The sequence below is a fragment of the Mustelus asterias genome, chromosome 23 (genome assembly GCF_964213995.1).
Source record: "Mustelus asterias chromosome 23, sMusAst1.hap1.1, whole genome shotgun sequence".
NCBI lineage: Eukaryota > Metazoa > Chordata > Chondrichthyes > Carcharhiniformes > Triakidae > Mustelus > Mustelus asterias.
Window position 1 is genome coordinate 597,581 of NC_135823.1, and position 72,089 is coordinate 669,669.

A 72,089-nucleotide genomic window follows, 5' to 3' on the forward strand; every position below is an offset into this window, starting at 1 on the left:
GGCAAAGCACAATGCAATCTATTGAAACGGGGTTTGAAAAGCCGTGTGATTCCAGTTTCCCCAGGGGTTCAGACCGAATGTGTTTCGGGTGGCTCTCTAGCTCATTAAGCAAACCATTTTTGGAGTGAATGCGTCTGCTTTCGCAGTCGGGTTAAAGACTGCCAAGGCACCTTTGCAACTTGCGGGGAATTTCAGCTGCATGAATATGAAATCTTCAGTGTTGTAAGCATCCCAAGCCTTAACAGGTTGTATCCTGGTACTGGACACAGATATATTTAGTCTTGAAAAAACATTATCTGCAATCCATATTCCCGTCTGTTAACACGGTTAAGTGGATTTTATCCAGACGAATCATCGAACTGTGGCCATTTACATCGCAGAAAGAGGCCATTCTGCCCGTCACACAGGTGCCAACTGGATGAATCTGCTCTCTGGTTGCACATCCTCGCTATCTCCCAAAGTCCCTGAAAATTACTCCTCTTTTAACACACCACCCTATTAATCCGTTTTATTCCCAGGAAATATTAATATCTGCACTGTTGGCAGAATAAGCCAGTGGCTTTTACTGAAAAGGCTTTGTAGGCGAAGTCTTTCATTCAAAATCGCGAACAGAATGTGGGCGGCACGGTCGCACAATGTTTGGCACTGCTGCCTCACAGCGCCAGGGACCCTAATTCGATTCCGGCTTTGGTCACTGTATGTGTGGCGTTTGCACGTTATTCCCCCGAACTGCGTGAGTTTTCTTCCTCCCACAGTTGACAGGCGTGCTGCATTGACCCAAACAGCCGCCAGAGTGTGGCGACTAGGGAAATTCACAGCAATTTATTTGCAGTGTTAATGTCAGCCTTACTTGTTGCTAATAACTAAATAAAATAAATAAAGAATTCTTTACTAACATTAGAAGTTCAGTCAAACGAAGGAGCAAATTTGAAACGCTGTTTCGCTGAGATGACGCATTTAATATCAGTAATATTAGGACTTATGTCTGGAAACCGCTGTGGTGATGATTACACGATAATGGAGCCGGTTGTTAAACTCTGGCCAATCAAGATTCTCGTGTGATTCCCATTATTAATGCATGGATTTTTTCCTAAAATTGAACATAGGCGTGTTCGGCTCAAACAAAAACATTCCACATGGAAATTGTGTGGATCATTTGGAGGCACGTGAATTTTCTTTCTGCAACAGGCAGAATGAAAATTCTGTTCTGCTTAACACCTTTCATGCACCCCATACGGCTTAGCCCTCACCATCCATCAGGACAATCATTGTTCCAACGATTATTTCTCGATTTTACCTCAGAACACCTCCAAATTACGGAGAATTTAGCATGGCTGAAGCACCTAAATAGCCCGTCCCTCGGACTGTGCGAGGAAACCGGTGCAGCCGAAGGAAACCCATGCAGACACGGGGGAGAACGTGCAGACTGCACACAAACAGTCACCCAAGCCAGGAATCGAACTCAATTCCCTGGCTGTGAGGCAGCAGTGCTAACCACAGTGTCATTATTTTGTCTGTGGCAGTAAAAACACGCCCACTCTACATTTGAAAGACTCTGTGTTCAAGCCACTCGAATTATTAGTTCTATTGTCCAAATTCAAACCTCTATTGTGTCAGAAAAATCATGTATAAAAACATGACCTCTGATGTAGGGTCATTCAGATTCGAAACGTTGCCTCTGTTCTCTCTGAGGCAGAGGATGGTTGGAAACGGTTGCTTTTCAAACTGCAGGCCTGTGACCAGTGGTGTGACTCAGGGATCAGTGCTGCGTCCACTGTTATTTGTCATTTATATTAATGATTTGGATGAGAATTTAGAAGGCATGGATAGTAAGTTTGCAAATGACACCAAGGTTGGTGGCCAGTGGACAGTGAAGAATGTTAACTAGGGTTGCAACGGGATCTTGATCAATTGGGCCAGTGGGCTGAGGAATGGCAGATGGAGTTTAATTTAGACAAATGGGAGATGATGCATTTTGGTAGATCAAACCAGGGCAGGAGCTGCTCAGTTAATAGCAGGGTGTTGGGGAGAGTTAGAGAGTAAAAAGGTCTACAGGTCATTAGCTCCTTGAAAGTGGAGTCACGGGTGGACAGAGTGGTGAAGAAGGCATTTGGCATGCTTGGTTTCATTGGTCAGAACATTGAATACAGGAGTTGGGACATCTTGTTGAAGTTGTACAAGACATTGGTAAGGCCACACTTGGAATAAATTTCTGGTCTCCCTGTTATAGAAAGGATATTATTAAATCAGAGGGGGGGGCAGAGAAAATCACTAGGATGCGACTGGGACTTGATGGTTTAATTTATAAGGAGAGGCTGGATAGACTGGCATGTTTTTCTCTGTAGCGTAGGAGGCTTAGGAGTGATCATATGAAGGTCTATAAAATAATGAGGGGCACAGATCAGCTAGATCGTCAACATTTTTCCCAAAGCTAGGGGTGCCTAAACATTGAGGGCATAGGTTTAAGGTGAGAGTGGAGAGATACAAAATGGTGCAGAGGGGATTTGTATCACACAGAGGATGGTGAGTATCTGGAATAAGTTGCAAGAAGTAGTAGTAGAGGCGGGTAGAATTTTGTTTTAAAAATGCATTTAGACAGTGACATGGGTAAGATGGGTCCAGAGGGATACAGGCCAAATGTGGGCAACTGGGACTAGCTTACTGGTTAAAAAGGGGTGGCATGGACAAATTGGGCCGAAGGGCTTTTTTCCATGCTGTAAACCTCTATGACTCTCCACAAAAGCTGTGAGATCTGATGAAATTTTGCAACATTTTCGGTTTTTGTTCCACCCCCACTCCCGTCTTTCCAGGACTGGGTGGCCTGATTAATAGGGAGCGGGTGGCCAGGTTACTGTTTTATTGCTCAGAAACGTAGGAAAATGTGGAAGCGATCTGATTGAGGTTTATAAAATTATAAGGTGAATAGATAAGATGAAAGGACATGGTCTTTTTCCCAGGGCAGGGAAATTGATGAGCAGAGGGCATAGGTTTAAGGTAAGGGGGGGCGGGGGGGGGGGCGGTGTGAACGTGGCGGGGGTGGGGGGGCGGTGAGGGGGGGGGGGCTGATATTTAAAAATAGACCAGAATGGAAACTTGTTCACAAAGAGTGTGGTGCGTATATGGAATGAACTGCCAGAGAAAGTGTTTGAGGCAGGTTCAATAGCAACATTTAAAAATCATTTGGATAAGTACATGGATGAGGAAGCATGTGAGGGATCTTGGACAAATGTGGGCAGTCGGGACTGTCTGTGATGGCAAAATGGTTAGCTTGGACGTTTGACAAAGTCCCTCATGGTAGGCTGGTGAAAAAGGTTGGATCTCATGGGATAAAGGGGGTGGTGGCTAGATGGGTGGAGAACTGGCTTGGTCACAGAAGACAGAGGGTGGTAGTGGAAGGGTCTTTTGCCAGCTGGAGGCCTGTGACTAGTGGTGTTCCGCAGGGCTCTCTGTTGGGATCTCTGCTGTTTGTGATTTATATAAACGATCTGGAAGAAGGTGTAACTGGGGTGATCAGTAAGTTTGCGGACGACACAAAATTGGCAGGACTTGCAGATAGTGAGGAGCGTTGTCAGAAGCTACAGAAGGATATAGATAGGCTGGAAATTTGGGCAAAGAAATGGCAGATGGAGTTCAATCCTGGTGAATGCGAAGTGATGCATTTTGGTAGAAATAATGTGGGGAGGAGCTATACGATAAATGGCATAACCATAAAGTGTGTAGATACGCAGAGGGACCTGGGTGTGCAAGTCCACAGATCCTTGAAGGTGACGTCACAGTTGGAGAAGGTCGTGAAGAAGGCATATGGCATGCTTGCCTTTATAGGACGGGGCATAGAGTATAAAAGTTGGGGTCTGATGTTGCAGATGTATATAACGTTGGTTCGGCCGCATTTGGAATACTGCATCCAGTTCTGGTCGCCACACTACCAGAAGGACGTGGAGGCTTTGGAGAGAGCACAGAGGAAGTTTACCAGGATGTTGCCTGGTATGGAGGGGCTTAGTTATGAGGAGAGATAGGGTGAACTGGGGCTGTTCTCCCTGGAAAGACAGAGGATGAGGGGAGACTTGATAGAGGTGTGTAAAATTATGAAAGGCATAGATAGGGTGAACGGTGGGAAGCATTTCCCCAGGTCGGTGGTGACGTTCACGAGGGGTCATAAGTTCAAGGTGAAAGGGGGGAGGTTTAACACAGATATCAGAAGGACGTATTTTACACAGAGGGTGGTGGGGGTCTGGAATGCGCTGCCAGGTAAGGTGGTGGAGGCGGACACACTGGGAACGTTTAAGAGTTATCTAGATAGCCATATGAACGGAGTGGGAATGGAGGGATACAAAAGAATGGTCTAGTTTGGACCAGGGAGCGGCACGGGCTTGGAGGGCCGAAGGGCCTGTTCCTGTGCTGTATTGTTCTTTGTTCTTTGTCACATGCTTTCGCATACAGTGAAAAATGTTGCTTCTTGCGCGCTATACAGGCAAAGCATACCATTCATAGAGTACATAGATTTGATTTATTATTGTCACATGTATTGGGAAACAGTGAAAATTATTGTTTCTTGCGCTCTATACAGAAAAGGCATACCGTTCATAGAGAAGGAAAGGAGAGAGTGGAGAATGTAGTGTTACAGTCATAGCTAGGGCATAGAGAAAGGTCAACTTAGTGCGAGGTAGGTCCATTCAAAAGTCTGATGGCAGCAGGGAAGAAGCTGTTCTTGAGTCGGTTGGTAGGTGACCTGATACTTTTGTATCTTTTTCCCGACCGAAGAAGGTGGAAGAGAGTAAGTCCGGAATCCGTCGGGTCCTTAGTTACGCTGGTTGCTTTTCTGAGAGAGCGGGAATTGCAGACAGAGTCAATGGATGGGAGGCTGGTTTGAGTGATGGGACTGGACCAGTTCTTGTGGTCTTGGAGAAAGCAGGAGACATACCAAGCCTATTCACTTTGGCAGGTTGTTCTTGCTCGCGAGAGAGTGCAGCGAATGTTTATCAGGCTCATTCCGAGAATGGCGGGACTGAAGTATGAGGAGAGATTGACGAGGTTAGGATTGTTTTTGCTGGTGTTCAGACGAAAGAGGGGGGATTTCACAAAGACTTATTAAAACTCTAACAGGGCAAGATGCAGGGAGGATGTTCCCGATGGTGGGGGGCGTCCAGAACCAGGAGTCACAGTCTGAGATTTCGGGGTAGACCATGTAGGACGGAGATGAGGAGACATTTCTTCACCCAAAGAGTGGTTACCCTTTGGAATTCATTACCACAGGAAGTAGTTTGTGCCAAAACATTGAATGTATTTAAGAGGCGGCCAGATATAGCGCCAAGGGGCGAAAGTTAGGGGGAGAAAGGAGGTTTAGGCTATTGGGCTGGACAATCAGTCATGATCGTAATGAGTGGTGCAGCAGGCTCGAAGGGCCAAATGACCTCCTTCTGCTGCTACCTTCTATGTTTCTATGTAAAAAAAGAACCAGCACAATCAAGGACCCCACCCACCCTTGACATTCTCTTTTCCAACTTCTTCCTTCGGGAAAAAATATACATAAGTCTGAGGTCACGTACCAACCGACCAAAAAGCAGTTTCGTCCCTGCTGCCATCAGACATGAGAATTGACCTGCCTCATATTAAGTTGATCTTTCTCTGCACCCGAGCTATGACTGTAACACTATCATTTGCACCCTCTTCTTTCATTCTCCATACACGGTATGCTTTGTCTGTACACTGGGCAAGAAACAATACTTTTCAATGCACACAGATACATGTGGCAATAACAAGTCAAATCAAATCAAATCAAATCAAAACATTTTTTCATACAGCGCAGGGTTGAATTCTGGTCACTCAAAAGTTATACAGAGCATTGGGCAATTGTAACTCTCAAAATGAGACGGATGAATTTATGTTCGGGAGTGGATTAAGGATTATTCAATGTCGGTGTGTGTGTGTGTGAGTTGAGCAACCTGTCAGCCATGAACCGACTGAATAGAGTAGAGGGGTTAAATGGCCTCACCTATCCTAATAATAATGGTGTGGATTACACGAACAGATCACTTTTCATCCACAGACGCTGTGGGACACGACTGGCCTTTAACGAGGATCCAACAATCTAACTCGACAGGAAGGAGAGATAAATCACTGTGTGTTTCCTGGATGTCGAGTGTTGTCGAAATATTCTTCTTGTTGCACGGGAAATTCCGAAAGTGCAGCCGGTGCAAATTCAGGCGGATTGGCGGCTCAATATTATGATGGCGCGCAAAGCGGAAAATAATTTTTTAAATTCATGTCCGCCATTCAATGACGGAATATCGCCTGCAGTACAATTTCACCTCTTCGTGCTTCTAATTTCTCATATCGGTTTTTAAAATTCTATTCTGCATTTTCTACCGTAATTGTGCAAGGAATAATTGAAAACGTATCTTTTCCGGAGTTACCTAAATATTGAAACAGGTTTTGAATACCAAATGTAAACTGTGTGATTCCGGTTTTTATAAGAGTTGAGACTAAATATGTTTCCAGTGGCTCTTCAGCTAATTTACAGAGACATTTATCGGGTGAGTGTGTGTATGTTGGAAATAGGATTAAGGACCGACAAGGCATGTTAGCAACTGGTTTGGGATTTCGGCTGCATGAATATGTAATCTGCAAGGTTAAATGTGCCCCGAGCCTTAACTGGATGTACCCTGGTATTGGACGCTGGAATATTTAATCCTGAAAGAACATTATCTGCAATCCATATTCCCGTCTGATAATGCAGGTAAATGGATTTTATAGACTCGAAGCTTAGCGCTGTGGCAATTACCAGCGCAGAAGGAGACCATTCTGCCCGTCAAGCCAGTGACATTTGTTTGAACCGGCAATTTAGCCTAAACTCTCGGCTTTTTTCCCAATGCCCTTGAGAATTATTCCTCTTTCACCACACCACCCTTTTAATGGTGATTTTTTCCTTAATTCTTAGTGAATGTTCGCACCTGGGTGCCGAGGCGATCGCCGAGTTGTGTAATCGCTAGATTTATAATCCAGAAAGTTAGCTAATGGGGACCAGGGTTCGTATCCCACCACGGCAGATGGTGAAATTTGGATTAAATAAAAGAAAAACCTGTAATTCAGAATCTACTGATGACCATTGGTGATTGTCCAAAAATAATACCTGGTTCACTAATATCCATCTGCCTCCTTACCCGGTCTGGCCGACATGTGACTTCAGACCGACAGCAATGTGGTTGATTATCAACTGTCCTCCAATGGCACCGAGGGATGGGCGATAAATGCTGGCCAGCTAACGATACTCATGTCCCACGAATGAATAAATAAAATCCATGCAGCTGGAAGCATAACCCATTGGCTTTAACTGCAAGAGGTTTGCTGGCGAACTTTGCAAACGTCAATTCTTCAGTAACGTTAGAAGATGAGGCAAATGAGTGAGTAAATTTCAGATGATTTTTCACTGACACGGTACAACAGAGAACACAGAACAGTACAGCACAGAACAGGCCCTTCGGCTCACGATGTTGTGCCGAGCTTTATCTGAAACCAAGATCAAGCTATCCCACTCCCTATCATCCTGCTGAGTGAGTAAATTTCAGATGATTTTTCACGGAGGTGGTGCGACTTTTTTCCTTAATATTTTTTTAACATCATAACTATTATGAATCTGGAATGGTGTGTGATAATTTTTGAATGCATGGCTAGTTGTTAGTTTCTGAAGTAATATAGAATCTTGGACAATTCCTGATGCAAATGCGTCGATGCATGTTCAAATTAACAACGCTTTACACTGGTCCAATAAACAATTCTGCACCGAATTTGCAAAGAGTTTGTGGAGCCATTTGCTACATTACACAGAATCATAGAATCATAGAGTGCAGAAGAGGCTCTTCGGCCCAGAGAGTCTGCACCGTGACCTGAACTCCCAATAATCAGGTCTACCAGCAGGTGCCCCATAGTCTTGGATGTTATGACGTCCCAATTGCTTATGCGGATACTTCTTAAAGGATTTGAGGCAACACACATCTACTACCCTCTCAGCCAGCGCATTCCAGACCGTCAGCATCTTCTGGGTAAAGTATTTTTAATAACATCCCCCCTCAACCTTCTGCCGCTTCCCTTGAACCTATGTCCCCTCGTGACTCAGCTTCAACGAAGGGGAACGGCTGCTCCTTATAGAAGAGTACAGCACAGAACAGGCCCTTCGGCCCACGATGTTGTGCAGAGCTTTATCTGAAACCAAGATCAAGCTATCCCACTCCCTATCATCCTGGTGTGCTCCATGTGACTATCCAATAACCGCTTAAATGTTCCTAAAGTGTCTGACTCCACTATCACTGCAGGCAGTCCATTCCACACCCCAACCACTCTCTGCGTAAATAACCTACCTCTGATATCCTTCCTGTATCTCCCACCATGAACCCTATAGTTATGCCCCCTTGTAATAGTTCCATCCACCCGAGGAAATAGTCTTTGAACGTTCACTCTAGCTATCCCCTTCATCATTTTATAAACCTCGATTAAGTCTCCCCTCAGCCTCCTCCGCTCCAGAGAGAACAGCCCGAGCTCCCTCAATCTTTCCTCATAAGACCTACCCTCCAAACCAGGCAGCATCCTGGTAGATCTCCTCTGCACTCTTTCCAGCGCTTCCACATCCTTCTTATAGTGCGGTGACCAGAACTGCACACAATATTCCAAATGTGGTCTCACCAAGGTCCTGTACAGTTGCAGCATAACCCCACGGCTCTTAAACTCCAACCCCCTGTTAATAAAAGCTAACACACTATAGGCCTTCTTCACAGCTCTATCCACTTGAGTGGCAACCTTTAGAGATCTATGGATATGGACCCCAAGATCTCTGTTCCTCCACAGTCTTCAGAACCCTACCTTTGACCCTGTAATCCACATTTAAATTAGTCCTACCAAAATGAATCACCTCACATTTATCAGGGTTAAACTCCATTTGCCATTTCTCAGCCCAGCTTGGCATCCTATCTATGTCTCTTTGCATCCTACAACAGCCCCCTCCACCTCATCCACTACTCCACCAATCTTGGTGTCATCAGCAAATTTACTGATCCACCCTTCAGCCCCCTCCTCTAAGTCATTAATAAAAATCACAAAGAGCAGAGGACCAAGCACTGACCCCTGTGGCACTCCGCGAGCAACCTGCCTCCAGTCCGAAAATTTTCCATCCACCCCCACCCTCTGTCTTCGATCAGATAGCTAGTTACCTATCCAATCGGCCAACTTTCCCTCTATTCCACACCTCCTCACTGTCATCATAAGCCGACCATGGGGGACTTTATCAAACGCCTTACTAAAATCCATGGATATGACATCAACTGCCCTACCTCATCAACACACTTAGTTACCTCCTCAAAAAATTCTATCAAATTTGTGAGGCACGACTTGCCCTTCACGAATCCGTGCTGACTATCGCGGATTAATCCGCATCTTTCTAAATGGTCGTAAACCACATCTCTAAGGACCTTTTCCATCAATTTACCAACCGCCGAAGTAAGACTAACCGGTCAATAATTACGAGGGTCATTTCTATTCCCTTTCTTAAACAGAGGAACAACATTCGCTATTTTCCAGTCCTCTGGCACCATCCCCGTGGACAGCGAGGACCCAAAGATCAAAGCCAAAGGCTCTGCAATCTCATCCCTTGCCTCCCTAAGAATCCTGGGATACATTTCATCAGGCCCAGGGGACTTATCGACCTTCAGTTGATTCAAAACTGCCAGGACACCCTCCCTCCGAACATCTATTTTCTACAGCCTATTAGCCTGTAACACCTTCTCTTCCTCAAAAACATGGCCCCTCTCCTTGGTGAACACTGAAGAATAGTATTCATTCATCACCTCGCCTATCTCTATTGACTCCATACACAAGTTCCCACTACTGTCCTTGACGGGCCCTAACCTCACCCTGGTCATTCTTTTATTCCTCACATAAGAGTAAAAAGCCTTGGGGTTTTCCTTGATCCGAACCGCCAAGGACTTCTCTTGTCCCCTCCGAGCTCTCCTAAGCCCCTTTTTCAGCTCATTCCTTGCTAACTTGTAACCCTCAATCGAGCTATCTGAACCTTGTTTCCTCATCCATACATAAGCATCCCTCTTCCTTTTCACACGACATTCCACCTCTTTCGTGAACCATGGTTCCCTCACTCGGCCATTTCCTCCCTGCCTGACAGGGACATACCTATCAAGGACACCCAGTATTTGTTCCTTGAAAAAGTTCCACTTTTCATTAGTTCCTTTCTCTGACAGTTTCTGTTTCCAACTTATGCCCCCTAATTCTTGCCTAATCGCATCATAATTACCTCTCCCCCAATTGTAAACCTTGCCTTGCCGTACGGCCCTATCCCTCTCCATTGCAATAACAAAAGACACCGAATTGTGGTCACTATCTCCAAAGTGCTCTCCCACAACCAAAACTAACACTTGGCCCGGTTCATTTCCCAGTACCAAATCCAATGTGGCCTCACCTCTTGTCGGCCTATCCACATATTGTGTCAGGAAACCTTCCTGCACACACTGCACAAAAACTGCCCCATCCGAAATATTTGACCTACAAAGGTTCCAATCAATATTTGGAAAGTTAAAGTCCCCCATGAAAACTACCCTGTGACCACCACACATATCCATAATCTGCTTAGCAATTTCTTTCTCCACATCTCTATTACTATTTGGGGGCCTATAGTAAACTCCTAACAACGTGACCGCTCTTTTCCTATTTCTAACCTCAGCCCATATTACCTCAGTGTGCAGATCCCCCTCGAAGTGCCTTTCCGCAGCGGTTAAACTATCCTTGATTAACAATGCCACTCCTCCACCTCTTTTACCAGCTTCCCTACACTTACTGAAACATCTATACCCCGGAACGTCCAACAAGAATTCCTTTCGTTGTTCTACTCACATCTCCGTAATGGCCACAACATCGTAGTCCCAACTACCAATTCACGCGCCAAGTTCATCTACCTTGTTCCGGATGGTCCTTGCATTGAAGTAGACACACTTCAACCTACCTTCCTGTCTACCGGTACCCACCCTTGACCCTGATACCTTCCCCAATACCTCACCACCCTCACTAACTTCTGGACTACAACTCATTTTCCCACTCCCCGACAAGTTAGTTTTAACCCCCCCTGAAGAGCCGTAAAAAAATTCCCTCCTAGGATATTGGTGCCCCTCTGGTTCAGGTGCACCCCGTCCTGTTTGCACAGGTCCCACCTTCCCCAGAATGTGTTCCAATTATCCACGTATCTGAAACCCTCCCTCCTACACCATCCCTGCAACCACATGTTTAACTGCACTCTCTCCCTGTTCCTCAACTCGCTATCACGTGGCACCGGCAACGTACCAGAGATGACCACATGTTTTGTCTTGGCTCTCAGCTTCCAGCCCAGCTCCAGAAATTCCTGCTTTAAATCCCCGTCCCTTCTCTTACCTATGTCATTGGTACCAATGTGTACCACGACTTGTGATTGTTTCCCCTCCCTCTTCAGAATCCGGAAAACACGGTCTGAGACGTCACGGACCTTGGCATCCGGTAGGCAACATACCATCCGTGAATCTCTTTCGCTGCCACAGAACCTCCTATCTATCCCTCTAACTAACGAGTCCCCAATAACTATTGCCCTCCCGCTCTGCCCCTTACCCTCCCGAGCCACAGAGACGGACACAGTGCTGGAGATCCTCTCACTGCGGCTCAACACTGGTATGTCATCCCCCTCAACCGTATCCAAAGCGGAATACTTGTTGCTAAGGGGAACGACCAACGGGGATCCCTGCACGGACTGCTTCCTCCCAGCCCCTCTCACCGTCACCCATCTGTTTTCATTCCTCGGAGTAACTGTATTCCTAAAGCTTCTGTCTATGGCCACCTCTGCGTCCCTAATGATCCTAAGTTCATCCAACTCCAGCTCCATTTCCCTAACACGGTTTTGGAGGAGTTGCAGATGGGTGCACTTCCCACAGATGTAATCAGCAGGGACACTGTCGTCGTCCCTCACCTCAAACATAGTGCAAGAGGAACATAGCACTGCCTGCACACCCATCCCCTCGAGATACCTTGCCAGTACCAGGTAGAAACAGCAAAACTGAATTAAACTCACCCCTGCTCGCCCTGTCCCCCGAAGCCCTGTGATCCAAAGCCTTATAGCTCACACTCTGCTTCCCACTCACTCCACTGCCCGCTCCCGACGCTGCCCGCTGTATACTGCAGCCTACCTTTTATACTTCGCGCACTTGAAAAACCCTTCCCAGACTCCTTAGCAGCCCACTTCCAGTTTTCACTTTAAACTTAAAATACTACTACAAAAGTAAAGGCCAAAAATAAAACCACACACGAGCTGACTAATTAAATAAATAAACAATTCAATCAATCTCTCACCAGCACTGCTGCCTCTAATTACTCCCTCTCAGCTTGCCGGTAGATTCTTCATTACAGGTATTTTTTTAAATTAAATTCAAATTCCACCATCTGTGGCGGTGGGATTCGAACTTGGGTCCCCAGAACATTAGCTGAATTTCTGGATTAATAGCCAAGTGAAAATACCACTCAGCCATCACTTCCCCATGTGGAGTTTAGTGCGAAGGGTAAATACCAGCCTGGAGGAGATTATCCGTGTTCCAATAATTAAGAGGATAATTATACCACGCAGAGATAGACAGGGAAACAGGCACTGGATGAAACAATAACAAAAACCTTCACTCCTCTTTCTAGTTATCTTCAATCTGACACCCTCTAGTTGGAAACAGAATTAATGAAGATGTTCGGAATGAATTCAATGCAACACTCGGTATTAGCGTGCGATCCCCTGTGCTCAGGTGAATGGCACAACCAGTAGTGCTGTTGATTTTAGCAACTTATCCACACTGCCCAACAAAGGCGGCAGGGGGGCCCACTGTTTAGCACAGCTGACACATAGCGCCAGGGACCCAGGTTCAATTCCCGGCTTGGATGTGTGGAGTCTGCACGTTCTCCCATGTCTGCATGGGTTTCCTCAGGATTCTCCAGTTTCCTTCCACAGTCCAAAAGATGTGCAGTTTAGATGAATTGGCCGTGCTAAGTTCACCCTCAGTGTACCTGAAAAGATGCCAGAATGTGGCGACATGGGGATTTGCACAGTAACTTCTTTGCAGTGTGAATGAAAGCATACTTGTGACCAATACAGAAATAAATAAATTTTGCCTTTCCGCCACAGTTTGAATGAGTCTGAAGCACGCAGTTAAGCATAAGCCGTGAGGCGTTTCTCTTTCCGTACTGAGATGCGAGTTGGCTCCTGAACTGGAAATAGGAAGGGCTGAGACAAAATAAACACAACACTGAATTTTCCAGTTCTTAACCACTGCACGTAGCCTCTGCGAAACGTGCATTTCCACCATGTTTTCCAGTCCCCGGGTGCCGTGTACTCAGTTACCCGAGAGAAAAGCTGGTATGTGTAGAAGAGCAAAAAGACACGGGATCCCAGCCCATCCGTTCCTTTCGGCCCTAGGCACCTCCTTGAAGGTTTGGGTCATCCTCACTTAGAGTGGTACGTTCGCATGGTTAGCACCATTGAAATAGCAGACAGTTGCTCCAGTTTATACTTTGTACAACTGAACTTTTTGAGTTGATTTCAGTTATTATTGTCACATGTCTTGGATACAGTGGAAAGTATTGCTCCTTGCGCGCTATACAGAAAGGCATATTGTTCATAGAGTACATCAGGGAGAAGGAAAGGAGAGGGTGCAGAATGTGGTGTTACAGTCATAGCTAGGTGTGCAGAAAGATCAACTTAATGCGAGGTAGTTCCATTCAAAAGTCAGATGGCAGCCCGGAACAAACTGTTTTTCATTCGATTGGTACATGACCTCAGACATTTGTATATTTCTCCTGACGGAAAAAAACTTGGAAGAGGGAATATCCGGGGTGCTTGGGGTCCTTAATTAGACTGGTTGCTTTTCCCGAGGCAGCGGGAAGGGTAGACAGAGTCGATGGATGTGAGGCTGGCTTGCGAGATGGGAACGGGCGACATTCACAACGCTTTCTAGTTTATTGCGGTCTTGGGCAGGGGAGGAGCCATCCCAAGCTATGATACATCTGGAAAGGATGCTTTCTACAGTGCGTCTGTAAAGTTGGTGAGTTCCGTAGCCGACATGCCAAATTTCCTTAGTCTCTTGGGAAAGCTGATGGGCTTTGTTAACAATAGCGTCGGCATGGGGGAACTAGGACAGATTGTTGGTGATCTGAACACCGGGAAAGTTGAAGCTCTCGACCATTTCCACATCATCCCCATTTGTATAGGCAGGGGCTTGCCCTCCACTATGCTTCCTGAAGTCGATGACTACCTCTTTCGTTTTGTCCTCCATTATGCTTCCTGAAGTCGATGACTACCTCTTTCGTTTTGTTGACATTGAGGGAGAGATTATTATCGCCTCACCTGTTCACCAGATTCTCTACCTTTCTTCTGTTACGAACCTCATCTTGAAGGAATGAAGTATTTGCAGTTGATCATAATCAATCACGTGTCAATATTCTCCATTCAATTGTCTAATCACCGTGTCAAATCACCTCGGATTTAAAATATGCCATGCTTGCTGTGAGCAGGACAGCCGGAGAGTGGATGCACTTGTGCGCATATTTCTACCTCAAACACCATCACTAAGAACGTTATCTGGATATGAACATACGAAGTCAGAAAAGGAGTAGGGCATCACGCTTCGAGCCTGCTCACCCAGTGAATCATGTCTGTCTGATCTTATTGTAAATTCAACGCCAGATTCCCGCCAATTGTCAAGAATCTATCAACCTATCCTTGAAAATATTTTTAAAAACATTCGAAGAATTTGTTTTGGCCGGTTTCCTCTCTCCGTGTGTCTCTCCGTCTGTCTCTTTTTCTCTGTCTCTCTCTCTCTGCCTCTTTCTCTCTCTCTCTCTGCCTCTCTCTCTCTCTCCCTCTTTCTCTCTCTCTCTGTATCTCTGTCTATCTTTTTCCCTCCCTCCTACTCTCTCTCTCTGTCCCTCTCACTGGCTTTCTCTGTCTCTCTCATTGTCTCTCACTCTCTCTCTCGCTCTGTCCCTCTCTTTCTCTCTCTCTCTCTCTCGCTGTCTCACTTTATCTCCCTTTCTCTCTCTCTCTGTTTATCTCTCTGCCTCCCTATCTCTTTTTCTGTTTCACTCTCTCCTGCTCTCTCTCTCTCTGTCTCTTCCTCTCTTTCCCTGTCTCTCTCACTGGCTTTCTCTGTCTCTCTCTCTCTCTCTCTCTCTCTCCCCCCCCCCCCCCGTCTCTCTCTCTATCTGTCTCTCTCAACTCTGTCTCTCTCTGCCTCGTGTCGCTATCTCTGACTCCCTCTCTCTGTATCTCTCTCCCTTTCTCACTCCCCCCCTCTCTCTCTCTCTCTTACATTATCTGTCTCACTGTCTCTTTCTCTAAATAAACGTTTACTTGTTATGCTCTGAAAACAATGGATTAGAGAAATATAAATATCTACATGGAAAAAGACTATAAAACCATGAGGTTTATGAACAGAATTGGGACATTCAGCCCCTCGGGCCTGCTCCACCATTCAATCATGGTTGATAGGTTTCTCAACCTCATTCCCCCGCCATTTCCTCTTAACCTCTGATCCCCTTACCAATCAAAAAACTATCTACCACTGTCTTCAATGGCCTGGCTGCCTCATCCTCCTGTGGCAATGAATTCCACAGATTCACCACCCTCTGGCTGAAGAAATTCCTCCTGATCTCATTGTAAAGGGTCGTCCCTTTACCCTGAGGCTGTACGCTCAGATCATAGTCTCTCCTATTAATGGAAACATCTGCCCCATATCTACTCTATCCAGGCCTTTCAGAATTCGGTAAGTTTCAATGTGATCCCCCTCATCCTTCTCAACGCCATCGCGTACAGACCCAGAGTTCTCAAACCAACTCCCTTAAAGATCGCATTCTACCACCCTGGAAGTTGCATGTGTGATGTGAGTGTACCTTTAATATTTTTTCTTTAAATTCATGATGACAACCTGACTTGATTTCATTGTTGGGAGGAGTTTTTTCTCCTCCCATTTCTAATCTGGGCACGTCAGGTGATAGGGATTTAATTTTCAGTTTGAGTTTGGAGCTGCTGTTTGGAGTTGAGTTTTAGAAGGGACAGCAAGCTAACAAGAAGTGTTTTCCCTCTTACCCTATTGTTTTGAAAATTATGTTGCTCTCCAGAAAGGTGAAAATCTGTTGTTCTTGGGGGCTGGACCAGAGTTTTAGGAAGCTGCCTTGTCTTCAAACTGTTTGGAGTGAATCCAGAGAACTGCAGACTTCAACCAAGGGATTCAAATTACCATTAGTCACGTGAGCTGTAGTCTGTGCTGTTAAACCTGTGAAAAGGGTGTTTTGTCTATGGGTGGTTTTGGTTTTGATTGGGAAATCTTACCTATATTCATTAAGGGTTATACATTATAGTGGTTGTTTTGTTTCTTGCTTGTAATTGATAAAAGTTCTTGCTACTTTTCTTACTATATATGTTAACTACATTCTTAATGAAACGTTTTTTGATAAACGCTCTCTAATGGGTCTTTTGAATCACGCCTGAAGGTAAACATCTCATGGTTACCCTAGCCAAATTCAAAATGCAAAACTTATGATTCAGGTGGGTTTCATAAAACACGTTGGCGTTTCTAACCTAAACCATAACACATGACATAATCGTAATGCGGCTGGCATTGCGACAGATGTTAGCAGTATGTCGACAAAGGACACACATGTGGGCAGGGAATCCCTTAATCAGGGACTGGGTTGGAACAATAGCTCTGAGGTCACTTCTTCCTCCAAAACACGCAATTCTCACACTGTGGATCACACCTTCGCTTCAAGTTAAAAAGTTAAAAATCAAAACACACCGTGTAAAAAGTACTTTTTCCTATTTTTTATTGATAACACATCTCAAAGATCATGAAAAAGATGACAACATGGCCACCACAGGAAGTGACGAAACATTCAGTGTGTTCTATGTAGATCATGTAGTATTCTGAGTTGCTTCAACGCAACGGAAAGGAAACTCGAGAAATTTCAAATTGGTTAGAGCAGTAAGGGTAATGATATTCAGGTTTTCTGCGTGGGTTATGTTGCAATAAGAGAAATAATAAAGGCTTTTCAAAATACTCATCACATGAAGTGCTATCCAAGTAGGCTGCAGAGGACAGGTGCACTCTGAGTTGCTTCAATACAATTGTGATACGTGGAAAATTAATTGCATGTATTCAACGTTCATTCCATACATCCAAATATGTTACAGCTTGGTATGGCTCCTGCTCTCACCAAGACCACAATAAACCAGAAAGAGTTGTGAATGTAGCCCAATCCATGATGCAAACCAACTTCCCCAGGCCATTGACTCCGTCGACACTTCCCGCTGCCTCAGGAAATGCAGCCAGCATAATCAAGGACTGAACGCACCCCAGAAATACTCTTTTCCACCTTCTTCCATTGGGAAAAAAGCATATAAGGGGCTGAGATCATGTACCAACCGAATCAAGAACAGCTTCTTCCCTGCTGCCATCAGACTTTTGAATGGACCTACTGAATATTAAGTTGATCTTTCTCTACACCGCAGCTATGACTGCAACGCTATATTTTGCTCTCTCTCCTTTCCTTCTCCCCTATGTGCTCTACGAACAGTATGTTTCGTCTGTATAGTGCGCAAGAAACAAGACTTTAAATTGTATGCCAATACATGTGACAGTAATAAATCAAATCGAATCCATTACTCTATGAACGGTAAGCTTTGTCTGTAGAGCGCGCAAGAAACAATACTTTTCACTGTATTCCAATACGTTTGACAATAGTAAATCAAATCAATTCAATGCTGGCTGTCTGAGATTAATTAGATGACGCCAATATCACGTGACTGTTCCATTTTCGTACTGTTACCAATAAAGCAAGTTACATTAATGTCAGATAAAGGCAAAATGTTAATACCAGAACTGAATCATAGAATTACAAAGACCAAACGGAGTACATTCGGCCCATTCCCGACAGTCTTGGCTCTTTCAAAGTGACATAGAATTTGTCCCTCGCTCACTGTTTTTTTGCCCCAATATTACAACAATACCTCCCCATCAAGTATTTATCTAATTCCCCTTGTGAACATGAGAACATAAGAACTAGAAGCAGGGGTCGGCCATCTGCCCCCTGGAGCCTGCTCCGCCATTCAATGAGCTCATGGCCGATCTTTTCATGGACTCAGCTCCACTTACCCGCCCACTCACCATAACCCTTAATTCCTTTACTGTTCAAAAATTTATATATCCTTGCCTTAAAAACATTCAATGAGGTAGCCTCAACTGCTTCACTGGGCAGGGAATTGCTCCGATTCACAGCCCTTTGTGTGAAGACGTTCCTCCTCAACTCAGTCCTAAATCTGCTTCCTCTTATTTTGAGGCCATGCCCCCTAGTTCTAGTTCCACCCGCCAGTGGAAACAACTTCCCTGCTTCTATCTTATCTGTTCCCTTCATAGTCTGATATATTTCTATAAGATCTCCCCTCATTCTTCTGAATTCCAATGAACACAGCCCCTGTCTACTCAGTCTCTCCTCGTACGCCAACCCTCTCAACTCCGGAATCTACCTAGTGAATCTCCTCTGCACCCTCTCCAGTGCCAGTATATCCTTTCAAGTAAGGCGACCAAAACTGTACACAGTACTCCAGGTGTGTGGCCTCACCAGCACCTTATACAGCTGCAACATAACTTCACTGCTTTTAAACTCCATCCTTCTAGCAATGAAGGACACAATTCCATTTGCCTTCTTAATTACCTGCTGCACCTGCAAACCAACTCCTTGAGATTCCTGCACAAAGACACCCAGGCCCCTCTGCATAGCAGCATGCTGCAATTTTTTACCATTTAAATCATAGTCCATTTTGCTGTTATTCCTGCCAAAATGGATGACTTCACATTTACCAACATTGTACTCCATCTGCCAGATCCTCACCCACTCATTTAGACTATCTATATCATTTTGCACACTTTCAGCGTCCTCTGCACACTTTTCTCTGCCACCCGTCTTAGTGTCATCTGCGAACGTTGACACATTGCACTTGGTCCCCAACTCCAAATCATCTATGAAAATCGTAAACAATTGTGGTCCCAACACTGATCCCTGAGGCACACCACTAGTCACTGATCGCCAACCAGAAAAACACCCATTTACCCCCACTCTTTGCTCTCTGTTAGTTAACCAATCCTCTATCCATGCTAATACATTACCCGTAACACTGTGCACCTTTATCTTATGTAGCAGTCTTTGATGCGACACCTTGTCAAATGTCTTCTGGTAATCCAGATCCACCACATCCACAGGTTCCCCATTGTCCAAGGTATCAATTTAATCTGCATCCCCATTTCAAATACCATTCGAAGTCACAACCCACTGTGTCGTCAAAAAAAAACTTTCCCCTCCACAGTTCGTCATTTTTTAACCAATTATCTTGAATCTCTGTCCTTCTGGTCTCCGACCCTTGTGCCGTTGGAAAGGTATTCTCCGCACTTTCTCCGTGGACACTGTAGTGGGGAATTCTGTTTTGGTAGCTGGATTACTTTAAACTTCCTAAAAAGTAAGAGAGGTTGGATAAACTCGGTTTGGTCACATTGGATGAGGAAGGTTGAGGAGGCGACCTGAAAGAGGTTTACAAGATTATGAGTGGCATGGACAGAGTGGATAATTCGATGCTCTTTCCGCGGGTAGAACAGTCAAGTACTCGGGGACTTAGGTTTAAGGTGCGTGGGGAAAAGTTTAGAGCAGATGTGCGATGGAAGTATTTTATACAGAGCGCGGTGAATGTCTGGAATGTGCTGCCTGGGGAGGTGGTGGGAGCAGGTACAATAGCGGCATTTAAGGGGCAACTAGGCAAATACATGATTAGGATGGGAATGGAAGGATACAGACTCCTTAAGTGCATATGGTTTTTGTCTAGGCGGGCATCTTGTTCGGCGCAGGCCTGGAGGGACGAAGGGCCTGCTCCTGTGCTGTACATATCTTTGTTCTTTTTTCTTTGAACTCTTAATTGGTAAATATCGCAAAAGTGAATGAAACTGAGTTTTAAAAGCGGACAAAACTTATTTTCTAAACTAGTTTTGTTATAAACACACAAAAAGTTCAAAGAAGTGAAACCATACAATAGACAAATATGATATTTCGGCCGAAGAGGGATCCGGTAATGCGGCCGCACCTTGAGTTGCCTCCGCTAATGTCCACTTTCGTGCCAGAAATTTGAGGAATTATACAGTTTAGTTATCTAGGATACTTCCCAACAATTAACTTAATATGATCTCGTCTCGTGTTTAACGTGCCAGTCTATTGATGACAACTCCATAATTCGGATTATAACTTGCCATTTAACATACTGATCTTTCATTTGTTGTTTCAACTAATGGAAGTTCACTCCTTGAAGAAAATGGCTTCCTGGTTGCTTCGCAATACATAACAATAATTTCAAATTTCTCAGCGTTTTGTGGGGAAGTCAAAACTAGTTAATCTGCTGGATGAGGACCCGATCATCTGGTAGAATTTCCAGGTCTGTCTCCCAGTACCCGATACAAAATTAGATTATTTGTCCGTTTAAACAGTGCATGACTTCATAGTTATCTCAAAATTCAAGTTATATTTGTAGCAGAGTTTCATGTTTTAGATAACTTACTGACACAATCAGTCCTTGCGTTGTACAATTTAATACTGGCAGGCTTATTAGCTTAACATTCATTTTGAAAACATCATTAATACATTATTTAAATGCCCATTTCATCCTAAAATCTTATATTAAAATATAAGCAGCTAGATATCCTTATGCTGGGTATTGTACGATTAAATATTCCCTTCCTCAGACATCTCTTCCATGATGTTTCACATCCCTACCGTATCTCCACTCAACTTCTCTGCTCTCAGTAGAACAATATCATTTCAATACCGACTCCCCCAGACTGTTCACTTTGACTGACATCACTCTCCTCTGATCTGCTCGAGAATTTCCCCAAACCCTTGACATCGTTCCAGAATTTTGGTGCTGGGAACTGAAGGGAATCCGGAAAACATATCCAAGTACTGTTTCATCAGTGCTTACCCCAAATTTGAAGGTTTTAGACTCGATGTCTCAATCAATAAACTCAGCGATTCACGTGGCTTTTGGCAGAGATTAAGTGTAAGTGTTTGGGTGTGTGTAAGTGTATGAGTCTGTGTTTGTACCTGTGAGTGTGTTAGTGTATGGGAATGTGTGTGAGGAGAGAGTGTGAGTAACTGTGTGCGTACATGCGTGTGTGACAGTGTATGAGCTTGTGTGTCTAAGTTTATGAGCGTGTGTGTAAGTGTATGAATATGTGTGCGTGTGAGTGTGTGCGAGTGTTTGTGTGTGTTTGTCTGAGTGTGTATAAGAGTGTGCATACGTGTGTGTAAATGTATGAGTGTGAGTGTGTTTGTGTGTGTGTCAGTGTGTATGTGTGTGTTTGTACGTTTATGTGTATCAGTGTGTATGTGTATGTGTGTGTTAGAGCATATGTGTGTCAGTGTATTTGTGTGTATGAATGCGAATAAAGAACAAAGAGCAGTACAGCACAGGAACAGGCCCTTCGGCCCATCAGGTCTGTGCCGACACAAATTCCACTCCAATCAAATATTTTCTTGTCAGTGTGTTCCTCTGTATGTGTGTGTGTGTCTGTGGGTGTGTGTATGTTTGTGTGTGAGCGTATGTGTATGTGTATACTCACACACTCACACACGTAGGTGTATGTGTATACTCACACACTCACACACAGATACTCACACACACGGACACATACACTCATACATTTACACACACACACTGTGTGTGTGTGTGTAAATGTATGAGTGTATGTGTCCGTGTGTGTGAGTATCTGTGTGTGAGTGTGTGAGTGAGAGAGCATGTGTAAGTGTATGAGTGCGTGTGTGTGTGTGTGTATGTGTGTGTGTGTGTGTGTGTGTGCGCGCACCATTAGGAGATGCTGCTATTCAACACAATAAGAAGCGAGCTTGACCCTTTTAGCTCTCAAGATGTTTTATTTCAGTAATGTCCCGTGTAGAACAAATTATTCTCCCACCGCTAGGGGAGCCAGAAAACCGGTTTCCATTTGTTTAAAGCAATGAACTGAGTGAGAAATTGGGAACCGTTCCCCTTCAACATGGGACGTCAGGGTGTGACAGGTATATAGAACTGTCTACTTGGAATGGTTGTTCTCGTCTGACAGCCAAATAGTCCAGTTTGCTGGTTGGATATTTTGATTTGAACAATTATCTTATTTAATTCTACTTTAATTATTTTCTTATTAACACATATCCCCAGTGAAACCAGATTCGTGTTTGATACAGTATAAATAAACTGATACGAATCTAATTTTCATATCTATATATTTCCCCAAACTAAAATATTTTACAGGTTTAGGGCGGGGTTGCAGCACCGATGGGTGGATGTTGCTGTTTTGAAAACGCCGCCAAAAAGAGAGACGCGAACCACAGATGGATTCTAGCGGAGATTGAAATCTTACATTCAATGTAAAGCATTCGATACGCTCAACAAACATCTAAATAATCTTAAGCAAAGTTGCTTCCGTTAATATCACGTCCAATGAAATTCTGACAGTACTCAGGAGAGAGTATGGATCTGTAAATGTGCATATGTCAGTTTCTGACGTCATCCATTAGCGGTAAGAGTGGTAAAGGTTTGTCTGTGTGTGTGAGAGAGAGAATTCTGGCTGTCTTTGTGCGTGTGTGTGTGTGTGTGTGTGTGTGTGTGTGTGTGTGTGTGTGTGTGTGTGTGTGTGTGTGTGTGTGTGTGTGTGTGTGTGTGACAGATGATGTGGAGATGCCGGCACTGGACTGGGGTAAACACGGTAAGAAGTCTCACAGTACAAGGCTAAAGTCCAACAGGTTCATTTGTTAGCACAAATTTGGTATTGTGCTACCAAATAAACCTGTTGGAATTTAACCTGGTGTTGTGAGACCCCTTCCTGTGTGAGAGAGAGAGACAGAGCAATTCTGGCTGTCTGTGTTTCTCAGTAAGACGTTTAACAACACCAGGTTAAAGTCCAACAGGTTTATTTGGTAGCAAAAGCCACACACCCATGTTTCTGCATGGGTGTGTGATTCTGACATTATCCAGCAAAGAGTAGATTGGTAAAAGTGTGTATGATTGTGTGTATGTGTGTATGTGAGAGAGAGAGATGATGTGGAGATGCCGGCGTTGGACTGGGGTAAACACAGTAAGAATTCTCACAACACAAGGTTAACGTCCAACAGGTTCATTAGGTAGCACAAATTTGGTATTGTGCGACCAAATAAACCTGTTGGACTTTAACCTGGTGTTGTGAGACATCCTACTGTGAGAGAGAGAGAGACAGAGAACTTCTGGCTGTCTGCGTGGGTATGTGATTCTGACATTATCCAGTAAAGGGTGGATTGGTAAAAGTGTGTGTGTGTGGGTATTTGATTCTGACATGATCCAGCAGAGGAAAGATTGGTAAAGCTGTCTGTATGTGCATGTGTGTGTTTGTGTGTGTGAGAAAGAGGGAAAGATTGTATCTGTGTGTGTGATACAGAGAGAGAGAGAGAGAGAGAGATTCTGGATGTCAATGTGTGCGTGTCGGTGTGTGATTCTGGCATAATCCGGAAGAGTGTAGACTGGTAAAGGTGTGTGTGTTTGTATCTGTGCACGAGTGTGCGTGAGAGACAGCGAGAAAGATTCTGGTTGTGTGTGTGTCTGTGTATGCCTGTGTGAGAGAAAAGATAAATTCTGGCTGTGTGTGCGTCTATGTGTTGATTTGATTTATTATTGTCACATGTATTGGGATACAGTGAAAAGTATTGTTTCTTGTGCACTATACAGACAAAGCACACCGTACATAGAGAAGGAAAGGAAAGGGTGCAGATTGTACTGTTACAGTCATAGCTCGGGTGCAGAGAAAGATCAACTTAATGCAAGGTAGGTCCATTCAAAGTCTGATGGAAGCAGGGAAGAAGCTGTTCTTGAGTCGGTTGGTCCATGAACGCAGACTTTTGTACATTTTTCCCGACGGAAGAAGGTGGAAGAGAGAATGTCCGTGGTGTGTGGTTTCCTTCATTTTGCTGGCTGCTTTGCCGAGGCTGTGGGATGTGTAGACAGAGTCAATGGACGGGAGGCTGGTTTGCGTGATGGACTGGGCTACATTCACGAACCTTCGTAGTTTCCTGCGATCTTGGGCAGAACAGGAGCCATACCAAGCTGTGATACAACCAGAAAGAATGGTGTCTATCTGGAAAATTTGATGAGAGTCGGAGCTGACATACCAAATTTCCTTACTCTTCTGAGAAAGAAGAGGCGTTGGTGGGCTTTCTTAACTGTAGTGTCAGCATTTGGGGACCAGGAAAGCTTGTTGGTGATCTGGACACATAAAAGTTAGAAGCTATCGACGATTTAAACTTCGTCCCCGCTGAAGTCGATGATAATCTCTTTCGTTTTGTTGACATTGAGGGAGAGATTATTGTCGTCGCACCATTTCACCAGAGTCTCTATCTGATTCCTGTGTTCTGTTTCGCCATTGTTTGAGATCCGACTCTCTACCATGGTGTCATCAGCAAACTTGAAAGTGGAGCTTGAGGGGAAATTTGCCACATAGTCATAGGTGTATAAGGAGTATAGCAGGGAGCTGAGAACACAGTCTTGTGGGGCACCGGTGTTGAGTATGATCGGAGGAAGTGTTGTTGCCTCTTCTTACTGATTGTGGTCTGTGCGTGAGGAACTTCTGAATCCAGTCGCAGAGGGAGGAGCCGAGGCCCAGGCCAGAGTGTTTGAAGATGACTTTTGTTGGAATGATGGTGTTGATGGCTGAGCTGTAGTCAATAAGTAGGACTCTGACATAGGTGTCCTTGTTATCTAAGTGTTCCAGGGTTGAGTGCAGGCGCAGGGAAATGGAGTCTGCTGTGAACCTGTTGCAGCAGTCGCTGAACTGTAGTGGATCCAGATAGTCCGGGAGACTGGAATTGATTCGTGTCACGACTAGCCTTTCGAAGCACTTCATAATGATGAATGTCAGAGCCACCGGACGATAGTAATTAAGGCACACTGTTTGGGTTTTCTTTGTTATTGGGATGATGGTTGTCTTCTTGAAGCAGATAAAGACCTCAGATTGTTGTAAAGAGGTTGAAGATGTCTCCGAATTTCCCCACCAGCTGATCCGCGCAGGATCTGAGTGGTCGTCTGCATGCTCCATCCGGCCCAGCCGCTTTTGATGGGTTGTCTTTCGAGAAGGCTGCTCTGACATCTACAATGGTGACATCTGCAATGATATTTGATAGGGCTTTGTAGCCATGTACCACACGGGTGAATCTGAGGAAACTGAGAAAATTAACAAATCTGCAGTCAAGAAAATTGGCTGTGGTTGCTGTTTCAGTTGGAAATGGCCAACAGGATGAATTCTCAAACCATGATGGGAAAATAAGCCAGCCCTGCGAATTCCTTGAGCCGAGGAGAGTCGTAAAGCCAGATCTAATAGATTGACTGAAAACAAATGACTGCAGATGCTGAAATCTGAAATAAAAACAGAACATGCTGGAAAATCTCAGCAGGTCTGGAAACATCAGTGGAGAGAGAAAAGAGCTAACCTGTCAAGTCTGGATGGCCCTTCGTCAGAGCCGGGGCTGATGGTTGTATTTGGGGTGCAGAAGCTCCATTAACAGGTCCACGATGCTTCTTGTTAATCGGCACCAAACGTAAACACCTATTTGGCTTCCTCAAGTGGATAAGGCAATCCCATTCTCCTTCCGCACTCACCACCAGCCGCACCTCCCCGCCCCCCAAAAGTCTCTGTCCGGATGTAGTGCTGCGCAATGTTATTGTCAGCCTGCGAATATCTTCAGCAACAGCGCACTGAAACCTAGATAGCTAATGTCGATGCATTGAGTCAGCTCTCATTCGCACAAGCACGGTTCATTTACCAGTATTGGAAGAGATTATGAAGACTCAATATTTTGGAGACGCTCCCAGTGTCAGGAGTTCACATTAAAGCCCAGTGACAAATGACTCTATCTTATCTCAAATTAGTCACATGATGCTACACGGTGGATTCCAAGGACCACCCTCTGAAGAAATGAAACCGTAATTCATTAAGGAAACTTACTTCGTGTTGAGGACGGAGTCACTCATTGGGGGATCCGATTTTTTTCGCGCCCCCAGGACAGCCTCCACATTAACGCAACTCTGGAGAGTATTCGAAGTAACATGCTGGCTTGAAGTTACGTCCGGTTTACCTTCCTGATTTTGTTATCACAGTTGGTGAACCAATGTGATCGGTGCCAGGAAAATCAAAAAAACCCTCCCTGAGCCTTCCTGCACATCTGGGAGCACCCTGTCAGGCCTTGGGCGCCTGTGGACATTTATGTGTTCCTTGTTTTTAAAGGGGTTGGAGGTACACCGAATGGGCTACACGACTTCTCAGGCTATGATCTAGAAATTAGGTCAAAATGCCAGTGTATATGGAATACCAGGTATCGTGGTTTCCCATAACGGCTCGGAATTTATTAGTGCTGATTTCTAGAAATGTATGCTCTCCAAAGATTACCAAAAGCCCTTACAGCACCTGATCACTTTTCGACCAAAGGGCTGGCGGAACGTGCGGTTCAAGCCTTCAGTAATGGTATGACAAAGCAACTGGTGGCATGCCTTGGAGACTCAACTGGCACGTTTTTCGGTGGATTACGGGAGCACGGCGGACGCAACAACAAATGTTGCTCCAGCGGATCTGTTCGTGGGAAGACAGATTCACACAAGATTGAGCCTGCAATTCCCAAACTTTGAGAGAAGGCGGAGTCCAACAGAAACACAGGAAAAAATAAACACTTATTCTGCAAGGATAGCGCGAAATTTTGCCACGGGTGATCGGGTTCATGTCAGGAACTTGTGGGATGTTTCCAGGTGGGTCCCTGGGAATCGTTATTCAGACATTAGAACCAGTATCTTACAAGGTCAAAGGTCAATCGCTAAAGAAGAACTCCGACCATCTGAGAACCAGGAAGTCCCTGCCGCAGCATGCTTTAGCAACGGCTGTGGAGATAGCTCCTGCCAATGCTAGCGCCCAACTCAATGCTGAATCTCTGTTGGTCCCTTCGGATAGTGACGGGGCAGACTCGGAGATGGAGGCTGAAGAAGTGGGCTGCCTGGCTGACCTGGAACTGGAGAGGAGCTCCCATCATCCTTTCAGATCATCCTTTCAGTTCACTCTGCCCTTCCCACCCTGAATTCGCATCTTCCTCCAGATTGTTTCCCATCATCTTCCTTGCTCTCCCGGAGCTCATCATGTCCTTGAGTCCGAGAAAACCGCTCCCGTGACGCTGTTGCACTAACCTGCTGAGCACACACCTTTCGCTCCTTGATACCCTGTTAGCTCTATAGTAAATAGTTCCCTCTCTTGGCAACTGTCCGTCACTGCACATACGCTGTTCTCGCCTCACTCCAGAATTTGACCCTTAACAGCTCAGTCCTTCTTGTCTAACATCCCATCTCCAAAATCCCTTTCCTCATCAAGGTCCTCCAATATGCTGTACGATTTCAATTTCATGCTCAACTTTACCAAAATTCAATTTCTGCCTCCCACCAATCAGTTGCCCTCACAGGCCACAGGCCTTTTCAGAGCCACAATTGTTATTTGTGATAGTGGCTGCGATAACATCTCCATCCACATCTTTCTCCACACGCAGCCAGCAGCAGAGGTGACAATGCCTCCCTTCTCCAACACTTAGTCATGGAGTCATCGAGGATTACAGCATGGAAAGAGGCCCTTCGGCCAACATGTGCATGTCACCCTTTTTTTTAAACCCTAAGCTAGTCCCAATTGTCCGCATTTGGCCCATATCCCTCTATACCCATCGTACCCATGTAACTATCTAAATGCTTTTTAAAAGACCAAATTGTACCCATCTCTACTACTACATCTGGCAGCTTGTTCCAGGCACTCACCACTCTCTGTGAAAAGATTGTCCCTCTGGACACTTTTATATCTCCTGCCACTCACCTTAAACTCATGCCCTCTAGTTTTAGACCCCCCTACCTTTGGGAAAAGATATTGACTATGTAGCTGCTCTGTGCCTCACATTATTTTATCGACCTCAATAAGATTCCCCTCAGCGTCCTACGCTCCAGAGAAAAAAGCCCCAGTCTATCCAGCCTCTCCTTATAACTCAATCCATCAGGTCCCTGTTGCATCCTAGTAAATCTTTTCTGCGCTTTTTCGAGTTTAATAATATCATTTCTATACCAGGGTGACCAGAATAGCACACATTATTCGAAGTGTGGCCTTGCCAATATCTTGTCCAACTTCAACAAGACATTCTAACTCCTGTATTCAATGTTCTGACCGATGAAAGAAAGCATGCCGATTGCCTGCATCACGACTTTGTCCACCTGTGACTCCACTTTCAAGGAGCTATGAGCATGTGCCCCTAGATTTATTTGTTCTGTAACTCTCCCCACCGTCCAACATTAGCTGAGTAAGTCCTGCCCTGGTTCAATCTACCAAAATGCGTCACTTCGCATTTGTCTAAATTAAGCTCCATCTGCCATTCGTCAGCCCACTGGCCTACTTGATCAAGATCCCGTTGCAATTGGAGATAACTTTCTTCACTGTCCACTATGGCACCAATCTTGGTGTCATCTGCAAACTTGCTAACCATTCCTCCTATATTCTCATCCAAATCATTAACATTACTGACAAAAAACAGTGGATCCAGCACTGATCCCTGAGGGACACCGCTGGTCACAGGTCTCCAGTTTCAAAAACAAGTCTCTACAACCACCCGCTGGCTGCTGTCAAGAAGCCAATTTTGTATCCATATAGATACCTCACCCTGGATGCCGTGAGATTTAACTTTATGCAACAACCTACCATGTGGTACCTTGTCCAACTTGGTGGAACTGACCTTGGCAGGGTTCCATTCTGAACTATTCAGTCAGAACCCATCTCGACAGCAACCATCCCCGTGTCTGCACTGTTAACTCGTGAGTCCAGATCAATCGGAGATTGTTCCCAAATCTAATTGCCACCTGCAGGCTAAATATCGATGAACTATGACCTGTTCCACACTGCTCCAGTACTGAGGCCTTCCGTTCCAGCATGCAACAAGACATGGACAACGTAAAGAATTGGTCAGGTGGGCAAAGCAGCCCCGCTTGACTGCTACACATACAATAACCATTCACTCCCTCTTCCACCAATGCACAGTGGCAGCCGTGTGTACCATCTACAAGATGCACTGCAGCAATTTTCCCCACTGACAACAATTTTCACACCTCTGCTCCCCTTGTCCTTCGATTAACAAGAAGGACAAAGACAGCAGGCGTGAGGGAACACCCGGACTAGGCGATTTATCTCCAAGTCTCACACCATTCTTATTTGGAAATATATCACCCTTCTTTCACTGTCGCTGGGAAACAATTTCTGTACATCTCCCTAACAGCACAGTTGCTTTACATACACGCAGGGATAGCAGCGGCTCAAAAATGCAGCACACCACTACCATTTCAAGAGGCAATAGAACGTGACTCCCCCGCCATCCGTTCCTGAGGTGAAAGCAGAGAGAAAATAGAGTTTAAATTGAATAGGTGTTTGAGTTAAAATAATCCAATTGGCCGTTTCCTGGTGAATATAAAATCATGAGGTATTTATTGGTGATTGAGTTTCTAATTCTAACTGCCCTGTTTTGTACAGCAGTCTAAAATGTAACCTCTGTAAAAGTCAGGCCACGCACAACAGCTTCAAGACCTTCCCGAGCAAGAGCAGTTACTGGACGATAAGATTCAGAGCCTCAGTGGGAGAAGGAGGAATTATACACCCGGGACATGACTCAGGTAAAACGGGCCTTCCTTTCATTTGGGACTTAAAGGGGTTGGAAAACGGCCATATATTTCTCAGCAAGCATCAGTCTTAAAAACACGTTCTCATAAAGTCATAGAGGTAAATAGCACAGGAAAGGCCCTTCCGCCCAGGCTGTCTGCACTGGACAAAGACAAATCACCTAACTATTCTATTACCATATGCAGCACTTAGCCCATCGTCTTGTACGCCTTGATATCGCAAGTGGACAGCGAAGGACTTCTTAAACGTTCTGAGCGTCTCTTCCTCCATCAACCATTCAGGCAGTGAGCTCCAGACTCTCAACCAACCTTCATTTCAGGAGACAGTCATAGTTGTAGATTAAAGGGATCAGTGCTGTCATGAGAAATGACACAGGAACAGGAGATCAAAATGTGGAATTAGTCTTCGTATAATTAAGAAATAGCAAAGGGAAGAAGTTCTTGGTAGGCGTCATCTATTGATCTCCAAGCAGTCGCTCCGCAGTGGGGCACAGTATAAACTGGGAAATACTGCATGCTTGTAAAAAAGGTGTGGCAATAATCATGGGTGATTTTAATATGCACATCGATCAGAAAAATCAAATTGGCAACGGTAGCGTGGAGGCAGAGTTTATTGAATGTATTCGAAATTGTTTCTTTGAACAGTGGTCCAGAGGCGCAATTTTTTCACACAGAGGGTGGTGAGTGTCTGGAACAAGCTGCCAGAGATAGTAGTAGAGGCGGGTATAATTTTGTCTGTTTAAAAAGCATTTAGACAGTTACAAGGGTAAGATGGTTATCGAGGGATATGGGCCAAATGTGGGCAATTGGGAGTAGCTTAGGGGTGTAAAGTAAAGGGCGGCATGGACACGTTGGGCCGAAGGGCCTGTTTCCATGCTATAAACTTCTATGAGTCTATACCAGTATGTCCTGGAACCAACCACGGAGCAGGCTACTCTGGATTTGCTGTTGTGCAATGTGGAGGGATCAATTGATGACCTCATAGTTAAGGATCCTCTGGAGAGTAGTGACTATAGCATGATAGAATTTAAAATTCAGTTTGGGGTGAAAAAGTGGAGTCCCACATTCGCGTTCTGGAATTAAACAAATGAAACACCACAGTCACGAGGACAGATTTGGCCTGAGTAGAGTGGTCAGGAAGACTAAAACGTGGGGCAGCGGATTAGCAGTGGCAGTTGTTTAAGAAGTTGTTTAAGAAGATACTCAATTCCTCACAAATAAAATATATCCCAGTGAAGAAGAAAGATGGTAAGGGAGATTTAAAAAAAAATCATGGCTAAGCAAGGGGGTCAAGGACAATATAAAGACAAAAACGCAGTTACATCATACTTCAAAGGCCAATGACAGGCTGCAAGGTTGGGAAACATTCAAACATGAACAAAGGGATACTAAAAAAAGTAATAAAAAGACCTAAAGTAAATTATGAAAGAAAACTCGTGCAAAATGTTTTTAAAAGGATAGCAAAAGCTTCTATAAGTATATAAAAGGGATGAGAGTCGCTAAGGTACAAACATGTTGGTCCCTTGGAAAATCAAACCGGTATTTATCGTGGTAAAACCTGAAATGGCACAAATGCTAAATCAATACATTGCCTCAGTTTTCAAGGTGGAGGACATTAGTACTTTTACCATATCAACGGGCAAGTCAGAGGTAATAGAAAGAGTAGAACTTCGAACAATCAACATCGATAGGGAAAATATACTCAGAAAACTGAAGGGATTGAAGGCAGAGAAGTCTTGATGCACTACATCCTAGAGTATTAAAGGAAGTGGCGGTGGAGATCGTGGATCCATTGGTTATAATATTCCAAATGCCCTGGACATGGGAAAGATTCCAGTGGCCTGGAAACAGGCTTTTGTAATACCCTTATTCAGAAGGGGAGGGAGGCAAAATGTGGGAAATTTTAGTTTAACACCTGTTGTTGGGAAAGTGTTGGAATCAGTTGTCAAGGAAGCAATATGAGGACATTTGGGAATTTAAAACATTATCCATTAGAGTCAGCATGGTTTTATGAAGGGCAAATCATGTTTGACTAATTTGCTAGAGTACTTCGAAGATGTAGCAAGCAAGTGGATAATGGGGAACTCCTGGAAGCCATTTGATAAAGTGCCACACAAAAGTTTAATTAACAACATTAGATCACATAGGATTAGTGGTAATTTATTAGCTTGGATAGGCGACTGGCTGATGGACAGAAATCGGGTAAATGTTTTTTTGTCACTGGATCGCAAAAGGTAACTAGTGGCGTGCCACAGCGTTTGGTCCCTGAGCCCCTAGCTATTTACTATCTCTGCTGACGACTTGGGTACAGGGTTAGATCGCCTTGTAGCCAAATATGCAGATGACACAAAAGTAGGCGGGACCGGAAGTTGCAATGAGGAAATAAGAAACCTATAAATGGATATAGATAGGTAAGGTGAGTGGGCAAAAGTTGGCAGATGGAGTCCATTGTGGATAAGTGTGAGGTCATGCATTTTGGTCGGAAACAAATGGGAAGGCGACGTATTATCTAAATGGGTAGACATGTCAGGGTGCTCTGGTGCAGAGGGATCTGAGTGTCCTCGTTCCTGAGTCACAGAAAACTAGCATGCAGGGACAGCAGATAATAATGAAAGCAAATGGAAAGTTGGCGCTTCTAACTAAAACAATAAGAAAGAAAGGTAAGTAAGTACTGTTGCAACTATACAAGGCGCTGTTGAGACCGCACCTGGAATATTGTGCATAGATTTCGTCCCCTTATTTGAGGGAAGATGTAGTGGCCTTGGAGGCAGTTCACAGGATTTTCACTCGATTGATTCCAGGGTTGATGGATTTGTCGTATCAAGAGAGATTGAACAGTTTAGGCCGATCGTTTCTGGAATTTGGAAGAAGGAGGGGAGATCAAATTGAGTTACATAAGAACATAAGAAATAGGAGCAGGAGTAGGCCATCTAGCCCCTCGAGCCTGCCCCGCCATTCAATAAGATCATGGCTGATCTGAAGTGAATCAGTTCCATTTACCCACCTGCTCCCCATAACCCTTAATTCCCCTACCGATTAGAAATCCATCTATCCGTGACTTAAACATATTTAACGAGGTAGCCTCCACCACTTCAGTAGGCAGAGAATTCCAGAGATTCACCACCTTCTGAGAGAAGAAGTTCCTCCTCAACTCTGTCCTAAACTGACCCCCCTTTATTTTGAGGCTGTGCCCTCTAGTTCTGGTTTCCTTTCTAAGTGGAAAGAATCTCTCCACTTCTACCCTATCCAGCCCCTTCATTATCTTATATGCCTCTATAAGATCACCCCTCAGCCTTCTAAACTCCAACGAGTACAAACATAATCTGCTCAATCTCTCCTCATAATCTACACCACTCATCTCCGGTATCAACCTTGTGAACCTTCTCTGCACTCCCTCCAAGGCCAATATATCATTTAGCAAGTAAGGGGACCAAAACTGCACACAGTATTCCAGCTGCGGCCTTACCAATGCCTTGTACAGATGCAGCAAGACTTCTCTGCTTTTATATTCTATCCCCCTCGCGATAAATGTCAACATCCCATTTGCCTTCTTGATCACCTGTTGTACTTGCAGACTGAGTTTTTGCGACTCATGCACAATGTCTCTTTGCACAGTAGCATGTTGTATTTTTCTTCCATTTAAATAATAATCCAATTTGCTCTTATTTCTTCCAAAGTGAATAACCTCGCACTTGCCAACGTTATACTCCATCTGCCAGATCCTCGCCCACTCACTCAGCCTATTCAAATCTCTCTGCAGACCTTCCGCTTCCTCCACGCAATTTACTTTCCCATTATACAAGATGATAAACGTATGGATAAAACTGACATGGAGCAGATGCATCCTCTTTTGGGGCATTCTAAGGTGTTCAAATAATTTCCCTAAATCCTATTTCCTGTTCTTTGCCCTGAATGGCACGTGGGACTCAATGTACATTGGACAGAGAAACGAACTACCATCGGTTGTGAACGGACCTCAATCCCTCCGGCAAACCAGCCTCCCATCCATTGACTCTGCCTACACTTCCCGCTGTTTCGGAAAAGCAGCCAGCATAATCAATGACCCATCCAACCTCTTCATGCTCTCTTTTACCATCTTGCATCGGAAAAAAAGCACAAAAATCTGCGAACATGTACCACATGTACCAACCAAGGACATATTCGTCCCTGCTGCCATCGGAGTTTAGAAGGGTCCTATCACACATTCAGCTGATCTTTTTCCTCACCCTATCGGTAACTGCAAAATTATATTCTGCACCCTCTCCTTTCCTTCTCTCCTACATACACTATGAATGGGATGTTTTGTCCATATAGCGTGCAAGAAACAATCATTTCAATGTATCCGAATATATGTGACAATGATAAATGAAATCATTCCATCATTTTTTAAAATTTGCTTCCTTCGACAAGAAAGTGTGCACACTGAGATCAGGTGCCAGAAATTGCACAACACTTTTGGCGTTTTTAAAGAATTAATTTAAAACATTAAAAATGATACAACAATTACACACAGAATATTACATTTACACCATTAGCATTAATTTGCAGAACAATTTTCAATAAAGATTCTTACCTGGTTAGACACATAGAGAAACACGCCTTTAGGATACAGTTCGTATAGATACTTAATTTATCAAATAAAACCAGTGATATTACCACAAGCCACCCATTCTTTTTGTAAGGAAGTAACGTCCCAAGGATTCTCACTCTCACTCGTCAAGGAAAATTCCAAACACTTTGAAATGGGATTTACGACCATTTACAAAGATGTGGATTAATCCGGGATAGTCAGCACGGATTCGGGAAGGGCAAGTCGTGCCTCACAAATTTGATTGAATTTTTTGAGGAGGTAACTCAGGGTGTTGATGAACGTAGGGCAGTTGATGTCATACACATGGATTTTAGTAAGGCGTTTGATAAGGTCCCCCATGGTCGGCTTATGATGAAAGTGAGGAGGTGTGGGATAGAGGGAAAGTTGGCCGATTGGATAGATAACTGGCTGTCTGATCGAAGACAGAGGGTGGTGGTCGATGGAAATTTTTCGGATTGGAGGCAGGTTGCGAGCGGAGTGCCGCAGGGATCAGTGCTTGGTCCTCTGCTCTTTGTGATTTTTATTAATGAATTAGAGGAGGGGGCTGAAGGGTGGATCAGTAAATTTGCTGATGACACCAAGATTGGTGGAGTAGTGGATGAGGTGGAGGGCTGTTGTAGGATGCAAAGAGACATAGATAGGATGCAAAGCTGGGCTGAAAAATGGCAAATGGAGTTTAACCCTGATAAATGTGAGGTGATTCATTTTGGTAGGAGTAATTTAAATGTGGATTACAGGGTCAATGGTAGGGTTCTGAAGACTGTGGAGGAACAGAGAGATCTTGGGGTCCATATCCACAGATCTCTAAAGGTTGCCACTCAAGTGGATAGAGCTGTGAAGAAGGCCGATAGTGTGTTAGCTTTTATTAACAGGGGATTGAAGTTTAAGGGTCGTGGGGTTATGCTGCAACTGTACAGGACCTTGGTGAGACCACATTTGGAATATTGTGTGCAGTTCTGGTCACCTCACTATAAGAAGGATGTGGAAGCGCTGGAAAGAGTGCAGAGGAGATTTACCAGGATGCTGCCTGGTTTGGAGGGTAGGTCTTATGAGGAAAGGTTGAGGGAGCTAGGGCTGTTCTCTCTGGAGCGGAGGAGGCTGAGGGGAGACTTAATAGAGTTTTATAAAATGATGAAGGGGATAGATAGAGTGAACGTTCAAAGACTATTTCCTCGGGTGGATGGAGTTATTACAAGGGGGCATAACTATAGGGTTCATGGTGGCAGATACAGGAAGGATATCAGAGGTAGGTTCTTTACGCAGAGAGTGGTTGGGGTGTGGAATGGACTGCCTGCAGTGATAGTGGAGTCAGACACTTTAGGAACATTTAAGCGGTTATTGGATAGGCACATGGAGCACACCAGGATGATAGGTAGTGGGATAGCTTGATCTTGGTTTCAGATAAAGCTCGGCACAACATCGTGGGCCGAAGGGCCTGCTCTGTGCTGTACTGTTCTATGTTCTGTGTTCAATATCAATCACTCCATTCTAAAATTATTATTGTCGATATTTCTCATAGAAACCCATTATCTTAACACAGTTTAGTTGTTTGTTGAGAGTCTTCGATGCTTTAGGTTGAACGTTTAGTTACTGTCTTTGACTGCTGTGGACCCCTTTGGAATCTGAAATAATCCACTTGACTTCTCGCCTCCTTCTTGCCTTCTTATCGGCCTTTTTTCAATGCACAAACATGCTTTAAGTGCCTGGTTGTGCACCTCAACTGAACGAGGGAAATAAATTAAACGAATATATACATATATATATGTGTGTGTGTGTGTGTGTGTGTTTATGAGTGTGTGTGTGTGTGTGTCAAAATCAGTCGCATATCAGTTCATTCGTTATGTTTAGAACAAGAAACTGGCAGGCGGATCATGGGCAACTTGGGGTGAATATCGGTCATGAAATACTTCAAACGAAAATCATACCATTCATTTTTAAATCAAAATATCATTTCAGAGACGTCGGCCACGTGACTTGTAGAACAGGGATGCGGTGCACTCGTGGTAATATCATTGGACATGTCCAGGCAAATCCGTTTGGGATATGGAATCGAATTCGGAAGCTGGTGAAATTAACATTCAGTTAATAACGGAAATAAATGAAATAACAGCCCAAAAGTAATTCCCGGTAATAAAGGCCCAGAAACTGCTGTCGATCGTGGTGAAGAATCATTGCACACATTATTCTCATTTCGGGAATGAAACGGTCAATCTACGCCCAGTCTGACCTTGCCTACAATTGATTCCCGACCTCTGAGATACCTTTTATGACACCCCATTGTATAAAAACCGTACAATAGAAGTCGATCAGGAAGAATGGCCCAGCATTGACAGAGACACCAAAAACAACAGCAGAAAAAAAATGCAAACTCAACGCTATTGACCCATCAAAGCAGTCATTAGTAACATCTGAGGGGCCTCTTCAAAGTTAGACGAAATGCAGTCCCCCACCCCCATCCCCGAGTAGGAAAGCAAAAGGCTATATAGTCATATTCAAGGAATCATATCCGGCAGAGGAGGTCCCAGACACTGCCATCATCATCCCTGAGGTGGCGCTATAGTAGTATGCAGTGAGAACGGAGTTCGAATCATAGAGTTATCCAGTGATTTCCCAAAATCTTCTCTGGACCACAAGATGTCATTTGCCAACAGCACATCTATGGGCAAGGAAACGTACTTCTATTTACCTCATGCCATCCGCCTCAGCTCATGAATCAGTACTCCTCCATCTTGAAGACTACTTGAAGAATGCACTGACCCTGTTAAGGGCGAAAAATGCCCTCTGGTAGGGGAATTCAGTGACGAACACCTAGTGGCTCGGTAGCGCCACTGCTGGCCGAACTTTCCGGGGGCTAAATGACACAAATTCGATTGGAGTCCAGCTGCGGCTGGTGATGAGGGAACCAAAAAGAGGGAAAAGGAACTACTTGAAATCGTCCCCAGCAATCTATCTGTCGCAACTGCATCTACAGGTGACCGTACAGGTCGGAAAGATTAACACACAGTGTTGTGGAGACGGTGTCCCGTCTTCATATTGAGCATATTATCTGTAGTTTGAGGTTATTTCACTTAAATGCGATAGAGTTCAAAGAGACCCAGAAACTGGATTCTGGGAATCCCCGAGGCTCCGTGAACGAGAATTAAACTCAATCAAAATTGGAACCTTATGATTCAGTATGTCCTCCAGGTCAACAGTTAATACCAAGCAGGGCGACGAACCCTCGTGAAATGATATGCACAGGCGGGCATACGAGGAAGAAGAATCTTAAATATAAAGTGTAATATCGCTCAGGGACAAAACAGGACGATTTTCGTGACAAACAGCGAACCTAGCATGCGGTAGACAGAGCTAAATGATCCCATCATTAGCAGATCATTGTCAACGGCTGTCTTGCACCATTCAGTCGGGAGTGGTGGCGTTAAATGCGAAAGTTAATAGGTTAGGAAGCTCCAAACATATCTGTATGCTCATTAACGGGGTAGCCCAGCACATCAGTGCAAAGTCCAAGGCACTTGGAACAAAATTCAGCCAGAAGTATCCAGTGGATGATACAACCCAGCCTGCCCAAGGAATCGCCAGCATGACAGATACCTGAGTTCATCAGATTCGATTAAACCACGTGATAGCAAGAAATTGCAGATGACTTCATTCAAAACCCTTTGTATTTTCTGGAAGGAGCGGCACGAGTCTGTGAGACAAGGATGTTTTCTCTGTGCATCTGTAAAAGTTAGTGGGAGTCACACCAGACATGCCGGATTTCCTCAGCGTCCTGAGAAAGTTCAAGTTTATTTATTAGTCACAATTCGGCTTACATTCATTCTAACAGACAAAACACTTGGAACTGTTAATGCGACAGATGCTTCTGCTTATTGGATTCCCTCATTAGAAACATGACCTATTTCTGAAGTAATTTCAGCGAAACATGTGCAAGTTCTCTGTAAAACCCCTCAGGAAAGCATGTCAAACATCTTCAGAGTAATGATGGGGAAAGCATGTTGCCACAAAAGGAACATACATCCATGGGACATGGGCGTCGCTGGCTGCCGAGAATTTGTTATCCATCACCAGTTGCCCGAGGGCAGTAGAGTGTCATAAAAACGATTTGAATGTCAACCACGTTGCCGTGGGTCTGAAGTCACATGTAGGCCAGCCCAGGTAAGGATGGCAGATTTTCTTTGCTGAACGACATAGTGAACTAGATGGTTTTTTCCTGACGATCGATTCATGGTCATCAGTAGATTCTGAATCGCAGGTATCTTAATTGAATTCAAAATCCACAAGCTGCCTGGGAGGGATTCTAACCAGGGTCCCCAGAACAGTAGCTGAGTGTCTGGGATCACGGGAGCACAGTGGTTAGCTCTGCTACCTCACAGCTCCAGGGACCTAGGTTCGATTCCAGGCTTGGATCACTGTCTGTGTGGAGCTTGCATGTTCTCCCCATGTTTGCACGGGTTTCCTCCAGATGCTCCGCTTTCCTCTTACAGTCCAAATATGTGCGGGTTAGGTTGATTGACCATGCTAAGTTGCCCCTTAACCTCCCGGGATACATAGGTTCGAGGGATTAGCAGGGTACATAATGTGGGGTTACGGGGATAGGGCCTGGGTGGGTTGTTGTCTGTGCAGACTCGATGGGCCGAATGGCCTCCTTCTGCACTACAGGGATTATATTCTGTTCTAATAGTCTAGCGATAATATCACTAGGATTTCGCCTGGCCTTCTATGACGTAAAGAGATTTGTAGAATGAAATACTGACAGAACAGATTCTGGAATCACGGGGAACTGATTGCTTGAACTGTTCTGCATAAGTGTAGGACCCAGAATGAAAATGAATTCATTCAGTCGAACCTGCAACAGAAGGTTTGGCATGGCAGCAAAGAGACACATTGGCTCTGGCCACGGCTGTTAGCTTTCACCCACACAAGGACGCTTCGCATGTTCTGCGGTGTGCAGAGGACATCGAGGGGCGGAAGTCCCTCGCCAACATTCTATCCACTTTGCGCCGCTGATGGAAAATTATTCGAGCCAGAAGGTCGCAGTGGTTTTCTTGTTTTCACAGTTGAGACGCTGCACGCACAGAACTGCTTGCCGAGGTCACACCTTGGCGCTAAGCTTGAAACTGCAAGCATAGGCGGTCTACCGCTCAGCTTTGATACAATGAACAAAGACCAGGCTATTGTCTGAATGACTTCATTTACAGTCTGCTCATAAATGTGACACTTAGTCCATGTCCTTCTTCAACACCCAGTTTGGAAGAAAAGTTACAGATACCCAGCTTCACCCACAAACGATGCATTCCCTTAATCAGCGGCAGTGTCCAGTCTCTACATGCAGGGAACATTGAAACAACTCACTAAGGCTGCCACTGTGCATTTCAAATATATCGACCCACAGTCCATCCAATATTTTCCAGTTTCTGTGCAAGCAGGTTGTATCACCAACTAGTGATCATAGTTTGAGGATGTGGGATGAATCTTTCGGACTGAACTGAGGTGAAATTTCCTCACCCAGAGAGTGTTGAATGTGAGGAATTCACTAGCATAGAAAGTGGTTGAGCGCAAAACTTTCTGTGATGCCAAAAGTAAACCTGGAGAATTGTGTACAGTATTGGTGTTCTTATCTCAGGAAGGATGTCCTTGCAATAGAGGGACGACAGCGAAGGTTTATCAGGCTGATTCCTGGGATGACAAGCCTGTCATATAAGGAGACATTAAGCTGGTTAGGATTGTATTCTTTGGAGTTTAGAAGATTGAGAGGGGATCTCGTAGAAATTATAAAATTCTAACAGGGTCAGACGGGATCGATTCAGAAAGAATGTTCCCAATGGTGTGGGTAGTCCAGAACTCGGGGTCATAGTTTGAGGATAAGGAGTAAATCTTTTCGGACTGAGGGTGGCGAATGTGTGGAATTCAATCCCACAGAAAGTCGTTGAGGATAAAACGTTGTGTGATTTCAAGAAGAAATTCGATATCGCTCTTGGGCTAAAGCGATCGAGGGGTAAGGGGAGAAGGAGGGAATCAGGATCTTGAATTTCATGATCAGCCATGATCAAAATTAATGACGGAGCAGTTTCAAAGGGCCGAGTGGCCTCTTCCTGCTGATATTTCCTATCTTTCTATGTCACTAATTGCAAAAATAAAACATTCGTTTCAGAATGTCTCATAGGGTGTACCATTACATTCAATCTATTTTTCTGTCATTCACCTTGCAAATCCACACCTTAATCGACCAGAAGGACAAAGGCAGCAGACGCATGGGGACACCATCACCATCACACTCTCCTCCCAGTAAGAGACAACCTGTTGGAAATATATCGCCGTTCCTTCGCTACGGCGGGTCAAAATGTTGGATCTCGCGTCTTATTCAGCGCTGTTGGTTAGCAAATGGACCGCCACAGAGAAGATGCAGAAGGTGTTTTCTTTGGACAGGCAGAAGCTGATGGGAGACCTGATAGAAGTCTATAAAATTATGACAATCCTCGATAGGGTTGATAGTCAAAATCTTTTTTTTCCCCAGAGGTGAAATGTCAAATATCAAGGGGCATGCACTTCAGGTGATACGGGGAAAGTTCAAAGATGTGAGGGACAAATGTTTTGCACAGAGAGCCGTAGGTGTCTGGACCGCCCTGTCTGGGACGGTGGCGAAGATAGATAAGATAGGGGCGTATCAGGGGCTTTTAGTTAAGCACGTGACTATGCAAGGACTAGAGGGGTATGACCAGGGCCAGGCAGAAGGGATTAATTTGATTAGGTGTCAAGTTCGGCAAAACATCGAGGGCCGAAGGGCCTGTTCCAGTGCTGTCTGTTCAACGTTCTGTGCTCTTTGTTCGAAGAAGGCAACTCACCACCACTGATCAACCGGCCCATTGAGATAGTTAATACATGCGGGCCCAGCCAAACGAACACAAAATAAAGGAACAGAATTAGGCCATTCGAGCCCTTGAGTTTGCTCTACCACCCGATCATGGCTGATATGTTTCTCAGCCTAATTCTCCCACCTTTATGCCATAACCTTTTAGCACTTTACCAATCAAAGATCTATCTATTGCTGTCTTAAATGCACTCAATGACTTACCCTCACAGCCTTCTGTGGCAATAAATTCCACAGATCCATCACCCTGTGGCAGAAGAAATTCTCCCTCATCGCGGTTCTAAAGGGTCAACACTTTACTCTAATTCTGTGCCCCAGGAGCCTAGTCTCTCCTACTAATGGACGGTGGCACATTGGTTAGTACTCCTTCCTCAGCGCCATGTCCCCGGGTTCAATTCCGGCCTTTGGTGACTACGTGAAGTTTGCACATTCTCGCTGTGTATGCAAATGTGAGCCAGTGATTGCGAAAAGGGTTTTCGTTTCTTTCCTGTTTCCTGCTCTCAAGTGAAGAAACACACATTGGGAAGTAAATCTAAGCATGAATAATTGAAGACATTAATAAGATTGTTCTTAATTTACAGGCGATTTATTTTTTTTCAAACGGCTGCTTTCTATGTCGAAATAATCTGTGGTAATGTTTGAATAATCTGTCTAGTTACAGATTCCGAGCCCTCTCTACTTCAAAGGTCCTTCACAATGACAGCTGAAGTCGGCCAGACGGTGAATTAAACCTGTCACCACACTTACGAGGTGGAATTGGTGGCGAGCTATTTCTGGTGCAAACAACGCGTTGGTGAATCCCGAAAGTAATCGATATCCCACCCTGTCAGGGGGACGATTGTCAGTTTATTTCTAAAAAAGGCAACGGCAAAAGTGAATTGATACTGGAAATTCGCAATGTCGAGGCGAATGACTCCGGCTTCTACTACTGTGCTGATAAGGTTGGCTATGCACCTCTCCAGAATGGACCCACACTACTGGTTGGGGCTAAGAGAGCGAGTGAAATGAATTCAGATTGTGCACAGCAATACCATTTGGTGTAAATTAGTCTTTAATTGTGTCCCAATTTCTGTCCAGACAGTTCTACCAACAAGACGGCACTGCTGGTATTTGTCCCGCCGGCTGAGCTGGATGTGAATGATACCGTGCCCTTAGCCTGTTTGGTCAGTGGAGTTTCTTCCAACCAGATTGCTGCTGTCTGGAATATTTCCGGCTTGGTCACTGAAGGATCGAGTGATCCCGGGACAATGGAGGGGGACGGGACCTACAGCATCAGAAGTCACGTCATGGTGTCGGGGTAACCTGGAAAAGCGGCGCTCTCTGCACTTGTATTGTTGAACTGGGGACGAAGAGTGTGTCGAATCCCAAAACAACAGAAAAATGAAACGGTGAAATATTACTCTGTATATTGAAAGTTTCTATTCAACTTTAGAGACATTTGGATTAATTCAGTAGACTCTAGGCTTCAGGGGATATATATGTGTGTGTATAAATATATAGGTGAGTGAGCGAATGAGTGTGTGTGTGTGTGTGTCTGTGTGTGTGTGTGTGTGTGTGTGTGTCAGTGTGTGTGTGTGTGTGTGGTGTGTGTAGTTATATCTCTCAGCGTATGTGTGTTTGATTTCATTTGATTTATTATTGTCACATGTATTGGTATGCATTGTTTCTTGTGCACTATACAGACAAAGCATACCATTCATCGAGTACATAGGGGAAAGGAAAGAAGAGGGCGCAGAATGCGGTGTTGCAGGGTATAAAGAAGGATCACCTGAATATAAGGGTGGTCCATTCAAAAGTCAAGGTCAGCAGAGAAGAAGCTGTTCTTGATTCGGTTGGTACGTGATCTCAGATATATATCCGAACGTGTGTATATAGTTATATATCTGAGGTGTGTATATAGATAAATATCTGACCATTTGTTGATATAGTTATACGTGTGAGTGTGCGCATATAAATATATACCTGACCTTGTGTGCATATGTCGATAAATATCTGAGCGCGTGTGTCTCGATGTGCGTGCAGAGGTAAATATCTGAGCGTGTTTGTGTCTATGTCTGTGTATAGGTAAATATCTGAGCGTATGTTTACATGTGTATATAGATAAATATCTGAGTATGTGTTTACATATGTGTGTATAGATTAAGATCTGAGTGTGTGTGTGTCTATGTGTGTGTGAGTATGTACAGGTAAATATCTGAGCGTGTGTATGTCTATGTGCGTGCATAGATAGATAGATATCTGAGTGCGCGTGTGTCTATATGTATGTATAGGTAAATATCTGAGCGCATGTGTGTCTATGTGCGCGTTGAGATAAATAGCTGAGCTTGTGTGTGAATACGTGTGTGCATCGATAAATATCTGAGTGTGTATTTCTGTGTGTGTGCAGGTAAATATCTGTACGTGTGTATGTCTATGTGCGCGTACAGATACATTTCTGAGCATGTGTGTGTATATGTGTATGTATCGATAAATATCTGAGCGTGTGTTTCTATGTGTAAGTGCAGGTAGATATCTGAACGTGTGTGCATATGCGTGTATAGGTAAGTATCTGAGCGTGTGTATATGCGTGTATCGGTAAATATCTGAGCGTGTGTGTGTCCCTGTGCGTGTATAAATAAATACCTGAGCCTGTGCATGTGTGTATAGAAAAATATCTGAGCATATGTGTTTACATTTGTGTGCATTGATAAATATCTGAGCGTGTGTTTCGATGTGCGTGTAGGTAAAGATCTGAACGTGTGTGTGTTTATGTCTGCATATGGATAAATATCTGAGCGGGTGTGTGCCTATGCGTGTGCATAGGTAAATATCTGAGCCTGTGTTCACATGAGTGTATATAGATAAATATCTGAGTGTGCGCTTACATATGTGTGTACAGGTAAATATCTGAGCGTGCGTGTGTCTATGTGCGTGTTCAGATAAATATCTGAGTGCGTGTGTGAGTATGTGTGTGGATAGATTGTTACCTGAGTGTGTGTTGCTATGTGTATGTAGGTAAATATCTGCGCGTGTGTGTGTCCCTGTGTGTATTTAAATAAACATGTGTGTGTGTGTATGTGCGTGTATGCATAAATATCTGAGCGTGTGCATGTGTGCGTATAGATAAATATCTGTGCGCGTGTGTGTCCCTGTGCGTGCATGGATAAATATCTGAACGCGTGTGTGTCTATGTGTGTGTACAGATAAATATCTGAACGTGTGTGTGTCTATGTCTGTGTGCAGATAAATATCTGAGTGTGTGTGTGTATCGGTATATGTCTGAGCGTGTGTGTATAGATGTTTATCTGAGCGTTTGAGTGCATTCAATTGTTAAAATATGTCAGTCTGCATTCGAATTGCACCTGCCCCAGAATAGGTTGGTGTTTGATTCACTATTCTCCGTGTCGCATTGTATTTCTGAAAACACAAACAAATCTTTGAAATATTCAGCCAGAAAGATCTCATTCAGCCCATTATGCTAAGACTGTGTCTTCGGAAGAGTTATCCTATTCGGCCCACCATTCCCCCGCCCCCCCCCCCCACCGCCTCCCGCCACCACCCCCCCCCCCCGCTCCCCCGCCCCCCCAGCCCTTTCAAGTTTTCACCTTCATGTCCAGAGGTGATTTCCCTTCTGAAGGATATTATTTGCTCCCATCTCCCTTTCCGGAAAGTGAATTTAGGAATGACGTCTCTGGGGAAAGCAGCAGCAGCCGAACCCTTTGCACGATGGTTGGTTCTGCTGCAGAGGGGAGGGATAAAAAGTGTGCCAGCGCACTCGTTATAGAGGATTCAATTGTAAGGGGAATAGAAAGGCGTTTCTGTAGCCGCAAACGAGACTCCAGGATGGCATGTTGCCTCCCTGGTGCGATGGTCAAGGATGTCTCGGAGCGGCTGCAGGACATTCTGAAGGGGGAGGGCGAACAGCCAGTGGTCGTAGTACACGTTGGTACAAGCGACATAGGTAAAAAAAAGGGATGAGGTCCGAAAAGCGGAATACAGGGAGCTAGGAAGAAAGTTAAGAAATCGGACCTCAAAGGTAGTGATCTCAGGGTTACTACCGTTGCCACGTGATAGTCAGAGTAGAAATGAGCGGATATATCGGATAAATATGTGGCTGAAGAGATGGAGTCAGGGGGAGGGTTTCAGATTCCTGGGGCATTGGGTCCGGTTCTGGGCGTTTTGGCACCTGGACAAATTGGACGGGTTACACCTGGGCAGGACAGGGAATGATGTCCTCGGGGAAGTGCTGTTTCAGCGGTTAGGGAGGGTTTGAACTAATATGCCAGGGGGATGGGAACCTATGTAAGGAGTCCGAGAAGGAGGGAGCAAGGAGAATATGTGAGGAGAAGGTTCCAACGGCATCAAAAATCAGGAAATAAGTTAAAAGTAAGGAGAACTCAGGAGATGTTATTAATGGAAGTGTTAGAATTCAAAAAGAGGGTATAAAAACTAGCATAAGAGCACTTTATCTGAATGGTCGTAGCATTCGAAACAAGGTGAATGAGTTGACAGCACTAATCATTGCAAACGAGTATGATTTGATGACCATTACAGAGACATGGTTGCAGGACCGTCATGGCTGGGAGTTGAATATCGAGGGGTATCACACTGTTCGGAGGAACCGACGGGTAGGTAAGGTGGGTATATCTCTGATATTTAAGGATGATATCAGACCGGTAGTGAGAGATGATATAGGTTCTATGGAAAAAAGGTTTGAATCCATTTGGGTGGAAACTGGAAACAGTTCGCAGAAAAAGTCACTGAGAGGCGTAGTCCATCGGCCACCAAATAATTACATCATGGTGGGGCGTGAAATAAACAAAGAAATAACTGATGCCTGGAAAAATGGTACAGCAATTATCATGGGGGTTTTAACCGACATTTCAATTGGTCAACCCAGGTCGGTCAAGGCAGCCTTGAGGCTGAGTTCATAGAATGTATCCACGATAGCTTCCTTGAACAGTATGTAATGGAACAGACAAGGGAGCAAGCTGTCCTAGATCTGGCCCTGTGTAATGAGACGGGAATAGTTAATGATCTTGCAGTTAGGGATCCTCTTGGTAGAAGCGACAACAGTTTGGTTCAATTTAAAATACAGATGGAGAGTGAGAAAGTAACATCCAATACCAGTGTCTTGTGCTTAAACAAAGGAGTCTCTCAAGGGATGAGGGAGGAGTTGAGGCCGGGAACAAAATCTTTATGGTGGGACAATTGAGGAACAGTGGAGGACCTTCAAAGCGATCTTTCGCAGTGCTCAGCAAAAGTATACACCAGTGATAAGGAAGGACCGTAGAAAAAGAGATAATTCACCATGGATATCTAAGGAAATAACGGAGAGTATCAAATTGAAAGAAAATGCATACAAAGTGGCAAAGATTAGTGGGAACCCGGAGGATTGGGAAATCTTTAAAGGTGAGCAGAAAGCCAGGAAAAAGTTATAAAGAAAGGTAAGATGGATTATGAGTGTAAATTAGCTCAGAATATAAAAACAGATAGTACAGGTTTCTACAAATATATAAAACGAAAGAGTGGCGAATGTAAACATTGGTCCTTCAGAGGACGAGAAGGGGGTTATAATAACTGGAAATGAGAAAATGGCTGAGGCATTGAACAGGTATTATGTGTCGGTCTTCACAGTGGAAGACACAAATAACATGCCACAAATTGATGACAGGCAGGCGATGGCAGGTGAGAACCTAGAAACTATCTATATCACGAAAGAGGGAGCCTTGGGCAAGTAAATGGGGCTAAAGGTAGACAAGTCTCCTGATCCTGATGCAATGCACCCCGGGGTGCTAAAATAGATGGCGGGAGAACGAGCAAATGCACTCGAGGTAATTTACCAAAATTCGCTGGACACTGGGGTGGTTCCCGCAGATTGGAAAACAGCAAATGTGACGCCACTGTTTAAAAAAGGAGGAAGACAAAAACGTAACTGTAGGCTGGTTAGCTTAACTTCCGTAGGAGGGAAAATGCTTGAATCCATCAACAAGGAAGAAATAGCGAGACATCTGGATATAAATTGTCCCATTGGTGAGACACAGCATGGGTTCATGAAGGGCAGGTCATGTTTGACTAATTTGGTGGAATTCGTTGAGAACATTACATGTGCAGTGGACAATGGGGAACATGTGGATGTGGTGTATCTGGATTTCCAGAAGGCATTTGACTCGGTGCCGCACCAAAGACTGTTACATGAGATAAATGTGCACAGCGTGACGGGTAATGTATTAGCATGGATAAAGGGCTGGTTATCTAACAGAAAGAAAAGAGAAGGGGTAGATGGGTGTTTTTTTCTGGTTGGCGTTCAGTGACTTGTGGTGTGCCCCAGGGATCAGTGCTGGGAGCGCAATTGTTTACGATTTACATAGATGATTTTGAGTTGGGGACCAAGTGTAGTGTGTCAAAATTCTCAGATGACACGAAGAAGAGTGGAAGAGTAAAGTGTGCAGAGGACGCTGAAATTCTGCAAAGGGATATAGATAATCTAAGTGAGTGGGCGAGGGTCTGGCAGATGGAGTACAATGTTGATAAATGTGAAGTCATCTATTTTGGAAGGAATAACAGCAAAATGGACTATTGTTTAAATGGCAACAAATTGTAGCATGCTGCTGTGCAGAGGGATCTGGGTGTCCTTGTGCAGGAATTTCAAGGAGCTGGTTGGCAGGTGCAGCAGGTAATTAAGAAGGCAAATGGAATTTTGTCCTTCGTTACTATAGGGATGGAGTTTGAAAACAGCGAGATTATGTTGCAGTTGTATAAGGTGCTGGTGAGACCACACCTGGAGTACTGTACACAGTTTTGGTCTCCTTACTTGAGAAACGATATACTTGCACTGGAGGGGGTGCAAAGGAGCTTCACTCGGTTGATTCTGGAGTTGAGAGGGTTGACTTATGAGGAGAGACTGAGTAGACTGGGGCTATACTCATTGGAATTCAGACGAAAGAGGGGAGATCTGACAGAAATATATAAGATTATGAAGGAAATAGATAAGATAGAAGCAGGGAAGTTGCTTCCACTGGCGGGTGGAACTAGACCTAGGGGGCATAGCCTCAATATAAGGGGAAACAGATTTAGGACTGAGTTGAGGAGGAACTTCTTCACTCAAACGATTGTGAAGCTGTGGAATTCCCTGCCCAGTGAAGCAGTTGAGGCTACCTCATCGAATGTTTTTAAGGCAAAGTTAGATACATTTTTGAACAGTAAAGGTATTAAGGGTTATGATGAGCGGTCGGGTAAGTGGAGCTGAGTGCACAAAAAGATCAGCCATGATCTTATTGAATGGCAGAGCAGGCTCGAGGGGCCAGATGTCCTACACCTTAAGTTCTTATGTTGGAATGGAGGTGCGATCAGTTCTACACTGCAGACACCTTAGAAACAGACAGTAGACAAAAGGTGAAATTGACAGTTTGCCCTGAAGGGTCGTGAATTAATTTACCCCACTTTGTTCCCTTTTGATTAATCTACAAATACCTCCTCACACATAATATTAATTTAAACTTACTATCCTGGTGTCAGTAACTTCGTGCAGCATTATTAATCAGCAATAGAATCCTACAGTCCAGAAGGAAGCCATTTGGGCCATCGAGTCTGCAGCTACAACAATCCCATCCAGGCCCTATCCCCATAACCTCATGCATTTGCATTAGCTAGACCCCCTGACACTAAGGAGCAATTTAGCATGGCCAATTCACCTAACCCACACATCTTTGGACTGTGGGCAGAAATCAGAGCGCGCGGGGGAAACCCATGCAAACACGGGGAGAATGTGCAAACTCCATACAGACAATGACCCAAGCCGGGAATTGAACCCGTGTCCCTGGCGATGTGAGGCAGCAGTGCTAACCCCTGTGCCCCTGTGCCGCCTCATGATCGTATGGAAGTAGGCTCGATGAGCTGAATGGACCATGCTTGCCCCGATGCTGCTATTGTATATGTATTAAGAGCAAATATTGAATTTAGTTTGTTGCAAAATATTCCAAATCATCCATCACACGGCAAATAATTGCCTGGCCATGAATCTACACAAATTATATAATCCTACACTGCAGAAGGAGGACATTTAGGTCATCAAGTCTGCACCGACTCTCCAACAGAGCATCTTACCCAGGCCCTAACCCGTAGCCCCACGTACGTACCCCGCTAATCCCCCAACCTACAATCTTGGGACACTATGGGGCAATTTAGCACGGCATATCCAGCCAACCTGCGCATTCTGGAGAAATAAGGGGCTATTTAGCATGGCCAATCCAATAAACTTGCTCACCTTTGGATTGTGGGAGGAAACCAGAGCACCCGGAGGAAGCACAAGTAGAGAGAGGGAGAATGGATGTGAAGTGCAGTATCTGGAACAGTTCTGGAGCCCCAATTACTTGAAGCTGCCCAAAGCAAATTGGAGAATTAAATAAATTGGGTTAAAAAAAGTTCGCGGAGAATGGTAGAGGAATGCGACTGAGTTGTTCTTGCAGAAATGTAATGCAGGCATCAAAGAACAAAGAACATTACAGCACAGGACCAGGCCCTTCGGCCCACCAGGCCTGCACCGATTACAGTGGCCTATCTAGACCAACCATCTGTATCCCTCTGCCTGTCCGTGTGGTTATCCATATAAGTCTTGGCAGTGCAGTCCAGGCCCCCATCACCCTCTGTGTAAAGAACATCCCCCGCACAGCTCTAGGGAATCTTTTCTTCTTACCTTGAACTTGTGCCCCGTTGCAATTGTCCTGGTAAAAAGCGACCAACTCTTCACCTTAGCGACGTCCCTTAGAATTTTGTAGACTTCTATCAGGTCGCCCGTCATCCTCTGTCTTGCCTGTGTGTTGTAATCATTCTGAGATTCCATAAATCTTGGGAGATGGAAGGATAAACTCAAGTAGCTGCTGAAGGGCATATACATGCACCCTGACCTTGTAAAATTGAGAAAGCAAGCTAGAAAATTAAATTAAACCTATTCGAATCACTGGTTCGATACGTTGAGAGCATGGCCTTCAGTTGCGGGCACGATTTTTTGGGAAGAATATCAAAGGCTTGGCGGAGTTGCAAAGGAGAATTGCCAGGATGGAATGAGCGAATTCAGTTAACGTGGAGAGAAGGGAGGAGCTGGGTTTGTACTCCTTCGAGCAGTCAAGATTAAAACAATTCATCGAAATTCCAAACTCGAGAGCATTTATTAGTAAACAAAATGAGAATCTTTCCCACTGACAGTGGTGTGAGTAACCAGGGGGACACAGACTGAAGATGATTGGTACAAAGAGCGAAATGGAGACATCGAGGCATAGAGATATATAGCACCGAAACAGGCCCTTAGGCCCATCTCCTCCATGTCGACCAGGTTTCCGAATCTGAAATGGTCCCATTTGCCAGAGTTTGGCCCATATCCCCTAAACCTTTCCTATCTATTTTCCCGTCCAAATGTCTTCTCAATGATATAATTATGCCCGGCTCTACCATCTCCTCTACCAGCTCATTCCATACATTGGAAAAAAATTCGAAGCAGAGGGCACAACCTCAGACAAAAGGACGATCAGTTAAAACAAAGATGAGGAGCAATTTCTTCAGCCAGAGAGTGGTGAATTTGTGGAACTCTTTGCCGGAGAAGGTTGTGGATGCTGTTAGCGCTAGTGGGCGAGCACGACCACTTCGGACTCAGAGTCAGGTTCAACAGCGGTACAGCTTTATTAACGTCGACGGAAGTGCAATCAGGACATACAAACAGCACTGTCCCGAAAGCACTCTGAAAGCCTGCCGCAATGGGCTACAGTTATAGTCGAACTTTGACACGTTGTATGATTCAAATGTTAATGTTTTGTTTACAGTATTTGACTCTGACCATTCTGTTTGACGTTTTAAGTACAGTATCAATGTTTAGGTGTGGTAATCGTTTCTGTCCGATGGGTTTATGAATGGGTGTTGGGCTGATCTCAGGAAGTCTTTTGAGGCTAAGAAGGCTTCCTGATATCACCTGATTAGGTCAGTGGTGCTGAATTGATTAGATGAGTTTCCTTTGGTGCCACCCTGCCTGGCCCCCTTTTGTGTGTTAGACCTTGTTTGCATTTTGAAAGCATGCCTTTGCCTGTTTGTCTGGATCTGTCCCTTTTAATCTTTAAGGGAGGGGTTCTGACTGCAGTTTGGCCTGTTTCATATTATATACGTAACTTCATAAATTTGTTGTCCGCCAACAGACGCCATATTGGACATTGAATGTCTTTAATATAGAGATAGATTTGTTCATGATTAATAACGGGATCCGGGCTTATGGAGAAAAGGCAGGGGAACTTAGATGAGAAATATATTAGCTGTGATTGAATGGCAGAGCAGGCTTGATGGGCTAAGTCGCCTAATTCTGCTCCTATGTCTTGTGGTCTTGTGGTTCTATATAGAATATGGGACAACTGAAAGTGCTGTCAATTAATAAACCTCCACTAGCAAATGTTGTGTCATCAATTCCATTCTGTGTGTTCATTCTCCACTATCCATCCCACTAGCTGTGTTATATTTTCCACATTCACCCCCTACTTTGACGAATCCACATTTTTAACTGGGTCACGTTTCCCTTCAAAGAACCCCGGAAAAGAATGATTTAACCGATGGCAGTTTCTAAGTGTTTTTTTCTCTATGGAGTGGTGCAGACAGACGGTTTCTGTTGGAATTACTGTCCTGGTCATATTGATTCTACTGTTGATCCTTATTTCTATTTGTAGTTGTAAAAACGGCAGGTCAGGTAAGGATTAATGATTATCTGGGACACTTTAATACCTATTTCTCCTATACGATTTCCCCGTTGTAGTTTTTAAGTAGCTAATTATATGTTCTTCTATTTTAGAAGACAGAGACATAGGATCTCACAATGAAACGTGAGTAAGACAAGTATGTGCAAAGCTCACAATCATTCTTCATTCTCTCCTCTGTTTTAAGCATTGTCAAACCTGTTTCAACCCGAAAAATGATTCCCCTGGTGTGTGCCTCTATTTTCTATTGTTTCTGTAAGATTACTAGACAATCCTACTTTCAACAATGCGTAGCACTTGAGATAGGATATCCAAGATCTAACATTTGTTTGGTGTTCTTTTCGCACATCCAATTTTAGCTTGAGTGGGAGAAGGCAGCAAGAGGGACGAAAGCAGTGAAAAACGGGTAAGCTTCCTTGAAATGTCGGTGGAGATTAAATGTCAGAATGAAAAATAAATGAGGTGGAAGTTGATCGGTAGAGGCTTTGCCGTGGAGAATGCACCAGTTGATTGGTACTGACAGTTAACTGTGAAGAACTGTTTGAAAGAAAAGTTGAATATTGAGCATTGCTGAGCGGAAAAACATATAATCAGGGCTTTTGGCCTTGTGTTCATCAGCAAAAAACACAAGAACAGCAAATGCAAGGGGAACAATTGTGCATTCTTCCTGAGAAGACGATGCCTCTGTTTGGCATGTGGACTCTGCTTGGTTGTAGCTTTTTATGGAGAATGTAGGAGTTTACTGATGATTGCCTGTTATGTACCTGTATTTGTTAATGTAGAAATATAGAAACTAGAAGGAGGAATAAGCCATTCAGCTCTTTGAACCTGCTGTACTATTCATTCTGATCATGGCTGATCATCAAATTCAGTACGCTGACCCCCCCCCCCCCTTTCCCTGTATCTCTTGATTCCTTTAGCTCCAAGAGCTATATCTAATTTTTTCTTGAGATCAGACAGCCTTTGGGCCTCAACTGATTTCTGTGGCAGTGAATTCCACACATTCACCACCCTCTGGGTGAAGAAATTTTTCCTCAGCTCGGTCCTACAAGATTTTTCCCGTATCTTCAAACTTTGACCCCTAGTTCCCCACTGCCCCACCATCGCAAAAACATTTTTCTGAATCTACCCTCTCTAATCTTGTCAGAATTGTATAGTTTTCATTGCAATCCCATCTCACTCATCTAAACCCCAGTGATTATGATCCTAACCGACTTCGTCTCTCCTCATATGATAGACCTGCCATCCCAGGAATCAGCTGGTAAATCTTCGCTGTTCGCCCTCTATAGCAAGGAGACCCTTCCTCAGATAAGGATACCAAAACTGCACGCAATGTTTCTCATGAAACGCCCGATACAATAAGAGTAACCATCCCTATTCCGAAACACAAATCCCCTCCCTATGAATACCAACATACTATTTGACTTCTTTCCTGCCTGCTGTAAAATTAAAAAAGAGGTCGTTTGACTGATTGGTCAAAGCATTGGCCCGACGAATGAACCAGGGAATGGCTGCACCTTCCTTTGTTTAGTTGAATCATCCGCAATGTACACACTTGCTATTTCTGTCCACAATGTGTATTCCTTAACGTCAGCAAGTTCAACAGTCACACTTGTCTCTGCTGGTTTCATAAAAGTAAAAATCTCTGATATTAGTACAAGTAGTGATATACCAGGTGGACAACAGGCGATAAATACTGGTGTGAGATTTTCCTCATCTATCCATTGGCAAGTTCACATAGAAACATCCAAAATAGGAGCTGGAAGAGGCCATCCTGTCCTTGGATCCTGCTCCGCCATTCACTCTGATCATGGCTGAACACTCAACTCAGTAGCCTCATCGCGCCTTCTCCCCAGATCTCTTGGTCCCCTTCACCTACAGTGCTACATCGAACTGCCTCTGAAGAATTGTGGAATATCTCTCGTGTTGGCAAAATTCAAGTAGCTGTGTGATCATAGCCTGTCAACATATTGCGATGGTACGGTGGCACAGTGGTTAGCACTGCTCTTTCGCAACACCAGAGACTCGCGTTCGATTCCCGACTTGGGTCACTGTCCGCGCCGAGTCTTCATGTTTCTCCCGTGTGCGTGTGGGTTTTCTCCGTGTGCTCCAGTTTCCTCCGACAGTCCGAAAGACATGCTAGTTAGGTGCATTGGTGATGCTAAATTCTCCCGCAGTGCAGCAAAGCAGCAGCCGGAGTTTGGCGCCGAGAGGATTTTCACTGTAGCGTCTTTGCTGTGTTAATTTAAGCCCAATTGTGACACTTTAAATAAACTTTAAACTGTTGCCATCCTGTTGACATCCTGGTTGATCATCCTGGCGCCCGATGTTTCTACGAACTTTTAGATTCTATAGCTTGGGTGACATTTGAATTCATAGTTTAAACCTGAACACACAGGGCATCACCGTCAAAAAGAGGCAAACTTGGAAACGCAGCGTGGAATACAGGTGAGTGCATTGAACCCCTTGTAATAAAATGCATTGAAATGAATTTTGGGGAAAAAGCCCATTGTTTTAACCACGTCGATCATTCCTGTTGAATATATTTCCCAGTCTCAGGGTGGACCTCTCTACGCCTCCCTGGATTTGTTTGCATTGGAAAAAAGGTCAAAAAAGAAGAGACGGAATTGAGAATCGGGGTGTTTTGTCTGTGATGTATTACACAGGAGACTGGAATTGCCAATGTATGGTCTGCCTGTGGAAATCAACATGGGACCAAGTACATTCCCGTCAAACAGCAAAACTTTCCTCGCATAATGGCCACAGATTAGAAAGACTGGCTCATTTTGTCAAATGTGTAAATGGTTTTCTTCAGCATTGTGAAAGATATTCTACTATACTAAGGTCATGCAAGTGTGAAATGACACACTGGGGACTTCCCCGTGATTTTCTCCTGAACCTTCAATACGGATTCTTTATCTCCAGTGACTGAAGGGATTGTTATTTGTTTGAAAATTCCTTCATGAAAATAAAATGAATTATGCTTTGACTATAACGCTGCACCGGAGATTTCTATTGACCAATAATTACGTTATGATTAAACATAATCTGCGTGAAACTGGAATCCTTTCTTCATTTCAAATATGAACCCGATGAGATTTGTGGCTAGTGCGTTTCTCCGCCTGAGCAGTAGGGGGCGACTCTCTGCCGTCGTCAGGCGGCAGGCGGGAATCCATGTGTCCCGATGGAAGGGACGTCGGCGGAAAGTCGGGATTCCTGACTGGCGTGGGGGTTCTCGGGACACACCAGAAATACCTTTCCCACCATTCTTGGATTCTGACACAAAGCAGGCGGCAGCCTAATAATGATGCAAATACCTTAACTGGAATGTGCTTAGTTTATTGATTAATTTAAGTTAATTTATACGTCACAAGTAGGCTCATATTAACACTGCAATGAAGTTAAAGCAAAAATCCCCGAGTTGCCACACTCCAACCCCTGATGGCTACACGAAGGGACAATTTGGTATGGCCAATGCATCTAACCGACACGTCATAGAAATCATAGAAACCTTACAGTGCAGAAGGAGGCCATTCGGCCCATCGAGTCTGCACCGACCACAATCCCACCCAGGCCCTACCCCCACATATTTACCCGCTCATCCCTCTAACCTACGCATTTTAGGATTCTAAGGGGCAATTTTTAACCTGGCCAATCAACCTAACCCACACATCTTTGGACTGTGGGAGGAAACCGGAGCACCCGGAGGAAACCCACGCAGGCACGAGGAGAATGTGCAAACTCCACACAGACAGTGACCCGAGCCGGGAATCGAACCCGGGACCCTGGAGCTGTGAAGCAGCAGTGCTAACCACTGTGCTACCGTGTCCTTCGGACTGTGGGAGGAAAGCGGAGCTCCCCGAGAAAACCCATGCAGACATTGGGAGAATGTGCAAACTGCACAGACAGTGACACAAACCTGGAATCAAACCCGACCCCAGATCCAACGGCCAAGTGATATTCAGCTACATCGCTATCAGAGGTCACTCGGGTGTAGTTGGTTGTAACTCTTGACAAGTGAGGAACTGGCGGTGAGGCATTGGAGGGGGAGCTACGAGATAAGTGTTAATTGTCAAGCGCCTTTGGCTTGCTTGGGGATGTGTCTGACTAAACAGGGCCAACTGTGGTTGGCGTTGGAGGGAAGGGGGTGGCCTCGGGCTTCTCCCTGTGATTGAGAAGCTTTCCTTTCCTTTCCCGCTTCCATTGCCTCCTTGATGTGTTGCAGGAAACCGGATCCACATCATCTGCCGTATGTCAAATGGCATAGTCCTGTCCTCATGCCAACACCGACAACTCAGGCCTGCCCTTTCTCAAATCCCTTCACACGCAGCGAGTGTCCCTGACCCAGCACCCCTCTCCCTTCAAACCCTATGTCAGTGTTGGAGGTTGACACAGCTCAGAGCAATCAGTACAGCACAGCTTCCCCCAAAGATTCACATGCCCTTTTGTAGGGAACCTTCACTCGCCATCATTTCCGCCACATCCAATTACTTATGAGGAGGCGATGGCACAGTGGTATTACCGCTTTGCCATTAATCCACAAACTCAGCTCATGTTATGGGGACCCGGGTTCAAATCCCGCCATGGCAGATAGTGGAATTTGAATTCAATAAAAAATGTCTGGAATTAATTCACTGATGATCATGAAACGATTGTTGGGAAAATCTCATCTGGTTCACTCATATCTAATAGGGAAGGAAATCTGCCGTCCTTACCTGATCTGGCCTGCATGTGACTCCAGAGCCACAACAATGTTCTAGACTCGCAACTGCTCTCAGTAGCTAGGGATGGGCAATAAATGCTGGCACTGCCTGTGATGCCCATGTCCCACGAATGAATAAAAGAACGTGTCACGGACCCAGGATCTCTCTCCCTTATTCTGGTTCAGGTCAGAAACTTCAAAGTGTTTTATTAAGCCCGCCTGAACCACAAGTTTTCCATCTTGAAATTGGCTCGGATCAGATGCGATGCTTCACCTCAGGTATAATTCAAGTGACCCACTAGGGAGCTTTTACCAAACAAAATGTATTTAAGAAGAAAGTTAACATGCATAGTAAGAACATTCGCAAGAACTTTTAAAAATTACAACCAAAGACTATACAACCACAATAATGAATAACCCTGAACCAATATGTGTCAGATGTTCCAATCGAAAGCAATATCCAATAAGCAAAGCCAATAAATAGATTTATCACTGCACGTGCTAAAACTCGCTTGATACTGGAATCCAGTTCCCTGCGTTGAATGCTGATTTCAAATGTCCTTGAAAACTCAGAACAGCTTATAGTCATGAGCCCCCCGAAACCTAGATTATTTTACTGTAGTGTGGCAAACAAGATGTGCCTTCAGTTAACTGGTAAAACTTTCAAAATAAAACAGAGACAGAGAGATTTCATTCAGCTATGGTTCTAACACAGCAGCTGAAACAAATTTTAAAACAACACTTGTCACCTGACCGGCACACAGATATGTTTCTCCTCCCACCAATGACGTCACCTAAGGCTGTGAGCTGAGAAACACTAACTGTGAGAGCTGCACAGATCATAATTTTTAAAACATTTCTTAAAAGGCCACTAACGTCACACCCTTCAAACTCTAACTGTGTGTTGGATGTTGGAACAGCTTCTGGAATTCCCTTCATTCACAGTCCCACACCAGATCAGGGAGAGGAATGGGTAAGATGATTTCGCGCAAGGGTCAGGCTCCCCAGCAGCAGCTAGAAGAAAGGCTGCCAGGTAATCCGTATCAGAACCAGCTGCAGCGCTGAGACACACAGGGGAAGCTGCATAAAGGACGATATTCGCTGTCCTGTAATAGCAGCTGTCCCCTCTCTTATCCAGATCTCACTGGATGACATTAACGCCCCCTGAAACTTGATGGGTCTCGCCAAAGAGCGCGAGGGCAACTGAGATTCGAACCAGTGCCAGAGTCACTCAATACAGCACAGCTTCCCCGGTGGGTCACATCACCTACTGAAGGAAACCTTTAGCCTTATGCACTTTGAGCACATGCAGAATAATTCCATAGGTGCTGTGAAGGGAGAGATGACGGGGACAGGAGGGCACGATGCAAGAAGAGGGGGCAACGGGCAAAAGTCTCACCGTATAAGCCGGATGGTGTGGACTGCAGTTGCAGTGATGCATGATTGCACTGAGAGAATGTTGAAGAATGGCCAACCTCCAATCATTGCATCACATCGGTATAAGGGAAGACGTTGGAGTTCAATGATTGGGAAGATTGCAAACTCTCTCTCTCTCTTTCTCTCTCTCTCTCTCTCCATTTATCTCCTGTCTCTCTCTCTGTATCTCTCTCTCTGCTCTCTCTCTCTCTCTGTCTGTCTCACTCTCTCCCTCTGTGTGGCCCTCTCTCTCTCTCTTTCTCTCCATGTCTCTCTCTCTCACTCTACCTCTGTCTGTCTCTCTCGCGTTCTCTTTGTATCTCTGTCTCAGTCTCTCTCTCTATCTCTCTCTCTCTCTATTTCTATCTCTGCCTTTGTCTGTCTCTCTCTCTCTTTGTGTCTCTGTCTCTCTCCCTTCCTCCCTCTCCCTCTCTCTCGCTCTGTCTCCCTCTCTCTCTCTCTGTATCCCTTTCTCTCTCTCCCTCTCACGCCTCTCTCTCTTTCACTGTCTCCCCATCTCTCTCGTTCTCTCTCTCACTTTCCCTCTCTTTCTGTCTCCTCTCTCTCTGTCTCTCTCTTTCTCTGTCTCTCTCACTCTCTGTGTCTGTTTCTCTCTATCTCTCTCAGTCTCGTTCTGTCTCTTTCTCTTTCCCTCTCTCTCTCTCTCTGTCTATCCCTCCCTTTCTCTGTCTCTCTCTCTCCCTTTCTGTCTCTCTCTGTCTGTCTGTCTCTCTTTTTCTCTTTCTCTCACTCTCTCTCTCTCTCATATACTCACTCCCTCTCTCCCTTCTATGTCCACAAAGACTGATGATGGATTTTGGACTGAAGCCATACCAGATAGCAATGGTTCTGGTCGCTGGTGCCGAGGGAAGCAGGAGGTTGCGAGAGAGCCAGAGCCAAGCCAGGCACGACTTTGCACGAAAGGAGCTGGAACCGGAAGACCAGGGAGCTACTGCACAGGTGCTGATGCCGACAGTTCTTCAGGCCAAGGAGGGGGCCAAGCTTCCTCAACACTTCCGCAATGTGGCCTGGACCTTTGACCTGCCATTTAAAATGCGAGACATGCTCTTTTGGCCTTCAGTAATGGACAGCAGACAGTGAGCCAGGCCTTGGACATGATCGGTCATTGCATGGACTTCTTGCCCAAGGCTCTCCACTCCGGCCACTACCCTTGCAGTGTCAGCCTGGGTTTCATGCATTGCCAGCAGCCTGTTGGACCCCTCCAGATGGCCTTGCAGTTGTACGAATGTTCCAGACAGCCCCTCCAGATAAGCATAGCTTTTCTTGTGCATCAGTCGCAGTGCTGGGATGAAAAATTTCTAGGGGATCGCCATCTGCCATCCTGGGAGGCAAGAGTCCTCCGACTGTCAGTTCGCCTGGAAATTCTGACATTTCACAAGGTCCCACATGGCAGGTTGGTGCAATAGGATCAATCACACGGAACCAGGAGTGAAATAGCTCGCTGGATTCAGAACTGAAATACGAAGTGATGCATTTTGGTAGATTCAATTCAAGTGGGAGCTATAAAATAAATGCCAGAACAATCCGGAGCTTCGGCATATAGAAAGGTCTGAACGTGCAGGTCCAAAGATCCATAAAAGTGGCAGCAGAGTGGTGGCAGAGAAAGCATATGGCATGCTGGCCTTCATCGGCCAGGGCATCGAATATACAAATTGGCAAACTATGTTACAGTAATAATAAACGTTGGTTCGGCCACATTTGGAATACTCTGTGCAATTGTTTGGAGGGTGTACAGAAAAGGCTTACCAGATTGTTGCCTGGTATGGCGAGTATTAGCTTTAAGGAGAGATTGAATAAAATGGCATTGTTCTCCCTTGGAAAGACAGAGATTGAGTGGAGGCCTGATGGAAGATTACAAAATTATGAGGGGCACAGATAGGGTGACGAGTTGGAGGCTTTTTCCCAGGGGCGAAATGATAATTAAAAGGGGGCACAAGTTCAAGATAAGTGGGAAAGTTTCTGTGGAGATGCGTGGGTCAATCTTTGTAATCAGAAGATGGTGGGGGACTGGAATGCACTGTCAAGTGAGGTGATTGAGGCAGGCACCTCATCGACATTTAAGACTTACCGGATTCGACACATGCACAGTTTGGAAATACAGGAATTTGAGAGGTTGGTCCAGATAGGACAATGTAATCAGCGCAGTCTTGGAGGGCCGAAGGTTCCTTTTTTGTTCTTTATTCCTTTTGTTCTTTACTAACTTCCTCTGCGAGGATAGAGTCCAGAACAAGGGAAGATAAAGTTAAAATGGGAGACAGGCCGTCCGGGGTGATGTCAGTGACCACTTTATCAACAAGAGGAGTGGAAATCCTCAGCACAAACCCCCGAAGCAGAAACTCCTGTTGAGTTTGGATGTTGTTCTACGTTTGCAGGGATTGTGGAAGGGAGACTGCTGGTGCATTATTGGACAATGGAAAATGGCAACACTAAGATTGATAGTTTGATTTGATTTATTATTATCACATGAATTGGTAATCAGTGAAAGGTATTGTTCCTTGAGGGCTATACAGACAAAGCACACCATGCATATGGAAGGAAAGGAGAGGGTGCAGAATGTACTGTTACAGTCACAGCTAGGGTGTAGAGAAATATCAATTTAGTGCGAGGTAGCACCTTTCAAAAGTCTAATGGCAGCAGGGTAGAAGCAGTTCTTGAGTCGATTGGTTCGTGATCTCAGACTTTTGTCTCTTTTTCCCGATGGAAGAAGGTGGAGGAGATTATGTCCGTGGTGTGTGGAATCCTTGATTATGTCGGCTGGTTTGCCGAGGCAGTGGGGAATGTAGACAGTCAATTGATGAGACGCTGATTCGCGTGATGGACTGGGCTTCATTCACGACCCTTTATAGTTTCTTGCGATCTTGGACAGACGGGGAGCTATACCAAGCTGTGTTCAAACCAGAACGAATGCTTTCTGTATGCATCTGTGAAAGATGGCCAGAATAGTGGCGGACATGCGAAATGTCGTTAGATTTCTGAGAGGCGTTGGTGGGCTTTCTTAACTATAATGTTGGCCTGGGGGGACTAGAGCAGATTGTTGGTGATCTGGACACCTAAAAAATTAAGCTCTCGGCCATTTCTGCTGCATCCCCATTGATGTAGAGAGGGGCAAATTCTCCATTGCGCTTCCTGAAATCGATGACTATCTCCTTGGTTTGTTAACATTGAGGGACAGATTATTGTTGTCGCACCGGTTCAACATATTCTCCGTCTTGTTCCTGCACTCCGTCCCGTCATAGTTTGGGATTGTGTGATCATGTGTCAAGCAACCTGTAAACCATGAGGACTTTACTGCATCATGATTTTATGCAATTTTCATCTTCACTGGTGACGCTGATAGAACGAGATAATTATCATATTGTTGGAACTTTCCCCATCCAAAGTGGAGTAAATGGATTGCAAAACTGCAAAGGTACACTAGAAGTTTGTATAGTTCAGTTGTAAATTCATAATCAGAAGCTAATGTTTTTTTTTGGGGGGAGAGGGTGGGCGGTGGTGATGGTAAATGGAGAGGATGCATCCCAGCGGGACATTGGAGCATGATAGGTACATCTCAAAGCATCTCGCTTCTTGATTTGATGTGCCACTCGCTCAGAGAAAATCCTGCTTGAAAGAGATATTGGTACAAAAGCAAAATACTGCAGATGCTAGAAATCTGAAATCAAATCTGAAAATGCTGAACGAACTCATCACGTCTGGCAGCATCTACGCAGAGAACAGAGTTAACGTTTTGGGATCTAAATGATCCTTCTATGCAGCTCTATATGGTAGAGATTAATACTGGCCGCGAGAGGAGATCATCCATTAAGTTAGCCTCATTCGGACCCACCGTTGACATTATTATGTATTATTTCAATAGTGACGAAGTCTGAAATGTGAATTTCAAAGTTAAAGTTTATTTCTTAGCGAAAGGTAGGCTTGCATAGACAGTGCAATAAAGTTACTGTGAAAATCCCCAGTCGCCACACTCCGGCGCCTGTTCGGGTACACTGAGGGAGAATTTAGCATGGCCAGCTCACTTCTTTCAGACTATGGGAGGAAACCGAGGCACCCAGAGGAAGCCCACGTAGACACGGGGAGTACATGCAGACTCCGCACCGACAGTGACCCAAGCCAGGAATAGAACCCGTGTCCCTGGCGCTGAGGCAGCTGTGCTGACCACTGTGCTGCTGTGCCGCCTCAATTTAGTCTAATTTACTTCAGAATAATTATCTTAAATCGTGATAGACTAAGGGGCTTTTAAATCTGCTTAGTTATCAATGATTTTGTCGACATCTGTTATATTTTTGACAAGAATGTCTGGGAATCTGTATTTTTTCCCAGAATATAGTAGGGTTACACTGCAATGAAGTTAAAAGCACTGCAAGTGTCGGTTGCAGGCCTGAGTCACAACGTTACTGTGTTCCTGCACAGTAACGTTGTGCATCTCTCAGCATTCCAAAACATTTTAGATTTTGTGTTAAATTATCGCCATCTTGTCATGAAGGAAATTATTACAGCTAGTTTGCCAACAGCTAAATCCCACGTACAGCAATGGTCTATTTTTTCCCGAATCTATCAACTGTTAACAACTGAGGGTTTCAGAATTGAGGCTACCACGTGTACTGTGATAGATCATCCAAACGGGAACTTCACCGGGGCCACTTTCGGTGAAACTTCATGCTGAAGCTGCCCACATTATCGTTCTGCACCCAAAATTTAAACGGGCGGTCTGAGCAGCGGAGACTTGGGCAGAAATTGAGGACCGCGGGAGGACAACAACCGCCGGGACAACAAAGAAGCAAACGCAATTGCGACATTGAGCAAATCAGTCCGTAATATATCAGTAAACACTGGTATAAATGCGCTCTTTCCCTGTGACCTAACGGAATTTCTGACCAAAAATCAAACTCGGCCCTGCTCAATAGGGCAGCAGAGCTCACGGGAGAAGCAGGAGTGCAACCGATTCCTCCAGAGAATGGTGAACAGCAATCGAACAAATTTCTCCACTGAGTCTTTGGTTATAAAATCCCAATGTGGATCCGTTTCAATTGTTGGTAAAACCGAAGGCCTCCGCCTCTATTTACTCACCGGACTGCAACCAAAAGGGAAAAAGGTGCAGGGAAATGTATATTTCAGATTGATTCATTGTTAATTGTTAATTGTCATTGTTAATATCCTATCCGTTGGTTTAGACAGAAAATGAGTGCAAAATGAGGCCATTCAGCCCATTGAGTCGGCACCGACACAGGATCTTATCCAGGCCCCATCCCCGTAACGCCACATATTGGCAAATCCGACTAACCTACACATTTTGGACATTAAGGAGCAATTTAGCATGGCCAGTCCACCTGAAATACAAATCTTGGACACTACGGGGCATTTTAGCATGGCCAATCCACCAAACCTGCACATCTTTGGTCATCAAGGGACAATTTAACATGACCCATCGCCGTAACCTACACACCTTTGGACACTAAGGGTCATTTTAACATGTCAACTTCACCTAACCTAAATACCTTCGGACACGAAGGGACAATTTAACATGGCGTATTCACGTAACCTGAACATATTTGGACTTTGGACGGACGCCCACGAAGACACTGGGAGAACGTGCAAACTCCACATAGTCACCCAAGGTGGGAATCGAACCCGAGTTCCTGGCACTGTGGAGGAGCAGTGTTAATGACTGTGCTACTGTGCCGCTCATGTTTAACTTGCAATGAGATTTTAACATTCAACATTCCGGAGGTTATTTCCTGCAGCCCTCAAGGAACTGATACAAATTAGTTTAAATGTGACTTTTACAAAGACGATCAAAATCTCTGTTTGGAGAGATTGTAATTCACATCAAACAGAGTTTAATTTGTTGCAGAATGTGATTGAAACATGCAAGGTGCAGAGGAGTTTGACACGATACATTCTGAGGCTACTTCCTCTCATCTGAAAATCTAAAACTAGTGCACACAGTTTCTAAATAAGGTGTCTCCCATCTGTCAATGAGGAAGGATTACTTCTCTCTACGGAATATTACTGTTTGGGATGGCCGACCCAGAGAGCAGTGGAGACACAGTGGTTGATTATGTTCAAGGCTAATGGAAATTAATTAGACAGGGGAAGCGATGGCCGAGTGGCATTATCACGAGCCTATTAATCCACAAACTCAGAAAGTGTTATGGGGACCTGGATTCGAATTCCGCCACGGCAGATGAAGTCAATCAAATATTTTGCGAATTAAGAATCGACTGATGACCATGAAGACATTGTCGATTGTCAGAAAACCCCATCTGGTTCACTAATATACTTTAGGGGAGGAAATCTGCCATCCTTACCTGGCCTGGCCTGCATGTAATTCAAGAGCCACAACAATGTGATTGATTCTCCACTGCCCTCCAAGGGCAACTAGGGATGGGCAATTAGTGCTGGCCATCCAGTAATGCTCATGTCCCTCGAATGAATAAAAAAATGAGAGTGAAAGGAGTTTAGTGTTCATGGGGGACAGATATGGAAAGGAAGTTGAGACCACAGGCAGATCAGCCATGTTCTTTTTTGTTGATAGGGAAGGATTGAGGTGATGAATGACCTACTCCTGCATTTGAGCTTGTGTCCCAGAAACGTCTGACTGCTCATTAAGTGTAGCAGGTTTTAGTTGGTTGAATGCAAGCATCAATTTGACGCAATGGAAGGCAAAATGTCCTTAATATGTATCAAGTTTTACTTGTCCTGTGGTAGTTTTAAATGAACAACTCTCATTGTAATTTATCAGATTTTCTGTGATCAGGAGCAGGGTTTAAAACATCGACTTTCCACCCTATTTTCCACTGGTTTCATTATTTCTTCCCCCCATCTCAGCATTATTTGCATCAGAATTTTAGAACATAAGAACATAAGAAATAGGAGCGGGAATAGGCCATCTAGCCTCTCGAGGCTGGTCCGCCGTTCAGTAAGATCATGCTGATCTATTCGTGGACTCGGCTCCATTTACCCGACAGCTCACCATAACCCTTAATTCTTTACTGTTCAAAAATCTATCCACCCTTACCTTATAAACGTTCAATAATGGAGTCTCAACTGCTTCAGTGGGCAGGGAATTCCAAAGATTCACAACCCTTTGGGTAAAGAAATTCTTCCTGAGTCCTAAATCTGCTCCCCCTTACTTTGAGGCCAAAGCCCCTCGATCTAGCTTCACCTACCAGTAGGGAACTAAACACTATAAAAGCTTTCCCCCAGTGGATAAACACGTCTGAACCAACAGGTCTGCAACAATCACTCCTGGTTCCTCCACGCCAATGCTATAGTTAAGAAAGCCCACCAACGCCTTTACTTTCTCATGGGGTTAAGGAAATTCGGCATGTCCGATACGACTCTCATCAAATATTGCAAATGCACCATAGAAAGCATGCTTTCCTGATGCAACACAGTTTGGTATGGCTCCTACTCTTTCCAAGACTGCAAGAAACTACAAAGAGTTGTGAACGTAGCCCAGTCCATCACGCAAACCAACCATTGTTTCTGTCCCGTTGCTCGCGAAAAGCAGCCAGCATAATCAGCGACCCCACCCACTCTGGACATACTCTCTTCTCACATCTTCCGTCGGGAAAAGATAGAAAAGTGTGAGGTCACGTGCCAACCGACTCAAGAGCAGCTTCTTCCCTGCTGTCATCAGACTTTAGAATGATCCTACAGTTTACACTTTCTCCTCATTTCCAAATGGGTTTCCTCTGGGTGCTCCGGTTTCCTCCCAGGGTCCAACGATGTGCGGGGTAGGTTGATTGCCCATGCTAAATTGAGACTACTGCCAGGGGGACGAATAGGGTAACTGAGGGTTACGGGAATAGGCCTGCGTGGGATTGACAAACTCGATAGGCCGAATGCCATCTTCTGCGCGGTAGGTATTCTATGATTCTATTCAATTTTAATTTGATATTTCTCTCCATCATAGCTATGACTGTAACATTATATTCTACACCCTCTCATTCCCTACTCCCACGTGCACTCTATGAAGAGTCTGTGTACGTCTGTACAGCGCACAAGAAACAACATTGTATTCCAATATATTTGACAATAATAAATCAAACCAAATCAAACAACAGATTTCCTAGAAGTAGCTGATATTAACCAATGTCTGCACAATAGACCTGCATTTTACAAGTTCCACATCACCGACTTGTTATAAATATCATACGATGAAGAAAGAAGAACACAGAATGCAAGATTGGCAAATGTGAAAGCAGAGATTAGTTGTAAACAGCTCTGTCTCAGATTAATGGAGATTGCCAGTTGATTTCGATCGAGGGCAGTACTTTTTCTTACATAGTACTGAGCTGACCTGAACTTGGTTGAATAGAAATAATCATAACGCAGTCAAGTGATATTAAACTTGCAAAGACAGTAAATGATGAGACATATTGATATTGGAGTGGCTGGTGGAATATAATGTGGGAATGTGTGATGTTACGCACTTTGGGAGGAACAGGAGAGGTGTAGATAATTTTCTAAATGGGGGGGGGTGAATTTAGAAAACGGAAACGGGAAGGAACTTGGGAATCCAAGTTCAGGATTCTCTTAAGATTATCTTGCAATTTGAGTTGGTAGTTCGGAAAGCAAATGCAAAGTTAGCATGCATTTCGAAACTAGAATACAAAAGCAGAGATATACTGCTGCGGATTTATAAGGCTCTGGCGAGACCACATTTGGAAAACTGTGAGCAATTTTGGATCCCATACATAAAGAAGGATGTGCTGGCCTTGGAGTGGGTCCGGAGGAGGTTCACGGGAATGATCTCGGGAATGAAAAGTATGTACAAATGAAACTGACGTATGGGGAGCGTTTGAGGACTATGGGTTTGTACTCAATGATGTTTAAAAAGGTGAGAGGGGGCGGGGGGGGGAGGGAACTAATTGAAACTTACAGAATACTAAAACACCTGGATAGAGTGGACGTGGAGAAGATGCATCCATTAGGAGGAAAGACCAGGATCCGAGGGCACAGCCTCAGAGTAACGGGACGATTCGTAAGAACTGAGATGAGGAGTAATGTCTTCAGCCAGAGAGTGGTGGATCTGTGGAATTCATTGCCACAGAAGACTGGAGGCCAGGTCATTAAGTACATTTAACAGTTTGATGCGTTTTCGATTGGTCAGAGGATCAAATGTGACAGGGAAAAGGCGGGAGAATGGGAATGAGAAACATATCAATCGTGATCGAATGGCGGAGCAGATACGATGGGCTGAATGGCCTAATTTTGCTCCTACATCTTGAATTGTCATATGGTCTTATTGATTTCAGGAGAACATAACCAGCCAATTGGCTGAACCATATTAACCCAAAAGAATGAAGTGATACATTCCGTTATGGAGAGTTGAAGCAGTAATAAGAAATATGGTTAAAAATTAAAATAAGATGGAAGATTGAAGAGATACAGAACAGCAGATACTGAAACATTGAAGTTGGCAGGATGAATTGAGAGGACCATTTGATAAAACATCTTGAATTTGTTTCTCTGCAGATGAATTGAACGTTCAGGCTGCAACTTATGTGGAAGTCTTTGAAAATTCTCGTCATTTCAAAGCAGGGAAGTTGCACAGAATTATGGACCGCACACCACAGGGAGGGTGTCACGGCCGTTGGAAGTGCCCAGATATCATTTACCATCATGGCACTAAGAATGAAATCTTCTGTTGCATGAAGAGTCTGGAGAAGCTTGTATTTTTATCCCGGAAAGGGGAAATGTTAAAAGGGGATTTGATGGAACCGTTCAGCTACTGTGTAGAGAATGGCAGTGAACAGGAATACCTACATAAGGAGCTTGGACATATTCACCAACTGTAGAAACAGTGACTCTTTAACAGTAACCATTGCATTGGGAGTGACGGTGAACAGAGTCACCACATGTAGACATGGTGCTTGTCAACAGCGCCGCCTGCCGTGGATCGGCTGGGGTTGAACAGAGCTAACTCGTGTCGAGGGAATGTCTGTGAACGGTAATGGATGTGGTTGTAATGCTGATAAGTCAATTGAAGGTCAAGATTGACAGAATTATGATGTCTGGTCTCATGTCATATGACGATGGGGGTCAAACAGGGGAGTGCAAGATCAAGGATGATCTGACTGAGTGACAAAGCTGGTTCGAGCAGCTGCATTGTTTCCTCCTATTCAGATTACTTTTTGTTTGATGTAGTGGGTGTTCCTGAGATGTGCATCACCTGGTGTCGAGGATATGTTCGCTGACCAGTTGCTTTATTCTAAGGAAAAGTCCAACGGGAACAGAACTCTCCAGAGGAACCACATATGTCCCAGCATCATTGAGAAGGATTATTGTCGCAGAGAATAACATAATCTGAAGTGATCATTGTAAAACACTCAGCATTTAATCCAGTCTGGAACTTGTTTGCGTTGTGAATGGTAAGAATTTTAAACTCACTGCCACAGGGGCAAATGAAGGAAACGGGTATGAGGCAAATTGGAGAGGGAGAAATGAACCGAGGGCAATTATGGGTGGACTTAAGTGAAAAAAAGATGCAATTCTCGATTGGATAATAAACACCAGCACGAACTAATTGTGTCAAAGGGTCTATTTCTCTGCCCTGTATCACGTGTATTGATAACTGTGATCGGAAAAGAATGAAAGAGAAGAATATTTTTCAAACCTTTAACGCCAGGAGATGTTCATCTTCGGTGATCGATTTGTGTGTCCGTGGAGATGGATAAGAGAAGGCTAAGATTCAAGAACAACCAGACATTGGCAACGGCACATTGGTCGTTCTATGCTGAGGCTTAGAATCCATAGAATCCCTCCAGTGCAGGAGGAGGCTTTTCAGCGCATCGAGCCTCCACCGACTACAATCCCACCCAGGCCCTATTCTGTAAGCCGACATTTTTATCCTGCTTGCCCCCCTGACACGAAAGCACAATTTAGCATGGCCAATCAATACAACCTGCACACCTTTCGACACTAAGAGGCAATTTAGCATGGTCAATCCACCTAAGCCGCACATCTGAGGAATGTGGAAGGAAACCGGAACACCCGGAGGAAACCCACACAGACTCGGGGAGAATGTGCAAACTCCAGTCAGTCGCCCGAGGCTGGAATTGAACGCGGGTCCCTGGTGCTCAGAGGCAGCTGTCCTAATCACTGTGCCACCATGCCTTGGCATATAAATTACGTAATACTACATTGTACAGGTTTTATTGAGACCACACCTGGTCATTCTCCCGATGGCAAGTTGTTATTGGTGGAGTACTGCAAGGTTGCGTGCTGTTTGAAATCCACATTCTTTCCTTAGTTGAAGGGGCCATATGTCTAATTGCCAAGCACACGAAGCTCGATAGGAAGCCAAACTGTTTGGGTTACATAAAGGGGCTGCAAAGAGGAATAGACACACTGAGTGAACAGGCAAAGAATTGGCAGATGGAGCAAATGGGGGTAAGTCTGAGGTTAATCATATGAGTTCTAATAGGAAACTAGAATGTTCTAAAGATCTGCAATTTAAATATGTTGATGTTCAGAGCAAATTGCTTCACTCGTGCAGGTAACAGCAAATATTAAAATGCGGATGAAGCAACAATGGTGCAGAAACATAGTAAATAGGAGCAGGCGGAGACCATTCGGCCCTTCAGGCCTGCTTCGCCATTCAGTATGATCATGGCAGATCAAGCTGAACCTGGTTGATGTGAACATAGATGACAATATATTTGCAATAAAATGGTAAAATACTATTGCAACATTTGACAGTCCAGTGTGAAACCACGCCTGGCATTCCACAGGGAGTTTGCGCTCTGTTTTAAAGGAAACATGGAAACATAGAAACATAGAAACTGGAGGCAGGAGTAGGCCATTCGGCCCTTCGGTCCTGCTCTGACATTCATTTTGACCATGGCTGAGCAGCGGATTCAATATTTTGATCTCCGATCCTCCATATTCCTTGATCCATTTCGCCCCAAGAGCTATATCCAATTTATTCTTGAAATCAGACAACGTTTTAGAACATAGAACATAGAACATTACAGCGCAGAACAGGCCCTTCGGCCCACGATGTTGCACCGACCAGTTAAAAAAAAAAAAAACTGTGACCCTCCAACCTAAACCAATTTCTTTTCGTTTTGGTCTCAACTACTTCCTGTTATAGTAAATTCCACACATTCAAGAAGAAATTTCTCCTCACTTCAGTTCTACAGGTTTACGCCTTATCCTCAAACTATGACCTCTTGTTCTGGACTCTTTCACCATTGGGAACTTTCTTTCTGAATCTACCCTGTTAGAATTTTATAGGAATCTATGAGATCCCCTCTCACTCTTCAAAACTCCAGTGAATAAAATCCGAACCGACTTATTCTCTCCTCATATGACATAGCTTCCATCCCCAGAATCAGCCTGGTAAACCTTCGCTCTTCTCCCTCTATAGCAAGGACATTCTTCCTCAGATTTGAACACCAAAACTGCACACAATACCGGGTGCTCCCGTTTCCTCCCACACTCCAACGATGTGCGGGTTAGGTGGATTGATCATGATAAATTGCCCCTTCGTGTCCCAAGATGTATAGGTTGCATAGATGACTCTCTCTCTGTCAAAGAGTCGGTGCAGACTCGATGGACCGAATGGCCTCTTATGCACTGTGGGGATTCTATGATTCAATCTGGTATGCTTCTTCCTCAGGCCTGAATGAATTATTGTTCTCTGCATGAATTAATCACAACACTCTTAATTAGGGACAATTCCCTCTTGACCACGTGGATGTCACACCTTGCCCGCTGATCACAATGTGCCCCAGACTGGTATGAGAACAGCCCTGCATCCACTTTGAACAGGAGCTTTAAAATGTTGCACTTTACCGGCAGAGTGGTGCGTGGCTACTTAACATGGAAACAGAAAGCCCTTAGCCAACAGTTGTAGAGCGCTGAATTTTCCAGTCAGCTGTTTTCAAACCCGATATCTAATGTCTGCAACGTGTGCATTTTTCATTATTGCCAGCCGCGAGACCCTACACAGAGACTCCTCAGTGAAGAGGATTCGTAAAGCTCACAGCAACAGCAGACGATGAGCTGGTCCATCACCTTTGCATTGCTACATATCCTTCCAGGTTTGTGACTTCTTTATTTCTTATTTAGAATTGTCTCGTCGCTGGGATAAGACCAATGAAATAGCCCACCAAGTACAAAGTTAATCGCACAGGATGACACGGTGGCACACGGCTGCCTCAGAGCGCCAGGGACCCGGGTTCGATTCTTGGCTTGGGTCACTGTATGGAGTCTGCACGTTGGCCCTGTGTCTGTGTGGGTTTCCTATGGGTGCTCCAGTTTCCATTCACAGTTCAAAAGACGTGCTAGTTAGCTGCATTGGCCATGCTATATCCTCCCTCAGTGTACCCGAACAGGCGCCAGTGCGACGAGGGGATTCATTAGAGTGAAAATGCAAGCCTAATTGCGACGCTAATAATAAAAAGTTTCCTGTTGAAGGAATTAATACCTCTTGATCCAAATCGATGACATGTCCCTGTTCTCCAATATCTCGGAAGAGATGGTCACCAGAGACAACCAATCTGCCCCTTTGGGAGGTAAACGATCCTGAGGCACCAGTTAGCAGAATCATAGAATTCCTGCAGTGCAGAAGGAGGCCACTTGACCCATTGCGCACCGACAACAATCCCACCCAGGCCCCATGTTCACAACCACACCCAACCTGCACATTTTGGGCACTAAGGGACAATTTAGCATGGACGACCCACCTAACCAACACATCTTTGGACGGATAGGGTCAATTTACCTTAGCCAATCCACCTAACTGACACATCTTTGCACGCACAGGAACAACTTAGCATGCCCAATCAACCTAAGAGGGAGCTGGGGGTTTGGATGGTGTGAGGGTGTGTGGTGGGGTGACGGGGTGATGTGCTGTTTCTAGTTTTCCACGCATTGTCATAGGGGATTATTCCTCAAACCACAGCAGCAAATTCATGATCTGGGTCAGCATCACATTG